At 38.8% G+C, this 72,089-nt stretch overlaps 1 protein-coding gene across 1 annotated transcript; it reads right to left on the bottom strand.

Moving 5' to 3' along the window:
- Positions 1 to 30,384: 30,384 nt before the first annotated feature.
- On the bottom strand, positions 30,385 to 59,154 carry muc15 (mucin 15, cell surface associated). Its single transcript, XM_055155048.1, has 4 exons — positions 59,076 to 59,154; positions 46,881 to 47,685; positions 34,826 to 34,996; positions 30,385 to 30,497 (listed from the first exon to the last, which is right to left on the bottom strand). Exons 2-4 carry the CDS (start codon positions 47,665 to 47,667, stop codon positions 30,385 to 30,387), a joined length of 1,071 nt encoding a protein of 356 aa, XP_055011023.1. The 5' UTR covers positions 47,668 to 47,685; positions 59,076 to 59,154.
- Between the last annotated feature and the right edge of the window lie 12,935 nt (positions 59,155 to 72,089).

Raw genomic sequence — 72,089 nt, 5'->3', positions numbered from 1 at the left:
ACCCTCCACCAGTAAAGTTACATAATGCACCTTTAAGTCATGTTATAATGTTATTACCTCATTGAAAACACACCCAGAGTTGTGTTTTTGTCATTCACACATTTGAGTAATCCTGCATTATTAGTCTGTCTACATCTCCAAAACTTAAACTGTAGTTTTCAAGTGAACTTTAACCTTTAGTTCAGTAGAGATCGGCAATTCCAGGACTGAAATTATCCAAATGATTCTAGTGAAGGTGTATGAAGTTTAAAAACACAGTGAACCAAATCATGTATTGAGTGTTTTCTGTTTGATAGAAGTACTACATATGCAGGATTTACGTGTTAAACATGTGCAAATGAAACAAAACACAATTCAAGGTCTGTTTGTGATGAGGAGATATAACATAGATGTAAAAAACGGCGTGTTATGGCCCCAGAGTAGGAGGAGAGCGGGCCTGAGGTGCAGATGAGGCTCTTTCCACCATCACCTCCGTTTTCTCTGCGCTCCCATTGAGACATTGAGACATTAACGCTCATTTACACATTAGCATTCATTTTGCCTGCCCCCATCTCCATTAACCATTACAGGCCTATAGAATGAATTGATCTGACACAGTAATCAAACACGTGTCCGAGGCTGAATCAGCAGAGATGGGGCCTGCCGTACAATCACTTATGTTGGAATTATTCAGAGCGCATCCTGGAGGAAGTAAAAGAGGATTCTGAAGGCACATGATCGGGGTGAATTTTTCATTAATGTCGGGTGTTTCCAGTGTCCTCTGCCGCTTTATTAAATCAGACCAGTTTGAGATAATGGAGCTTTTTAAAATTCTCCTCCAGGCTCCCACTCCTGGTATAATCTGTAGAGCTCTCCTGGACGCTCCCACTGGGCTCTGCCTGTACTTACTGCAGCATGATTCAACTTTTAAAAGGTCACGTACTTGTGTAAAATCGACATTGGTGAGCTTTAAAGTGCAGATGAATATGGTTTTGTTTTTTTTGGTCGGATAGTACCTGTGGTTATTATTTATCATAGTTTTACATCAGTGTGCTGCTTTTTGCTTTTTGCTTGGTTTACTTAGTCACAGAGAACATCAATCACCAAAATAAAACTTCCTGCAGCAAGTGCAAGATTTAAAATCATAAAAAATATACACAATAAGTGGATTTTATAAGCATACACACACTCTTATAGTGTTTCAGATGACAGTGAGTGAATTCTGGAGGTTTTGATGAGTTCTGTCCATATACTACAAATGATAAACTTGGATGTGTCTCTATCTGCAGGTTAAGGCTCTGGAGACACAGGTTCAGTTGTGATTGTAGTTTGCAGTCTGCACAATGTTTTAAAAAAGGCAGATAGTTTCTTTGCAGATTTTGACTATTATCAGTGCTGGCCCAAATTGAAAAAAAATAAAAACTGGAGCAATAACAGTTCTTAGCATTCACTTCCCTCTTGGGCTGTTCATGTTAATGCACAGAGAAATCCCAGTGTGTCCCAGTGGACAGAGCCATCAGCACGTACAGCTCCACACTCCTCCTCAGGTAACAAGCAGCTGTGTCGCTAAGTCAGCCATGAAATGTCAGCTCACACATGTGCTCCAAGGTCACCTCCCTGTGCTCTAGTGTGTGTGTGTGCGTGTATGTGGTGTGTGTGCGTACATGTGTGTGTGAGGTCCACACTGTAGCACTGATACAGATGCAGAGGCATGTATGTGGTGTGTGTGTACATGTGTGTGTGTGTGTATGTGTATGTGTATGTGCATGTATGTGTGTGTGAGGTCCACACTGATACAGATGCAGAGGCGTGTGTGTGGTGTGTGTGTACATGTGTGTGTGTACATGTATGTGTGTGTGTATGTGTATGTGCATGTATGTGTGTGTGAGGTCCACACTGATACAGATGCAGAGGCGTGTGTGTCCATAACCAATGTGTGAACATCAAAGTGTGTGACCAGTCAGAGCGGCTCTTATCTGCTCTGAGCCACAGGCCACGGCTCACAGACGTAAACGGCTCATGTTGGTGATGTTACCTTCAGGCCTGTGTGAGTGACATGAGATGCTGTGTCTGATTCCACTGCAAAACAAATGTCCCCAGCAGGGGTGGAACGTACACAAGAGTGTAGAGAATCCTTTAAGAGCAGCATGTTTGCTTCGGTCCACGTCACTGTTTCAATCCTGTTTCTCATTATCCAATCTGCTGGAGCAATCTTCAGTACAGCAGAACAAAAGTCCTCACGAGTCACATGTTTCCACAGGGACACTATTATCCAACGTACTATATTTTGGAGTTGTAGTGATAAAGCAACACATCAGTATTGGCCTATTCACCTGTGCCCTTTCAGAGCGTGGCACCAATCGTTCTGATCGATTTGCACGAGCCAGCATTCAACACTTCAAAACAGAAGTCATCCCTGCGGCCATGTAATCTTCTATTCCCTTATTCTATAGAAAGTCCAGTTCTGGGGTTACGTGATTTTCAACCCAGGAAAGGAGGACGGAGGTTTAATCATCAGTCTAATCCACTATTTCTCTTTAACTCAACTACAAACCTGAAAAATTCTGTTACAGGTTTGTAGTTGAGTTGCATCCAGTTGCATCCATCTACCAGTCTGAAGTACTATTTTAATCTTTTTGTAAACTACAAATGACTCATTTAATGGAAAAAAGTTCTGTACTAAGCTTTAATGATGCATTTTGTATGAACATACCTATTATTGTTTGAACAGACCTTAAAATGCATTTATGACTTTACTATTGAGTTCAGACTAGAAAAGAATAATGAAATGTGTTTTTATATTTGCAGTAATACAAAATGGATGATTCATATTTTGGTTTGACCTTTTGTACAGTTGAGATTTTCAATAGAAAGTCTCCAACATCTGCTGGTGCACCGAAGAGTGACTGTTTTAATGAGGCTAAAACAATAGCTGTAATTTCAACATACTTCAGTGTAGCACTACTCGAAGTTACACAACGCACTTTTAAATGAAAAATGTGTCATCACATCTAAACAGATGAGGTTAGTTGTTTGGGGACTCTCTCTCTTCTTCTGTTCTGTCATTGTCATTTATGGCTGAGGTCAGACTGGACATGTGACCGGTTTGATCTGTACTGACCCCAAAACACTGCAGCCCGACCCCAGCTCCTGCTCATATGAGGCTGCTGTTCTGACCGCTCCATCTTCACCAGAGAAGTTCTGTAATGCTTTGATTAGTAACACACCGATCAGGCTTTTCCAGTTCCGATACCAGTTCCTTAGCTTTATGTATCTGTTGTTACCCGATATTAACCGATACCAGTGTAAGGATGGAAAACAGCACTTATTTCCTTGTAACAAACAGGCTGGTTTGTTACCCCAAACCACACTTGGCACCTTCACCCTTCACTAGAACACTTTAAAACACTGCACTTTCATAGCACACAGCACTTTTAACATATTTGCACAGGACAAAATAAATTGCACACAATTGGTTTTAAAAAATATTTATTGTCTTTCCTTTTCCCATTTTTTATTCCTGAGGCACAGCACTTTAATTGGAAGTTGCTTGTCCCTGGAGGAAAAGGGAGACAATAACAAATTACATTTTAAATTGACTTAGTGCAATATCTGGTGCAATATCTGTTTTAGAATGTTTTAAGTGTTGATGTGTTTAGTGTATTTTATTGTGTTTTAATGAATGGTGGATCTGCTTTTACTTACCTCCCCTTTTTATCTTCTGTCCAGGTGTGAAAAGGGTCCTCTGGAAACGAGCTCCCTCTTTTATGGTTCCGGGCTGGACCACGTGTATCATTTTGTACAGGGGTTTTAGGTTAGGTGTTTTATTGGTTTATGGGTTTTAACATTTAATTGGTGTATGGTTTTAGGGTTTTTATGTATATAGTTGGTGGTTTTAATAGTTATCTGGGTTTTGGGTTGTTTTATGGAGGTTTAGGTTTTGATTTTAAGCTAATGATAAGTTTTACCATCCCTGTTTTAGCATAGTGGTTTTAGCCAATCAGTAGGACCAGCATAAAAGGCACCTTCAAAGATCAGTTTGTGTTCTGCTGTTGGAGAGGAAACTGCTGCCTGCCTCCATTTTGCACCCTGCACTGTTTTTGCACTTGCACTTTTGTAATGATTGAAAAACAAAAGTAAACCGTAGACCACAACTACCTGTCTGTGTCTGGATTTGTTTTAACCTTGCTCACTGAACCCCAAGCCGCTCACGGTCAACCTACGTCACATTCCTTAAAACACAGTTAACTCATTACACAAGAGATCTAGCTGTGTTATATAACTGTTATTTATCCTTCAAATCACTACTGAAGAACGTTTGTATGAATAAAGGTTGGTAAATGGTCACATTTTATACAACTTTTCCTCCTTCAAGGCTCAAAGCACTTTACATTGAGGACCCACTCACCCACTCACCCACTCACCCACTCATTCATACACCAGTGTACACAGACACTGAGAACCAGGTGGGTGTCTTGCCCAAAGTCAGAACAACAGCATTCTCTGGGAGCTGGAATCTCGCTGCCAACCTCAACCAATGATGTTTATGTCAAGAGTGGGATTCAAACCGCCAACTTTCGGATTAGTGGACAAATTAATTAATTAATTAATCATTGCATTTATATAGCACCCCAATACCACTCAGTGGTGGTAAACTGCTACTGTAGCCACAGCTGCCCTGGGGCAGACTGACGGAAGAGAGGCTGCCCATCTGTGCCATCGAGCCCTCTGACCACCACCATCACTCACACACACCACTTTCTCACTAGGCAATGTGGGTGAAGTGTCTTGCCAAAGGACACAATGACAGTGTTTTTGCCACTATCGCCCCACTGTGGCACCCAGTGTCTCCCATCCAAGTATTGACCAGGCCCGGCCCTGCTGAGCTTCTGAGATCTGATGGGATCAGGCTTTGACAAGCTGGTATGTCCACAAATACCTGCTCTAGCAACTGATCCCAAGTTCAAATCTTCTGAGACGCTCTGGGCCAGAATCAGCCTGTAAATAGTTTTATTACAGCCAATTAAAGCAAGAACCAATACTGTAGAACCAATACCCGATCCAGTATCAGATATTTGATTCCAGAATCAGTATCAGTCCATCCTTTGCTATGATAAGATGAAAATCACTTGTTACGGCAGCTCTTCTCATATGACCCATGCTCAAAGGCGCTTTACAATTCTGCATTATTCACTTATTCCAGGACACGTTATTGTAGCCACAGCTGCCCTACGTGTCTTGCCAAAGGGTCCAACAACAGTACACATTTGTCTATCAGCACTTGTACATCTTTCTAGTATGAGGTGGAGGACGGGTCAGAAAGAATTCTTACTAAAGATTTGATGACCTGGTGGAAGACATACTGATCTTGAGTCCTGCTAGTTTAAATTTGTGACACCCATAGATCATTATGTTACAATGGACATTTTAAATCACAATGCAGTGTTTCCCACACAAAACTGGTTAAAGAAGGTTGAGACGGGGGGGTGACCGACCTGGTGTGACGTGTGACACAATAACAAAGCTGTGCAGTTGGTGAAGTAGGCCGACTTCTTTGCACAAAATAGCCTGATATTTTCGATATGATCCAGCTGCCGACACAAACGGGCGCCTCGTGTTATGGGCGTTCGTGGGGCTGGGGGCTCCGTTCCTCGTCACTGTCAACATCTGGCTCTCTCGACATCAACATCCGGATTAGCAGCCTTCAATAGATAGTACTGTTTTCCCAAAGACAAGTTTCAAAATAACATCTACAATAGTCACAGAGTAAATATTAAGACAAATACATAACGTGTGTCCAGTTACATCTAAATCAACTTGATTTACGTTTAGGAGCTAACACAGACAGACTTCAACTAGCATCCAGCTGGCTTGGTAACGCAGTTGTCGCATAAACATCCTTACTGTCGAGCGGCTATAGAAGGTTTAGCCTAATACATTCGTATACAGTCTAGATCAGGGGTGTCAAACTCATTTTGGTCAGGGGGCTGTATCCAACCTACTTTGATCCCAAAGGGGGTGGGGAAAAAAAAAAAGGCATATATACCCAAAAAATAGCAATAAGTTCAAATATTTGTGCAGAGAAACACAAATCTATTACAGAATTTTTTATTTTATTTTATTTTTTTTGACTCTTTCATATACAAAATATAATATTATGAACAACCTGATACTTTAAGAAAAATGCAATTTCAACATTGTTTTAACATTAACTTGTATGCAAATTAACTCAATTTTTCTTGGAAAATCCTGCACTCGGCTCCACTTTTCTCATGTTGGACATTTTTCTGATGAGGGTGTCACGGTCAACAGTCAAAACGATCGTCCTTTAAGAGCGTTTGGAAAGAGACAAGTCTTCATTTGTGCTGCTCTGGTATATATTTTTTATAGAAAATATAATTTAAATATTTTAGTAGAAAATCAACCAAGGGTCAGATTAAAAGGTCTTGGAGGGCTGGATCCAGCCCCCGGGCCGTATGTTTGGCACCCCTGGTCTAGAGAGAGAAAAAGGAGGGGAAAGAGAGAGAGGAATAGTGAGTGCAGGGCGAGGGAGAGATATGACTACAACCAGAGACTGTTTGAAATAAACAGCCAACATCAATGTGTGTTGTTAATGTTAGTATCAGATCTGGATACAATTAAGAGGAAACAGCAGCTCTATCAGTGATACAGCCAACATAAGAAACACTTCTCAATTAATGCTGTCGAAATAAATAGCCAACTTTCTGACATCACGGTCTTTCATCAAAGACAAAGCTGCTCCACTGCCTTACGGAAAATTTCCAGGCAAATGACGTTATACCCAGTGTCCCTTTGAAACTCCACTACCAGGAACGCCTAATGGGTGTTCATGTATCATGATGGAAACGCCCAGGCTGCAGCTGGAGCCTTCGCGATATTTTTGCCTGCCTTTTCCCATTCATTACTGTACACTAGAGAAAACCAAACGCTGAATATGGAAACACATGAGTAGCCGTGATAAGAATCTAATAAGTATATCCTATCTTAATGAAACAGAATAAATGGGCAAGCTGCTGGTAGAACACTCTAAGTTTAGATGAATAATTATAATGAACTCTCTTTCCTTGACGTGTACTTTCCACAGCAACAACAGGTATGCCATCCAGCTCTCCACATAATTAGCTTCTTTCCCGATAAAAATAATGTTGTCCGCGTAGCACAGTAGATGATGGATGGCACAGTAACATATTTAACCAGCAGATGCCGCTATTCAGCCTCAAAAGCTGTAATTTCACTGTACCGTATTTTCCGCATCATAGGGCGCGCTCTTAAGCCTCCAACCCCATCAAAAAATGACTGCGCCCCGCAATCCAGAGCGCCCTATATACGAATCCACTCGGGTGTCCCAGCACGACTTCAGTAAACAACAAATCCACACCACCCGCAGCGCACGCAAACACACACGGAGCAGACAGCGACCGCACGGCGAAAAACACCCACAGACACACTCATCACTCCAAGAGGACGAGGAACAGAACGGAGGAACGAACCAAAAAAGTGAGTGCAATGTGCCACTTCTAGACACAACTGAACAACTGAGTCACTGCGAACACGCCGACAATCCAGCGATCCCAGACAGCACCCTCCCTACACGCCACAACTGAACAAAGCCCAGAGTCACCGTGAACGCGCCAAACAAAGTCCCACTGACCCATCCAACTGTTGTGTTTCGTTTAAAGTCCGGTGCGGTTTATTTGTGAAAAAAGTTCGGAAATAGACCATTCAGTGACAGTGTGTCTTATAGTGCGGAAAATACAGTATGTTTAATTTAAATACAAATTTGGGACAAATAGGGGGAAATTTGGGACTGCATAGCAAGATGGATTCTCACGATATTTGTGAGTCCAAAACGCACGCGAAGCCATCTTGAGATGCTCCGTCTGTAAGGTTCAAATTCACCAAACTTCCTCAAATCCAGTGCATCTAATAGTGCAGAAAATACGGTACTTCAATGTAGCACTTCCTCTATCAACGCTTGATGACATCACAAGGTAGAACAACGCGTTTTTAATTTGTGAAAAGAACACAGGATAAATATGTAGGGTGTGTTTGTGTGAATGAAACAAAACACAACTCCAGGTTTGTTTGTGATGAGGAAACAACATTAGAACATAGATGAGAAAATAGTGCCTTTCAACATCTGTACATCTGTGCAGGGCCAAAACAAATGGTACATAATGGTGCACTATGTAACTTTTCGATTGGGGGTCCATCACCTTCTTGTGTCTATGGAACTGTCATTGCTCTGCTAATGTAATGGTTGTAAGACAAGTCAATTTATAAATTATATACATTTGCAATACAACATTACTATGGTTAAAAATAGAGTTCTTAATCTGATTTATTTTTAAAAAGTAATTTCATTATATTGGCACATGATTATTATTTGTATTACATGATTATGTTATATTGTACTGGTTTCTGGTGTTGAGAAAGATTTTGTTTTTTATGAAACACATCCAGTCTGGTGAACAGCAGGGGGAGCTCTGGCTCGGTCTCGGGTCATTAAAACCCATTAAATATGTGCTTTTGGAGCACTATGTTTGCATAAAAGTTGTATTATGATTAATATTTGTCATTCAAAACACTGACTTGAGACCTGAATGACCACTTTTTTATTTACTTGTTTTATCCCCATTTTTCAGGGGCCATGGTTGTAAGAATGTTTCACAGTGTGACATTAAACAGCTCTACCTTACATTTATTCAATTACAGATGGTTTTACTGCTCAAAAATACCTTTAAAACTGTGAGTGGGGGGGTCGCCTCTCCACAGATCTGACCTGTAACTTGTCCTGGTTTGGTCTCCATGACGGTTGAAAGGTTTAATGCCATACTGTGAGACGTTCCGAACAAAGTAATAACATGTCCATGGACAAATTGCAAAGTGGCTTCACTGTCTATACCTGCGGGGATGCAGTGAGTTTTTTGTTGTTGTTTTTTCCAGAGGGACATACCTAAGGCGGGGGGCAATTATTGTCAAGGTGGCTGCTCGAACTATAAAGCGCTATAAACTAAAATACAATATTCATTTTAAACATCTTAAGAAAAGAGGCAAATGCGCTGACGTCCGCGTTAGAAAACTGCAAGAAAACGTCATCACAACAAAGTGCCGTGCAGCTGTCAGCACCTCTGATGGATAGCTGCAGATTTTTTTCATTAGTAAATGCTGAGGTTCAAATTTAACATGATTAAAAGCTCTGAAAAGTTGATTTTGTAGGATAGGTCTGCTTTAATATTAGTTACTGGGCCTATCTGCACGAAACAAACCAGACACAATGCTTCAAGTGATGTCATTATCAAACATTTTTCATTTACATTTAGGTCTTTGAGTGTGAAGTAATGGATTTTTTATTTTTTTATCTATAGCGAGGAGAAAATTCAGTTTGTCGACTGGACAAAAGTTTGTTTAGTTGACGACGTTTCGCAGCTCATTCAAGCTGCTTCTTTAGTTCTGGTGAGACGCTGGTGGACACTTCTTTATATCAGTAGGGAGGAGCTAACTACACTGAAACTACTCTGAAATTAACACACCTACTTGTTTACAGTTTCTGTTAGTTAGTTAGGCCTATTGACCTGTATTGGGTGTGGTGTACAGGCAGTGTTGGGAAGGTTACTTTTAAAATGTATTCCCCTACAGATTACAGATCCCAAAATGTAGTTTGGAACAAAATCCATTAAATTAATTAAGGTGACGTAATATGAATACTTTGCTATTCTACAGAAAACCAAGTAATCCAAAGACAAGGATCGTAACATAAGATATTTTGTCCGCTAAAAGAAAATAAAAAGCCCAGACTTTACTTAAACAAATAAAAAAATATTATTGATAGAAGACGAGGAGACACATCCACACAGCATGATTTAGTCCTGTTAAATCCTATTTGAGACATAGTTTAGACCTGGTTTTAGTTCTGGTTTTAGTTCTGGTTTAGACCTGGTTTAGACCTGGTTTAGACCAGATTTAGACCTGGTTTAGACCTGGTTTAGTTCTGGTTTAGACCTGGTTTTAGACCTGGTTTAGATCTGGTTTAGAGTCCGGCAATGAGTGGAATTACCGACAAAAGAAAAAAAATTAAATTAAATGTGAAAACAAGAAAATACCTCTGTGTAATCCATTTATTTCAACCAAGAAACTGTAATCCAATTACCACTGACTTAAACAGTAACTGTAACTGAATACAGTTACTCATAATTTGTACTCTGATTATGTAACTCCGGTACATGTAATCTGTTACTCCCCAACACTGTACAGGTCAATAGGCTCTTCTCTGCAGATAGATATAAGGAAGTGTCCACCAGCGTCTGACCAGAACTGAAGACGCAGCTTGGATGAGCTGCGAAACATCTTCAACCAAACTAACTTTTCTCCAGTCGACAAACTGAATTTTCTCCTCTCAGTGGATTCTACATGGACGTCTGAGGGATTCTTCACACTTTTTTTTTATCTATAGTTACCACTGCCATAGCTGCGTGGCCTCTGTGAGCTTAAATCTATAGATGTACAACTCCCTTCTCTTGTTGAGCTCCATATATTCTACTAATGAACAAAAACAGTCTGTCAGCAACCTTGGCCTGACTGTTTAAAGTGATTTTACATTAATCAAAATAAGTGAACCTGACTTCTGGCTTTTATCATTTGATTTTTTTATCCACAGTCTGACCTTTTTTATCTTTGAAATCTGCACTCACGCTTTTATCTCATCAGGTTTGGATGGCTGTAATTATCAGACACCATGCACTTTCAGGAAGATTTTATTGAGCATTCGTTTCTTTTCTGTTAGATTTTTATTGTTCTCTGTCTCTGTGCAGCTCTGGTTTATTAAAAACAAAACAAAAAAGTGCTGTTCAGATGAAGTTATTAACCGGGATATTATGCATAATCCACTTTTTGGAGTTTTCTACCAGGTTATAACATTGTTCCCTCTTCAAAAACACGCCTGAAGAGGTTTTAGATATCAGTGGTGGATGAAGTACTCGATTTTGTTACTGAAGTATAAATACAGATGCAGGGGCAAAAAGTTACTCAAGTAAAAGTAATAGTACAACATGAAAAAATCTGCTGAAGTTAAAGCATTAAAGTAACTCTTTAATGACTTAGAGTAAAAAGTAAAAGTATTTTGCAGATATTTTTAGAACAATTAAAGGATGAAGTGATATAGTAGTGATATTGATAAAGATTTTTTTCAATTAATTTCAACATTTTTCTAGTTGATTTTGTGTTTTTGTGTATTTGGTTTGCTCAAAATTGTTAGTTTAACTTAAATTAAATGTGCTAAAAAAGGTCTCACACCATAAAGAAAAGTACTTTTTACTTTTCAGTCCAGATCTAAAATGTTGTGGAGTAGAAAGTACAAATACTTGCTCTCAGATGAAGTGAAGTAAAAGTAAAAAGTATGTAAAACTTACTTAGGTAAAGCACAGATAACTAAAATGTGTACTTAAGCGTTGTACTTTTACTTTTGTACTTTGTTACCTTCCAGCACTCCTCATTTATGCACGTTTGAGTAATTTAGCGATCTCTTCCAGGCGTTATTTGCACTCTCATACGGTGAGCTGTAGGATTCTTTGCTTTGTCGAGGTGTGTGTTGTTTCGTACATGTGTGATGACCCGTGTGTGTGTGTCAGAGTGGACAGTGTGTATTGTTCTTAGTGTTGACTGAATGTGATTTCTCTGTGTAATTTATTCTTTAAACCAGGGACTGCAGATGGAAACCGACTGTTAAGCTTTAATCTGGTGCGGAACATCTCTGTTTGAGCTACTGTACATTGTCCCTTCAAATAAAGATTAAACTAAACATGCCTACATTACCCATGATCCCACGAGACAACATAAATACACTGCAAATTTCTCTGATCTGCCCAAGGTTATTCATCTTGTTTTCAGATTTATTATCTACTTCAGGGGTCTTCAACGTCTTTCAGCCCAGGGACCCCCAAACTGAATCAGAGCTGGAGCAGGGACCCCTACTGTATATATGACATACAATTGTGTTTTGTATTAAATTGGGTCTAGTGTCGTGTATAAACTGCTACTCTGTTATTGTACATTCAATACAAGGGGGTATTCCATCGAAGTGACTTAATAAGTCCAGGCTTATTCTGAAATCCTGAAACTAACCCCATCTCCAGTTTAAGCCTCAACTCGTTCCATGACAGAGTCTGACCAAAGTTAACTACCTGGTCCCCGAAGGGTTGACCAGGTTTTGTATTCACCCTGTGTGTCTGTGTCAATCCACCAGGGATAATTCCGCCATTTATGGACCGATTGTCACCAAATTTGGTACGTGGGTCAAGCCCCCGTGCCCGATGCCGCAGAAAAAAAGTTTAGTGAAGATCATAGGTTATTTGAGGTCACACGGGTCAATTGAAAGGTCACGGCATTATAAAAGGACAGGTAATTTTGCCAATTTCTGAACAAGGCCTGAAGTTTAAGCTGCTCTTTGTGCTCGCAGTGACTCTGAGAAGGCCAGAGCAATGGAGCAACGACATCACAGAAAATGGGCTCAAAGTGTGACTTTTTAAAAATGATTTGTCCGTTCACTGTGGCTCCTCTCTCGTTTAATCAAGAGTCTGATATGGGCCATGAAACTTTTTCCATCATTCTGATCTGAGGAGAGAGACGAAAGACATGACTCCCCTCCTTCTCCGGTTGCTCTGTGGACAGAGAGGAGGAGGCTGCGGAGTGTGGAGCCTGGTTAATGTGTAACAAACAATGAAAATCCACAAAAAGTTGTTTGCAGTTTGACCGAGAGATGAGGGAATGAAGAGAGACAGATGTGATGAAGGAGCGAAAAGACAGAACCCACTGAAAACCAGTTCATCCCAACCTTCAAAAATTTAAATAATAATAATAATAAATAATAAATACATTATTATTATTTATTTATTATAATAAATAATAATAATAATAATAATAATAATAATAATAATAATAACAATAACAATAATAAAAAATAAAATGTCTTCTAAATAAACCAAAGATTTTGCGAACCCCCTGCACTACATGAAGTTGAAGACTTTTGATCTACGTCTAGTTCTGAGATTGCCTAATTCTAGTCTAGAGGTAGTTTATTTTAAGATAATTTGTCAAGTAACATTATCTTGCTGCATGGACAAGTCATTCTGATAGATTTAAGTGTTTATATCTTCAATTTTGGCCAGACCTTTTTGCAGTGTGTACTGAAGTATATTTAAAAATTCAGAAGCATGATGCAAAACAACACACTACAACTTCCAAACCTGATACGATGTGCGGTGGTTTTGTTTGTGAAATTCATGCTGATTGTGTTGTGCTCTGAAGCGGGAGTGACTTAGCATGGAGAGCAAGGTCAGGGGGGACTCAGAGCATCAAAAACAAAACTGAAAATGATAAAACATGGTCATTGTTTTTCATTAAATATACCATTTTCAAAGGAATAAAAGGTAACATGTTGATCTAAACATGTGATGTGTTTGGAGTTAATACCTCATAGAATTGTAATCTGTCCTTTTTAAATACCTAATAGTGATGCTTTCAAACATTTAAACTCAAACCCACCATTGTGTTATGCGATGTTCAGGGACTGAAGGAAATGCTGCTTTTCTTTTTGTCTTTATCTGCAGTTAATTAAAAACCTGTTGTCATCTATAACCCAATCTGCTCAGGTTAAACTCATTTCCACACAACAGACTTGAAACAGAATGAAACATGGCTAATATCAATTCAGCCAGGGCCTCAGATGATTGGAATCTCCCCTTTCATTTTGTCCCCGCTTTAATTCTAATGAACCCGAGCGTCCGTCCCTCCCTCTGCTGTAATATACACTCTGTCACACTCTATGGCTAAATCTGCACATTGGTTCCAGCGCTGTGCCAAACGACATCCAAACCCCAGACTGTCGGAAAAGGAGCAGAGCTGGTAGGAGCCAACTATTATACTCGAGTAAGGGTGATGTTTCTTCAAAATAAATAGAAGCACAAAGTGGGCGACAGTGGCTCCGTTGGTCGATTGCTGTTGGTGGTTTGAATTCCACTCTCAACATAAACATCATTGTTCACTTTATTTGCCATTTGCAGTATAAAAAACATATCGGAAAAAGGGGTGCGAGGAGCAGGAGTGCACAGCATTCATACACACTGTTGTGGACCAAACAAAGTCAAAGGCAAGGATATGAAAATAAGTTAATTTACTGTATTTTTCGGACTATAAGTGGCCGCGGACTTTAAGTTGCAACAGCCAAAAAATGTGTAAAAGAAAAAAACATATGTAAGTCATACCAGACTTTTAATTCACACTTTTTGGGGGAAATTTATTTTATAAAATCAGAGACCAGGAACCAACATTTCATCTTGAAAGGCAAGTTATAGTAAAAACAATAGAATATATGAACTGTTCTTCAGATAACTATAGCATAGACAACAGAACCAAACTGTCCATCTCACTCCAAATCACTAAATCCAGTGAATTCTTCATCCTTGGTGTCACTTCTGAGCAACTCTGTGACCTCCAGAGGTAAAGAGAGCGCCGCTTCCTCTCAGCATCAGTTCGTTAGAATTATTTAAGCCTTTCTGAATCCCCACAGGATGGTTTCGGTGTCACTGAAATCCAGGCTTTGTTGATCCAATGACTTCCAGGAAAGTTGCATGGTGCACCCTCCCGGTGTCTCAAGTTGCTGCTTGATTACCGTTTTCGGCTGCGTATTTTGCTACTTGCAGCTTGTTAACTGCAAAATATGATTTTCTTTTTGAGGGCATTTGTGTTCAGTCTTCTCAGTGTCTTTATAAGTTTGTTTAAATGTTTTATTTTCAGTGTTACAGAAGTAATGGTGCAATCGACTGATGATACAGACAGGACAGAGGCTCTTTCTGCAGGAGACATGAGCAGTAGAGTGAAGTGACAGTGGTACAGGAGGAATAGAGTCAGGAGACACAGACACACAAGACTAGAGCCTCTCACGGCTGTCAGTGTGTGAACATTTTAATATATAAGTCGCACTGGAGTATTAGTTGCGGAAAACACCCAAACAGTGAAAAAAGTGTGACTTATAGTCCGAAAAGAAGAGGGGTGTTTAAATACAGGAGGACAAACTAAAACTGAACACAAGAGGGGGAATTACACTAAATAATGAACTAAAACTACTAACTTAATCAAAGTAACAAGAAGGCAAATCATTATAAGACAGAAAATAAACAAACTAACTTAGCAAAACTAACTACAGTGCTTCCTGCTTGGTTTTTGCGTAGATTGTTTCTGCCAAGCACCCAAATTAGAATATAAGTCTAAATGAAGGAATTCAATTAAACTATGTGCTGTAATTAACTGAATGAAAATGCAAATGAAATAATACTAACAGTGTGGAGTGTTGGAAGAGGAATCCAACACACACACATTCAAACACACAATTTAAAATATTAAAAACAAACCACAGAATATGAACACAAGTAAAAGACACCATTAAAACATTTAGTCAAAGATAAAATAAGTACATAAATATAAAGTGTCTACTGTAGTCTTAAAGTGCAGTGTTCAAAGTGATCACTATGTTGGTAGTGCAGGCAGATCCACTGAATTTGTGTCCTTGGGCAAGACACTTAACCCTCTCGCCCTCGTCTGCGTACACTGGTGTATGAGTAATTCCTTGATGTAAAGTGCTTTGAGTGGCTTCAAGGTGGAAAACCAAAATAGTGCCAAGAAATCACTTAAGTTGAGTAAAAAAAAAGTATGAGTAAGAGTAACCTAAAGAGTAACTTGAGATGTCATTTAATCTGAAGGACAAAACCATCAACAAAATCTGATATTTTAATGGAGAGACACAAAAATGAGGCAAACGAAATCATATGTGAAGAAGCGCTGCAAAAAACACAAATGTTCATTTCATATTGTCAACATAAACTTTTTGTCACTTACTTGTGACTGAGTAGTTCTGACAAAGAGTACTTATAAGACATGGTAGAATGCTCCTGAAACGGTCCTTCTCACTGCTCTGTCAGCACATCCAGCGTGTGTTACAACTGGGTTTTGTTTCCCTGTCAGACACTTTGGTTAGTGAGTTACCAGAGCAGATTAAAGTGGACCAGCCAGAACCACAGAGCTGAGTTCGAGTGGTGGTTTCCAGGGCTGTAACCAAGGGGGATACATACAAACACCACTACATGCACATAATGACATAATCATACTATTGCTTTGCCTGGAATGTTCCACAGTATGGAATTAAATGTGTCCATCTTTCATTTCTTCAATTATAACAGTTTTCATTACTACAAGGAAACTTGAAATGGACATCTGCTTGTCTAAACTTGTGTCTTGTGTCTCTCCACAGAGCAGTGCAATTGTGAGAGATAAAATGTGAGGTAAAATGTGGTCATTTTTAAGTGTCTTACAAATACAGCCTGAGCTTTCCCAGGAGTGTGATGTGACCACTGTACTTCAGCCTGCTGTGAAGAACACGGCATGCTGGGTAATAGAAATGACTAGAATCAAGCACATGTACCAAGCAAGAGTCAAAACCCAAGTCCTCAGAGCTCAAGTCCAGGGAGAACTAGCCTGAAATCAGCCGATTTCACTTTGTAGAAACCGTCTGACCTCGCAGCATTAGGATTCATTTGCTTTACGATAGGCAGGTACTTTTTATCATTTAACCACTCGCTGCTATTTGGTCATGACGTATGTAACATATGTAACGGGGTGTTACGGGCCTCGGGCCTTTGGAATTCCTTATTAGTGCTCCCGTTCTTCTTTATTTGCTTTTGTGTGTGTGTGATGCGATTAGTCCACGAGCTCTGGACCTGGATCGCGTTGGGGATTGGCCGGTCACCCTTCCTCCCCCCACCAAGTATAAAAGGACGGTCTTCCGCCTGCTCGGGGCTGGATTCCTGCGGCCAGCTTGCCCTTTTGGTTGATTGATTTTTGGTTGTCTCATTTTGTTTTTCGTTTTTATGCCGGCTGTTGCCTCTGTTGATTTCGTTGAGACACCTTGTTTTCGCAGTGCACCTTTAGATTTTGTTGCGTTGTACTTAGTTAGGGCTCCTTAGTTTAGTAGATTATTTTGTTTGAATCCTTTTTATTTTCTCCCCAAATTTCTGTGCTTTTGTTTTCCTTTTCCTACACTGTAAATAATAAATGCACAATTTTTAGTTAAACTTTAAACATCTTTTTTTTATTGTTACTTCCCTTTCTCCCCTAGCAAAGGGGACGTAACGCGGGGTTAACTGGTATATTAAGCTTCTCAAATTCTGTAGGAAGGACAATAATGCCTTTCCACTTGATGAAATTCACCAAACATTCTTTGTTCTGGCTTTAAATCCTCGATCTTGGGAATCGTTGACAACACTTAATGTATGGCTTTTCGCTGATTGGCTGGTGCCCGAACTTGCACTTCTGGGGTTTTTAAGAACCATCTAGTGTATTCTGATTCCTGACCTCGTCACTGGAGAAAAATGAAATTGAGTGGAGGCACTAGGTGGCACCAGCATGGCTAAAGGAGAACACCTTTGACATAGAAATAAAGCAGCAGATTATGTGCTGACATCTCCATAACTTCTAAAACTGAGTGATATGTGAAAACTGACGTCATCATGCAGTCACTCAGTCATTCAATTTAAGTACATTGCATTTAAAATACAAGAAGAAAAACTTAAAATGTCTCACTGCAGACAGGAGAACTGCTCTAGTCTGGAGATCCAGAGATCATGGTGAGGAGGAGAGCAATAGCCTTCAGGACAAAAGTGTCTCTCCTCTGTGTCCTGCAGCATCACAGTCAGCGTCTAGGGGGAGCCAGGTGAATATCCATTTTCCTTTTGTTGTTTTTGATTTGGTAATGAGGCAATTTGTTCAAAGTATTTCCACTGGAAGATCTTGCCAAGGTTCCAAAACAAAACCCACTCAGGAATAGAGAAGCTCGATTACTATGGGTTTTAAATAAAGATGTCAGAAATAAGATAATGAACGTCTTGGCTGCTGTTTTGTTCTGTAGCATCTCTGCATATTCGATCCTTCATAATAAACAGTTGTTAGAGTTTTAGTTGTAATCAGATAGAAAGTAAAAAGAGGTTATTGCACATCATTACAGAGAGTTAAAATCCACTATCTGCCGTTTCTCCCCTGTCCTCTCTGCTCCGGTGCAGAGTGAATCAGTCCTTGCTCTTCTTGTTTAATACATTGGGGGTATTCAAATCTGTTAATGGTTTCAGTGCCGTGCCAAACAATTACATCTGAAATCCCCGACTGCAGCGCTGATAAGAGACTGTGGAGTGATCCAAAAAACTGGCCCCACTCCTGCACAGTCAGCGCATCGGCTCCTTTCCCCTCAAGGAACAATTTGCAGATAACTTCCACTCCAAAACTGTACAGCAAAATAAGCCTGCTGCTCGCCCAGGCATTTACACAAGCACTGTTTAATGGCAGTCAGAAGAAGGACATTTACTTGTGTAACTTTTACTTTTATTCCTTGTTGAGTAATGTATTTTTCAGTGTAACAGTACTCTACTCTCTCCTGTGGGGAAAGGCACCCAGCCCAGGCCTGGCTCCAGCGTGTGGGTCTCAGTTTGGGGACCACAGGATCTTGTCTGTGCTGTTTACAGATGGTGTTGTCCTGATGGCTTCATTGAACCAGGACCTGCGGCACTGGGACGGTTTGCAGCCGAGTGTGAAGAGGTTAGGATAAAGATCTGCTCCTCTAAATCCAAGGCCATGGTTCTCAACTGGAAAAAGGTGACGCCATTTCCGGGTGGGTGAAGAGTCCCAGCCTCAAAAGTAGGCGTTCAAGTATCTCTGGGTCGAAAGGCAAACTTACAAGTCAGTCGAAGTTCCTCCCCTCACCTGGTCATGAACTTTGGGTTATGACCAGTGTTGGGAAGGTGACTTTTAAAATGTATTCCCCTACAGATTACAGATTACACACACCAAAATGTAGTTTGTAACATAATCCATTAATTTACTTTGAGTAATGTAATCTGAATACTTTGGATTACTTGATTTGCTGTAGAGAAGCAAAGACGAGGATATCGTAACATAAGATGTTTTGTCTGCTAAAAAAAAAAAAAAAAAAAAAAAAAAAAAAGTCCAGACTTTACTCAACCGTATTAAAAATATTATTGATAGAAGAGACACATCTGCACAGCATGGTTTAGTCCTATTTTAGTCCTATTTAGTCCTGTTTAATCCTAGTTTAGTCCTAGTTTAGTCCTGGTTTTAGTCCTGGTGGGGAATAGCCCAAAATGTGAAAACAGGGAAATACCTCTGTGTAATCCATTTCAACAAAGTAACTGTAATCCAATTACTACTCACTGAAACAGTAACTGAATACAGTTACTCATAATTTGTACTCTGATTACGTAACTCTGGTACATGTAATCTGTTACTCCAACACTGGTTATGACTAAAAGGACAAGATCACGGATACTAGCGACTGAAATGAGTTTCGTCCTCAAAGTGGCTGGGCGACTCCCTTAGAGACAGGGTGAGGAGCTCGGAGTAGAGCCGCTGAGGCTCAGGCATCTCTCTAGGACACTTCCCTTAGGAGGTGTTCATGTCCCACCTGGAGGAGGCCCTGGGGAAGACCTGGGACACTCCGGAGGGAAGTCGCTGCTCTGGTCTGGGGTGAGGGAAGTCTGGGAGTCCCTGGTTAGACTGCTGCCCCTACGACCTAGCCCCAGAGAAGTGGAAGAAAATGAATGGAGGAACTTTTACTGTTACAATTACTTTTACTTGAGTAATTTCCCAGATCCTTTTACTATTACTTAATTTCTTGGATCTCTGTTGCTGCTTTTTTGGAACTTTTTGGCTACTGCACCCAGGTTGGCAAGACATACTTCCATTTGGATCCACTCATGCATTAAGTGATTTGGTGCAAAATGAAAGCCAAAATAAACTGACAAATCAAATATTGATATAACTGACCAAAACTGATGATCATTCATTCATCAGTTACTATTATATTATGTATTATTTACACATGACAACATAGTAAAGGTGCACTGTGTAGCATTTCTAATGGAGGATCCACCACCTGCTTATCTACATAGAAATGATTTTGGTTTGTCTAGAATGTTCCACAGTCAGTGTTGGGAAGGTGACTTTTAAAATGTATTCCCCTACAGATTACATACCCCCAAAATGTAGTTTGTAACGTAATCCAGTAAATTACTTAGAGTAATGTAATCTGAATACTTTGGATTATTTGATTTGCTGTAGAGAAGCAAAGATGAGGAAATCTTCACATAAGATGTTTTGTCTGTTAAAAGACAATGAAAAGCCCAGACTTTACTCAACCGTATTAAAAATATTATGGTTTAGTTCTGTTAAATCCTGTTTTAGAACTAGTTTAGACCTGGTTTAGACCTGGTTTAGACCTGGTTTAGACCAAAATGTGAAAACAGGAAAATACCACCATGTAATCCATTTCTTTCAACAAAGTAACTGTAATCCAATTACTACTCACTGAAACAGTAACTGTAACTGAATACAGTTACTCACAATTTGTACTCTGATTACGTAACTCTGGTACATGTAATCTGTTACTCCTTAACACTGTCCACAGTATTACAGGTTACAGAACTACATTACAGTTCAGATCTGTGGAGAGGTGTCTCTATTCACAGAAGGAATTCATGTATTTTTGAGCAACAGAAACACCAGCAATGAATAAATGATAAATATACTTATGTCAAACCATGGAATATTTCAGGCAAAGCAATAACATCTCCTTGGAGACAAGTAGGGAGTGGACCCTCCTCCAGAAAGTTCCACAGTGAAGCTTTAACTTTAATTTGCATTAATGGTAAAGACTTGATCAAATGGAGCATTTAATACAGTTTGCCACTAGAGGGATCTGGTTTTCCACTCATGTCACTCCCAGTGTTTTCATTCATTTCACAAATTGCAGAGACCAGTGCGGAGTTTGTGCACCACTGCGAGCAACAACAAGCAAGAGTTTGGGACGTGCAAGTTGTGACTTGGACTCGAATCAGACTTGAGTCACTATTTTTAGAACTTGAGACTTGACTTGATAAAATAGACAAAGACTTGGGACATGACTGGGACTTGAGGCCTGTGACTTAAGACTTGATGCTTAGTTTGCAAAAACAGACAGAGAGCAGGACCCAACATACACCGCGAAGCGTAGAAGAGCGAACAACAGTGACAACAAGAAAAAGGCACAAGATATGGCTTTAGGTATAACGGAGGCGCTTAAGATGCGCCTACAGAAGGTACGAACAGTATCGACATAATCCCTCACGTTAATTTGAACGTGAGGAAACAGGGAACTGAAGCCTAAGGATTTCTGGGCTGTGTCATGATTGGAATCCACACATTTGGGGGACCATTTATGCTGTAACACGTCATCTGAAGGGTAGCCAGTTTTCATGCTGTCACGATGTTCACTACTCACCACATCTTGAAATAGATAGCGCGATGTAGAGTCCGCCGTCGGCTCTGTGCAAGGATTGTTATGCAAAGAAATCGGATGTTTAGCGTTGTTTGGGTTATGGTTCAATGGCAATTGGGGTCTGGAACTGGTGGTAGTCTTATGTTTTAGTTCAGAGAGTTCGGAAATCGCGGAATCAATGCAACTATCAGCCGAGTCTGGACCGGAGTCGTTGAGGGGCTGGGCGCATGGGACGGCGCAAAGTGGATACTGTTCTGGGGCACTGACAAGTGAGTTGCTGTGTAACGGGGAAGAACAGATTACTTCAGGGGAAGGAATTACTTTACCCCCTGCAATGTCATTACCCATCAACATTTCTATACCATTAATGGGCAACGCCGGACAGACAGCAACAGGGAAAATGCCGGTAGCAAGTTCGGACTGTAAATGGAGAAAATGAACAGCTCTACGTCTACGTCCCATGTCTATTCCCCGTAACACTGAGTCGTAGCCACAGGATGACTTTGAAGAAAACGGAAGAGCACTAGCTAAAATCACAGACTGTGAGCCACCAGTGTCTCTCAGGATGCGGACAGGGCGCTGATCAGGTGCTTCGCCAGGTAAAGAAACTAGTCCCTGAAAAATGAATGGCTCAAAAGAGGAATCGGAGTTTTGCCTGGCATTGGGAACTAAGCTACACAGTTCAGATTTAATTAACCCAACGCCTTTTGTTTGGGGTGCGGACGGGGCAGTCAGCGATGAGGTGTCCAGGCTCGTGGCAATAAAAACATTCTCGTTCATCTAGCTTAGTTTTAACAGAGCTTTTTTTTAAATATCGTCGCAAACAGTGTATGCAGAAAATGGTACCAGGCCATGTCACTCAAGATATCAGCAGGAATTTATTGAGCATGTTTTACAAGTAGAATTTTGCATCCCCATCCTGTAAACTCCCATTAAAACAATCCATTCAACTATCACACATTGAGTGAACAGATAACGAACAGGACGTCTTACACATTTTTCTACAAAGCGTTTTATTGTACAGTAACTATCATAGAAAGTACTTTGTTCTCTTGCATATATACTTAATCCTTCTGGCTATACAGTGTAACATGTATGTACAAAAATAATAAGTCCCTCTGTCTTAAATATCAGTCGACCTCCACATTTACAGTCCAAACGAGAAGCCCAAAAAGTCAACAAAATAACCAAATCAAATGATGAATCAGAAATATGTCAGGCGTAGAATGGCCAGGGGAAAATATAACACACATTTCAATGATACATTTTCAGAAATGATCTAGATGAAGCCATAATTTGTCTGGTCTTATAAAATAAACTTTGATAAGAATGTGAATGATATAAATGATCATGAGGTTTAGATGTTTCTCAAGATATTACAGCAACAGCAATAGAATAATATTTAGAATCAAGTCTGAGAGCTAGTTTTAAATCTACCATCTTAAAGAGTTTTTAATGGGTGTCAAATATGAAACCTGTTCCTCCGTTCCCTCACTTTTGTTTAGGTTCACCTGAGCTCTGAGTGGTCTTTTTCCGTCAAACTAAAGCTGCACAATATAAGACAAAAGTAAACAGCATCTAGTGGTGATATGTGAGAATCAGACTCTACATATAAATGGACAGAGCTGATGTACTCGCCGCCGTGTTCCAAATAAGAAGTTCGCACGTGGGCTCTTCCGGCGTTCTGTCGAAATGAGCTCCGAGTAGCCTAAATCGACCTATCGATTCACGTTCTCCCGTTCTCATGCCCCACTGGCAAACAGAGCACCTATCCATCACTTCCTGTTTCCGTTTTCGTGTGCGGGACATTGGCATCTGACGTCAATTGTGAAGTCATCACCCAAAACCACGGCTAATAATAAAATATTAATTTTACATTTTCTGGTTCTGCTACAGGCGCAGAGCTATGGCCATATTATTCAGAACATTTTTCTGTATTTTTCCTTTATTTCATTGTAATCATTAACTTGGGTTTTAAAGGTGAAAACCCATACTTTGGAGTTAATTGGCTTGGGGGAGGACTCTTGGGGTATAAAAGAGGGCCACTCTCCCTCCCTCAGTCAGTTTAGACCTGGACCTGCACATGGAAGGTAACATGCTACAGATTTAAGCATAGTTTTTGCTGGTGTATGTATATATTGTAAATACCTTTTCTTTGTTGTTTCACAATTTTTTTGTATATAGCACTCTTCAAACTTTATTATTTGGGAACATTGTCACTCATTAAACAATCAAAACATCCTTCTGACTACACCATCGTCATTACACTAAGATAGAACCCCGTCACACCCGCCAAAATAAGCGACCTTAAGTTTTTCGTTTACAGTTGTATAGATCCAATAAAGCCTAATCCTAAACCTCTCCAGTTTTACAACATGTTTCTTTGGATTTGACGCTGCTTGCACACGGTGATCACACTTTATACTTTAGTTATGTCCTGTGTTACGTACCGTAGCTATGTGAAGCACTTTGGAAAACGTCTTGTTTAGAAAATGTGCTATAAAAATAAAGTTGGATTGGATTATGTCAAATTTCAGCTCATTTATATGAATATGCGTAGGTAGTTCTTTTGGACGGTCGTGTTCTACTCAAATAAGACCTGACTAAAGGTCGCACATATTGACAGGCCAGTTTAACCATTATTCACTCATTTTTATGAATTTGGGTTGAGGAGCTCATTTCGACAGGCCTGTATCGTCTATCAAATAAGGCTCCCACTATAGAAGAGACAGACATTACTGGAAACACTGAACAAGTTAAATATATAATATTTAGGCTACAGTGTGAATTTCCTATTATAATATAGTGATATTTTATTTATACAGCGCCTTTCTAAACAAAGGTACAACGTTTTCCACAGATGGAAACAAAATAAAATCAAATATTGAATCCAAACTATTCAATTGTCTAAAATAGGTTCTGCCACAATTCTAACACGCACACATCGATGCTTAACTGGTCAAAACATACAATAAAAACAATATACTTTTAAAATGTTACTTGTTACTCCACTTCTGCCTCGGGAGCTCAAATCGACAGCATTTAAACTGTTATAGTGCTTCGGGGTCGTGCGGGTAACTCAAAACGATCGGACACTGGCTCCTGACTCTGGCTCCCATTGACTTGCATGGGAATATTGTCGCCCCTCTCTCTGTAACTGCTGCTGTGAGCCTCGTCATTTTGGTCTTAAAATGTTCATATTAACTTGATCTGGTGATTTTATTTCGCTATTTTGTCTGGTTCCAAATTCACCCCTGTAACCATTGGAGCAGAGGTTTCCCACCAACTCTCCACCTCGTTCAAAGTGGCTCGCCTCCTGAACTCTGTATATTGTGCTGAATAAGTCAAATTTAATTACAATTGTAAATGTATAATTTTGATGCCTAACTGTGCACTAAGAGATGGATAATGGTTTATGTTTCATAGACATGTAACCCCCAATTTACACCAAAGCGTAACAGTGCGTAAGTGCATGTTCTGGCTTTCCATTTTCACCAGTCGGACATTTTACACCAGCAGTGTCGTTCGCGTGTTGAGTGGCTGTTATTACGATACGCCCTGCTCAAATTGGGTTGGAGTTCTAATTTTGCAGCATCAACAGAGTGTCTCCAGGTTTTTAGCAGGGGAAAGACAGGAAATAACCACGTGGTGTTAAAATAAACTTCCAATGCCCTTTCAAAATGTGTTCTATAAAACCACTACAGTCGCGTAAACACGGTGCGTCGCATCAGGAGCTTGGGGCATGATTCATCATGACTATGGACAGTTTACAGTCGTGGAGGTAAAATTTAAACACTTTATGACATCAGACAGAAACTTTACAAGAACAACTTCTGAAGGAAAAGGCGCATGATGCAGACAACCAAAATGAAATGGTGAGCAGCTTCATTAATGCGAGCACTGTAGATACGGCTCGTTATCGCTGCAAAGCATCGTCTCTTTTGTTGTCAACCTTTGTAATGTGATTTAAAACATAATTCAACTAATCAACAATGAATACATAAACAATGTAAAAAGTTTAGTGTTTAAACATGATAATACACAGAGGCTGGCGTCACTGGAGCAGTTCTGTTGCCTCTGGTGTAAATTGAAAGTTTTAAAAGTACACACGTATGTACCTCTGCCTATGTTATGTGCTGCTCACGCTCATGGTCTAAATTCCGGGTAACTGTTCCCCATCTAAGACTTGCCGTGGCTCTTATATTTACTCAATTTCTTTGCGACTGCTTAAATTAGTAGCACTCTGGCATTTTCGATTTGTAAAGGAGCTCACCGAAGGAAAAAGGTTGTAGACCTCTGCGTTAGAATCATGAGCTTCATTTGAGTGAAGTCGAACACTATGGGAGACATCGCACTCTCTTAGTCCACGTCTTTATACAGTCAATGTTGAAAATACAACAGGAGCAGGTTCATTACAGATGGTAGATTTAAACCAAGACTATCCATGATTTCTCTCAAAGCATTTCCTAAAAATGTATTATTCTTTTGTTTTAATTCTCCTGCTAAAATAAAAAAAAAATAGAATATGATTTTCCCAAAAGTCTTTCAAATCTCACTAGTGGAGGGCATCACATCTGCTACATATTCACTTCCACCTCCTCCATTCTCAAACTCTTTTATCTAAAAATAACCAATGAAATTTTGCTTTTCTCAAAGTCAACCCCAACTTTCCAATCCAACTTTTTAAAAACAACCGACATTTTTGAAAAGCGTGTGGATCTGGGTCATTCACTTGTTTATGCTAGGACCCTGTACAAAACAATCTCGCTGAATACAAAATCCGCTTTCTATGAATAACAAAACAGCCGCGTCTCTCTCCGCCCTGTAAAAGATGAACTGCGTTGTGGGCTTCCATTCACCGGCCGCTCGTAGAATTTGACTTCATTCTCCTTCGCCTTGTGTTCGAGCCAATGTGGAATCAAATTGTTCAGCGTGGCTCGGGCTGCTCCGGCTCGTTCATTCCGATTGCTCTGTTCTGCTTCACCGAGGGGCATGATTATTCTCAATGAAAACTTGCATCCCAAACAGAAAAGCCAAAAAAGGACTGTGCAAAGATGTTCAATAAATAGGTTGTGTTCACTTCGTTTAAGGTGCACTATGTAACCTGCATGTGCCCATAGAGATGTCATTGTTTCCGTCTCCATGGAGATGCTGCTGCGTCTTTAAAGGTCCCATACTACACAAAATTGACTCTTGTGACTTTTAAGACATGTACTGTATTTTTCAGACTATAAGTCGCACTTTTTTTCATGGTTTGGGGATTCCTGTGACTTACTCCAGTGCAACTTATATATTAAAATTTTCACACTGAGAGCCGACAGAGGGCGCTATTACTCCTGTACCACTGAGAAGAGAGAACACAAATGAAAATCACATTTTGCAGATTACAAGATGTAAGTAGTGAAATATGCAGCCAAAAACAGTAATCTAGCAGTAGAAAGAAAGTTTGGAGTGAGCAAGAAACTTGTGACACTGGGAGGGTGCACCATGCAACTTTCCTAGAAGACACTGGACGGATGGACAAAGCCTGGACTTCAGTGACACCGAAACCATCCTGTCGGGATTCAGAAAGGCAGGAATTATTCTAACTGCAACTGATGCTGAGTCTGACGACAGCTACACAGAAGAGGAAGTGGCACTCTGTTTACCTCCAGAGGTCGCAGAATAGCTCAGAAGTGACACAGAGGATGAAGAATTCAATGGATTTAGTGATCTGGAGTGAGATGGAGAGTTTGGTAAACTTGTTCTGTTGTTTATGCTATAATTATCTGAAGAACTGTTCATATGTGACATTAAGAGCCTGTTGTTCTCTCTTCTATTATTAGAATTATTATTACTAGAACTTGCCTTTCAACATGAAATGTCGGTTCCTGGTCCCTGATTTTATAAAATAAATTTCCCCCAAAAAGTGCGACTTTATAGTCTTATAGTCTGAAAAATACGGTATGTTTGTGATGAGGAAAACATTATAACATAGCTCAAAAAATTATGTAATATGGGCCCTTTAAACATATCTCTCTTTTTTCACCTCTCCAGAGATCTGACCTCTAACTTCGCCTGCTCGTACCACTTGCTTGTCTCCATGGAGACAGACATGCTCGATGCAGTTCCAAGCAAAGCAATTAAGCACCAAAATCACAACAAATACAAGCAGGTGGTGAATGATTTGATATGGTTTATGGATAAAATCAATGTAATCAGAGCGCCTTTTCAAAATTTGAGAGCCAAGAATATTAAAATTCAATTAAAAAGTTCAAAATGAGTGTGTGTGTGTGTGTTTTTTTCCTCTTATCAACCCTTCCTTCAGTGTGAAATTTTAAGTATTGTAAGGTTCTCTAAGGTGGACGAAAAGGTAAATGAAACATTCCTCATATATTTCAAAGCTTCATTACAAAAGACCCTTTGGCAAGACACTCAAAATGGCTGACGGTTCATTTTGGCTGCTACGGATCAGATCCATTTCTCACACTGGAAGCAAAAGATGTCTCTACTTAGTTCAAAAGTCATGTGATGTAATGTATTTTGACAATAGTAATCTTGATTTGAGCTTTTATTAGTTTAGAATTATTTAAAAATTTAAGTTAAATTACTGAGTTTGAATTATTATAACAAAGCAGGTAGAATGTAGTTTGGAAAAGACTAAAAATCAAGCGATAATTTTGCTTGTGAACCAGAAAAAAGACCTTAAAGAGGGGACATTACACTTCTGTGGGGTATTCGTAGCTAAAACAAAACATATTTAGAGCGTCGTAGTGTTCTTATAGCACTCTGAGTCCCTCCTCCCCTTGCTCTCTGCTCCAAGTCACTCCCCCTTCAGAGCGCAAATGAAACTACTGCACATCGCATCAGGTTCGTGGAGCTGTAGCGTGATGTTTTGTACCTTGCTTTTGTATATTTACAGAAAACTGGATGACGACTTGTGGGTTGAACACTGGACAAGATTTTACTGCACTGCAAATTTCTCTGATGTGGCCAAGATTTTAAAACTTATCTTGCTTTCTGATTTATTATCTACGTACTAGTTCAGGGATTGCTTAATTCTAGTCTAGAGGTAGTTTATTTTAAGATAACTTGTCAAGAAAATGATCTTGCTGCATAGACAGATCATTTCACTACTTTTAAGTCATTTTCTGATTTAAGTGTTTAGATCTTAAAGGGACAGTCCAGAATTTTGGACACAGGACCTCATTTTCTAGTGAGCCAGAGTATTGGAGATGTGTGGAGGCACTTTTTTAAATATTCCATCCAGTTCTTGTACTTGCAGAGGTCACTGGTGCTAGGCTAGTGCATGTCAATGGCCACAGTTAGCCTGCCATTAAAAACAGTCTTACCCACTCCACAAAACACCTGAAGCAAATATATTATACACCAACCCATCGATGTAAATGTCTTTGTCAATAGAATAATTTTAGAAGTAAAACCAACCTTGCATTTGTTGTTCAGCAAGTTGGTCTTCCTGATAGAAACCTTGGCAGTGGCGGACTGATATATGAGAAAATAGTCCCTCAACATTCAACAATTCATGTGATGCAAGGTTAGTTTTATATCAAACATTATTCTATCAACACAGACATTTACACTGACAGTCTGCCGTAATAATAGATTTGCTTCAGGTGTTTTGTGGAGTGGGTAAGATTGTTTTTAGTGGCAGGCGACGGAACAATGTTATAACATGGGAGAAAGCTTAAAAAACACGCATAATATCCCCTCTTTAAAACATTTCAAGTTATCAGACCTACTGAGATGGTGTGACTTTAATCTCTGTCGTTTTATATTTACATCATATATTTTGTTTTCGCAGAGTCTGTTTTTATATCGATCTATCTTCTAGTCTTCTTTGTGGTTTTCCATTCGTAACATTCAACAGTTTATGTCCGCACCTCCAGAAGATGGGAAGCACAAGCGGGGTTTGTCCATAGGGTGCAGGGGGCTGGGTGAAGGGCGACGGGATTCAGTTCTTGGGTGCTGGGGTGTAGGGTTGCTAGGCGAGAAGCTTCAGTTCTTGGGTGTTGAGTAAAATTCTTGGGTGCTAGAGTGTAAGGTGCAGTTCTTGGGACTGAGGGTGCAGGGTGTTTGGCTGAGAGGAGTTTGTTTTTGGGTGCTGTGGTTTGGGGTGGCTGGGCGAGGGGGTCCTGGGTGCTAGGGTGTAGGGAGGCTGGGTGTAATGGTTCAGTTCTTGGGTGAGAGGGTGGAGTTTGCCAGGCTGAAGGGTGCAGGTCTAAGGTGCTAGGGTGTAGGATACCACGGTTAAAGAAGTGCAGGTCTTGGGTGCTAGGGTGTAGGATGCCGCGGTCAAAGGGTGCAGATCTTGAGTACTAGGGTGTAGGATGCCGCAGTCAAAGGGTGCAGGTCTTTGGTACTAGGGTGTAGGATGCCACGGTCAAAGGGTGCAGGTCTTTGGTACTAGGGTGTAGGATGCCACGGTCAAAGGGTGCAGGTCTTGGGTACTAGGGTGTAGGATGCCGCAGTCAAAGGGTGCAGGTCATGGGTGCTATGGTGTAGTATGCCATGGTTAAAGGGGTGCAGATCTTGGGTGCTAGGGTGTAGGATGCCGCAGTCAAAGGGTGCAGGTCTTGGGTACTAGGGTGTAGGATGCCGCGGTCAAAGGGTGCAGATCTTGGGTACTAGGGTGTAGGATGCCGCAGTCAAAGGGTGCAGGTCATGGGTGCTATGGTGTAGTATGCCATGGTTAAAGGGGTGCAGATCTTGGGTGCTGAGTGTAGGATTCCACGGTTAAATGGGTGCAGGTCTTGGGTGCTAGGGTGTAGGATGCCGCAGTCAAAGGGTGCAGGTCTTGGGTGCTAGGGTGTAGAGTCTCTGGGTGAGAGGGTGCAGTTCCTGGGTGCTCGAGTGTAGTTTGCCGAGATGAGATGGTTTAGGTCTTGGGTGCTAGGGTACAGAGTGTATGGGTGAAAGGGTTCAGTTCTTGGGTGCTGAGGTAATGGGTGCTAGGTAAGATGGTCTAGGGTGTGAGTGCGCAGTTCGTGGGTGGTCAGGTGCAGGGTTTCTGAGAGAGTTTAGTGTCTGGGGAAGGGGCTCATCTGGATGTTGTCCACCTGCAGGGTTGGGTTGTAGTAGGCCGCTTTGCCGAAGTTTAGGTCCAGAGGCTCATTGTTGTCCAGACGCAGAACTAAAGGCAAAAAAGTAACACATATTTAGATTGTGTATAGTACAAAAACACTGCAACATGACTTAATAGCTGAGTTTGATTTACTATAATTTTTGTGTAATTGATCTTAAAATGTAAAATTCAATCATAAAAAAGTTGTTAATAATAAAAAGACAGAGCATAGTTAATAATTTTGACCTATTAGACCTAGATATGTTTTTGTGGCTGGGTTCACTTTTTTTCTGATCTCAAATACAATTATTAACCCCTTTTTTGTTATTTGAATAGTACAGTTGTGTTTGTTTTATGGTCATATTTTGTTAGAAGAAATGTGGCCTTTTATGTGACAAAAATCATTATGGCACCAAGGCAATAAATTAGCCCTTCGCCCTCACAGCATAACTGTCTGAGTCTTTTTTTTTTTTTTAAATCACATGGGCTCTATTCACATCACAAATCCCGAAGACTTTTGGAAATTTTTGGAAATGTTTGGATGGTGACTTCCGGCAGGTTCTGTAGGCGATAGTAATAATCTGAGAAAACTGAGAAAATGGCCCAGTTTTCCTCATTTAGATGTCATTGTATTCTTTTTTTCCCCCTTTTATAAATTGCCGATTAACTTGTTAATTGATTCATTTCCAAATGTCTTCAGGTAAGCGTGATTAGAGCCTACTGAGTTTTCTGTTCTGTTCTACTTTCCAGACCCTGCTGCGTCGTTAAGGTCCAATCCCATTTCTAATTCCGACCCCTACCCCTTCCCCTTTGAAACTGAGCATCAAGGGGTAGGGGCTGAAAGTAAACCCCTATGAATTGCGACAGCCCTTCAGCAATCACATACGTCATCAGTAGTCTTCACCAGCTTTTACATAAGCAGATGTGACAAGCTTTTGCCATTCCGCCAGTGATTCGCAAGGCCTCCTGGGAAATCGCTCATACCCCTCCATTTGGAGTGTGCCTCTGAAAAATCTTCGTTTGGAGCGGTATATAGCCCTACCACTTTCCCCTGCCCCTCTGCCATAACGGTAACTGGGACACCCGTACCCCTACAGTGTCTTTGGCTCCATCCTTGGCCAATCACAACCATTTTTACACCCCAGAAGACACAAACCACCCTAGTTTGAACTCATCTAATTGACATAAGCAGTTTATGTTTGTATTTTCCTGAAAACTTTGTAAACGTGACTTATGGCGAATGCTAGAAGGCTTACAGCATTAGGCAAATTTTAGTCTGGAGAATTATAATACCAGAGCATGTTTTTCTTTTCACATTCATGTTTTTTTGTGTGTGTGTGTGTGTGTGTGTATGTGGGGGGGATTAATAATTTATTGTTCTTTTCTTCAAGTGTTTAAAATGTCAGGATGATAATTTTCTTTAACATAACACAAACACACACAGAAAAGACAAGATGGGCGAACTAAAAAATCATATGAAAAATAAAAAAATAATAAAAAAATAACACATTCACATTCAGAATTACCCAGGTCAGGAGTACCTAGCTGGAGGACAAGGCTATCTGTCCATATTAGAGACTGATGGGGGAAAACTGGGGCATTTGGGTAAACTTAACCAAAAGCGTCACTCCTCGTGTTTGTGGCAGGTCTTATTTCCCGAGACTTGTGGCTAAAAATGAATGACATTCTGTAAATGACAATTGATTTGTGTAATATTCATAGCTGCAGCAAACGCAAATGCCAGGTAGAAGCATTAGCATTTTCCAAATACCATCTTAAATCGGCATCTGACATTTTCCAACACAACCTGGTTTTTCTCTGTTTCAAAATTCTATCTAACACTGTGTAACTTCAGACACTTCCCAAGATTAAAGAGCTGACGTGATCTCGCTGTGTCCTCTGACATTTCACTTCATTTCACACTTGAATTTACTCCCACTGAGGATTCATTCAATTAAAGTGGAACTAAACACTAAATCCACTTTGTATATGGTGTTTTAATAGCATTATCTACTGCTCCTAGTCATTTTATGGAAACTTTACTGTAAACTAGGTCAATTTTCTGTTCATAAATGCCTATATATGTATTCGTAAATGTGTTCTCTCTACAGTGGCCTCTGAAATCTCCAGTAGTAGGTGACATCACAAAAGACTGAACTGATTATAGCCGAGTGTTTCTGATTACAAACAACTGGCTGTGGGGGCGGAGTTTGGTGTGTGTTAGACAAATCCGCCCTCTTCACTCTTTTTTTCTTTACTCATTACACAGCAAAAACTGGAGGGTTAAAATATCAAGGTGGTGGCAGCTCAGTTGGTAGAGCATTCGCCCACTGATCTGAAGGTTGGCGGTTCGAATCTGGCTCTCAACATAAACATCACAGGTTGAGTGGTCAGATCCACTGACAGGTTGGCTAGTGTGATTCTAGCTCCCACAGATGAATGCTGCTGTTGTGTCCTGGGGCAAGACACTTAACCCACCTTGCCCACAGTGTCTGTACACTGGTGTGTGAATGGGTGAGTGGTTCCTTGTTGTAAAGTGCTTTGAGTGCCTTGAAGGTGGAAAAGCACTATAGAAAAATGTGACCATTTACTATTTCAGAGTTGTTTTTAACACAAAAAGTATTATTTTAATTATTTGAAAGTTAAATGGAGGTTCGAGTTGGGGACAGTGTCCATTCAACTTCCCTTAGTGTTAATTCAACTTCCTCTAGTGTTAATTCAACTTTCCCCAGTTTTAATTCAACTTCCCCTAGTGCTCATTCAACTTCCCTTAGTGTTAATTTGGCTCCTCCCACCCACCACTTCAAACTCCTGTGAGAGGAAGACCAGTCTGAACCAGTTTTGTACATAATTTCATTTAAATTAACTAAAATAAAGAGTAAAAATAAAACACCTCTGTGTGTTGTTTGGCTAAATAATAATAAAAGAATAACTCTACAAAGTGTTATCCGTGTACTCTCAAAACATTAATATAACTCTTGATTTTGAGGTTAAATTGTGGTCCAGTGTTACTTATTTCATTTTATTCAACATTTCCAAAAGTGTTAAATCAACTCTAGAAGAGTCTGGACTTGTACAAACCCTGAGAAAATGTTAAAATTGATTCTGTGTGAGTCAACTTTAACACTTTTATCAACTTTTTGCTGTGTAGGGTACAGTGTTTATGTGTTTAGTCCTGTTAAGAATCATTTTCTTGGCATTCAGTTGTGCTTATTATCTGTGGTCTGAGACGAGTACAAAGCAACTGAGAAGAGGTTACTTACAACAACACTGCTACTGTATTTATTTTTATTTTTTTTATTCTCGGATTCACTATCATTAAAGTTGGGGAGAAAGGACCTGCTGAAATGGCGTTTTAGTAGAATGGCTGATTTCCACAATAACTGAAACTGATAAGAAGGCAAATTGTTTCTTTGGCCAAAAGTTTCTTTGCCGTAATTAGTTTTTATTTTGTGACCTCAGCTCTTGTTAACACTGTATATTTGTAATTATAGACTTAACTGTCTCCATCTGACCTTTGTTTCAACGAGTGGTTGTGTAACCTGCAAATATCTGTTGAGCAGGAGGAGAGAGCTGTGGAATTGTATATTGTAACATAATGGCAAAGTTTCATTACATTTTCCACATTCCAAACAAGGAATGTCTAGAGCAGGGGCATCCAAACTTTTTTCATCAAGTTCATTCATGTTCATTATTGTGAATAATTGAAATATGTGCATGTTTAACACGTTTAGCATGAATAAATACTGATGGCTCATGCTAAGATCCTTAAAACCACACACTAAATATTAAATATTCACTATATCAAGGTAGATTTTCCAGAAGCTTGCAGTAAGAGGTTAATTTTTAAATGATATAAGTTAATTAGGCCAATTCACCTGGAAGCCTGAGGGCCAAGAAAAATTTGTCTGAGGGCCGCATTTGGCCCACGGGTTTGCAGTTTGGACATGCCTGGTTTAGAGTAAGTTAAAATCTCATATATTTTGACAAAAGTATTCTTGATTTGAGTTTCGAACTGCACATATACATTTTTTAAACCTAATTATTGAGTTTGAAATATAAGAATCCCAGTAGAATGTGGCTTATAATGGAGGAAAAACAGAGGTTGTGATTATATCAGGACTTTTAAATCAAAGTCAGAGTTACTTTAAGATGAATGTGTTTTAAATGAGAGATGAAAGACGGAGGATCGAGGAGAAGGAAGCGAGGAAAGAGAAATGAGATGGATAGAGAGAACCCACAGGACCACACACAGGACAGGAACTCAGAACCTTTTTACAGTTGTAGATAAAGTAGAATTGATCAGGTAGGGTCATCAGATTTGTGTCAGGGCAGTTTGAAGATAGTAACATCCCTCTGGACAAAAGCCTCCTCTGTGTTCTGGTGATGAGAGTTACCTGGATCGGAAGGGAACTCCTCCTGCAGTTTGCGGTGTGAGAAGGCCTTGTGGTGCTTCTTCTTCAGGATGACGTAGGCCACCAGACCCACAACGGCTATGGCCACGAAGGTCCCCAACACGGCCCCCCAGGCGCTCTTCCTCCTCCGCTTCTCCGAGTCGGACGCAAAACCTGCACAAAAGACAAAGTTGAGGTGATTAGAACCTTTTTGACAAGTTTAGATCTACTTACTTTGTTGATAAGCCTAATGTTTATCTTGATGCAATGCTAACTGAAGCCACTGCACTGTCTGATGCTCTTTTACTTAAGTTTTAAGTCACATATTAGCTGTTTTTGTTTGTTTTTTTTTTGCTCCTGAAAATTGTTCTGATTAAATAAATCTTATATTTGAGTATTCAGATCATAACCATTTTTTACAATCTTTGCTATTGTGTGCATTGTGTCTCCATGGTAACCACTGAACATTCAGCCATAGACATACATTCAGTAGCCCCTAAGCATGATGTCACTGCAAAGTATCAATTGTGTTTGAATTAAAATGTCTGGCAGTAGAAGGAATGTGTAATATGTTTGTTATTATTAGTGTGCAAAAATATTGAAATATCGATATATATAGTATTGTTTAATGCGATGATACAGTATCGAAATTGTGGGCTGCTGTATCGATATAGAGTATTATTTGGTAGATTTTACTAAATTATTTTGTTACAGTGCTACAGTTTTGTTGCTTGTTTAGTGAAAGGAAACTCTTTTATGCAACACATTTGACATTTTCACTGTTTTGAGAATTTAAAATTTTTGTGTTTCATATGGACTTTGCACAAGAAGACTTTAAGTATAGCAGCCATGATTTAGCCTTTATTTTTTATTGAACTGTATTGAATCAATTTGAAATATATCGTATCGAATCGAAACCTCACTGTGTTGAGATATGTATCGTCTCATGGACTATGTATCGTAACGGCAACTTCTTAATGATACCAAGCCCTAGTTATTATATCTTATACAGTATATTTGGTTTTATTGATACATTTCAGTGACATCTTTCTGGGGGTGTTCTACATGTATCTCTAATGGTGGAATATTAAGTCAGCTCTTTCTGAACAAATTGCATTAAAATAAAGCACAGGTTTCAGCCTAATGGAGCCTCAAATATATCAGAAGGAGTTTATTATTGCGTACATATGTGTTGTCTAAAGTTAGCAGACTGAACTTAAATCCCTGACCATAGTGACAAAGCTCCTCTGCATAATGAACCGAGCCGAACGTTCCCTTCATCTGCTTGATTTGGGGCTAATTGTAGAATAATGATGGCAGAAATGTGAGGTGTTTTGAACAGGCTTCAGGGGTAAGGCTCAGATAAACAGGCTCATTCAGACGTGGGCTTTACTCAGATAATGAATGCTATTACGGCGATGTCTGTGGAATAGGTCCAAATGTTCAGCAGACACAGATGTGTTTATCCCTGTTTAACCTCGTCACATCGCGCTAATTGGAACTTTAACCATGCAGCATCTCATTATACACATCCATAAACAAACATGTACAAAATGCTAATGTCTGCTCATTTATTCAACGCTAATGGTACGCTTATTAAATTAAATGTAATGGACTTGTTAATTTTTTAATAAAAAACCTGGATAACACATTAACTAAATGTTTGTCCTCAATATTAAAATGCTCAGTTGATTTACCACGACTTATTTTATCATAAAAGATGCACTGTGTCAAATCCACTTGGTTGTCTTGAACTGATTGCTTTGCTTAAAATTAGTGTCATTCCGATACCTTTTTTTTTTTTTTTTAGATCCAATCCGATCCAATGCCTTGGTGTACTTGGCAATACCGATACCTCTCTAATACTGCATAGTGGGAGGTATAGTTACAGTACAAGAGCAAAAACTAAATCTTTTAAAAGGTTATTTTTAAAGAAAAGTTGCAAGAACTCAATTATTAGTTACTGTAAATGTATAATGGTCTTGACTAGGGCTGGGTATCATTAAGAGGTTGCACACCCCTCTTCTTGACCATAAGTAGTGCTGACTTAAATACTTTTACTTTTCTAATTTGTTACTTTCTACCAGAGTGCACATGGCTAACTATGCAGAGTAAACAAAGTCCGGGTTAGTGCTGTTTTCAGTCCTAGTTAGTGCACTCTCTGTAGCTTTAGTTATTTTTTTAAATTCGATGTCCACACCAAAGACTTAATGAAGGTATCAAAGAGTTAACTCAAATATCTTTTCTGTTATTAGTGTGTTTTAGACTTAGACTTAGACAAACTTTGATCCACAAGGGAAATTATTTGGACACAGTTGCTCACACATCACAATATGATATAATAACAAAGAGGAAAAAATATAAATGGTAATAATAAAATCTAAATAGGTAGCAAAAAAGATAGCAAGAGAATGGTGTCAAAAAAGGCATAATTATATAAATGTATATAAACAAGTCAAAATAAAATAGAAAAATAAGTAATAAAATATCAAATTTAACCGCAGACGTCAACAGCGGCTGCTCGCATCTACAGATTCTCATTCAGGAAAATACACATTGGTATCGGATCGATGGTTTGGTCTGAGTACTTGCCGATACCAATTCTTGAAAAATGTGCAGTATCGGAGCTTTTGCCAATACCAGTATCGGTATCGGAACAACCCTACTTGAAATATTCTACTTGCTCAGAATGTTCCACAGTATGGCATTAAATATATCACCATGGATACAAGCGTGATATGTTTTTGAAAGTATGATAAAGACGTTTTGCCTGAGATCCAGAATACACTTTTCCAAAACTTTACTTTTAAGATGTGAGTCTGGTCACCTGTGAATCTCCCAAAGTTCAGATGGGCGTGATTGACAGCTGATTTAGCCAATCAGGGACACACATGATCAATTTGGATCAAAACAAACATGAGGAATATGCTTACGAGGAAAATAGAAAGGAGAAAATATCGCATGAAACTGGAAAAACATGGGCTGCGTCTCTTTTCTCTTTCCTTGCTTCCTTCTCCTTTATTCCTCACCTCGGATTTTGTAAGAAAAGGGTGAAGAAATCCCACCCACAGAGGAAACACAGCGAAAGAGGATATAAACTCAATAAATAAAGTTTTCTTCTTTTATGTGACGTCTGCCTCCTGAAGCTTCCCTCGTGTTTACTCCTTCCTTCCGTGGTTTCCTTCGAGACAGCGCTTAATATGACACATTTGATTGACAGTTGAAAAATGGAGGATCAAGGAGAGGAAGCGAGGAGAAGGAAGCGAGGAAAGAGAAATGAGACGTGGCCATGGCGGGTTGAGCGAAGCACTAAACCCTCATATGATTTTGCTCTAAATGGGACGTGACCAATGACCTCCTTTGTTTCACATGCGTCACTGAAAAAAAAACGATTGCACCGATCTGTCTGAATCTGTCTCAGGGCGCTACAGAAAAAGTGGTGACCAGACTGATATAAATCTGTAAAAAAAAAATACACAGATAGCATTCTGGCCTGACAAAAAGAAGACAGAAAATGGCACACACACTACAAAAACTGAGATACAAAAAAGTGCTCACACCAATTATCTTGTCAAACAGTGAGTTGGAGTGCAGAGACTTGTTATTGAAAGTACCATTGTAAGATATATCAGCAGGTGGTGGCAAACACAGCTGTGAATAGACAGAGAGCACGGAGCCTTTGAACGCTCCGTCTTCTTCAGCATATCACATAAACAGTAGAATTTTTGCTGCTGTGGTTGGAACAGGTCGACTCATTTCACTAAAACACAGTTAACTTGATTATACTTAAGTTTTAGCGAAAAAACTGCCCAGTTTTTCCTAGATTGACAAATTTACTGAAGTCTACACAGTCGTCCCTCACTATAACGCGGTTCACCTTTTGCGGCCTCGCTGTTTCGCAAATTTTTTAGTGCAGTTTTTCATGTTTTTTTTTCACATTGTATGAACGTGCATTGTGCTCCTCCCCCCGTGTCCTGATTGGCTAAGGGACTGTAGACCATTGTCAATCAATCTCCTCTGTGCTGTGTCTAAGAATGCGCTTGACAAATTTACATAAATGCTGGATCTCTAGCAGTGTGATTCTGAAGTGCTGTATGTTTGCAAGTTTCCTCCCCGACAAAACCCACAATATCGACGAAACTTTCTGCACCGACAAAGGTATGGAGTAAGAAAACTTACTTATTTGTGTGCACAGAATAGAAATCTGTGCGTATTTGGGAAATCCGTGCATATTTGTCTGTAGTTGCGCATAAAATAAATATTCGTAAACTCTCGAATGAGTCCAGTCGTACATAAAATATACTGCGTGTATTTTATCCATCAGAATACGAATTGAAAAGTTACGACGCTAAGAATTACAATCATGAAATGAAAAATTACGCTTTCATCAGTATGAATACGAATTCACAGACGGGACTTTACTGTCAAAAATACACCATCACTTCACAGACATTATTTATCAAGCAGTAGAAACATCGATCAAGATCAAGACTGCGCATGCTTAAGTTTGTAGCAGAGGGTAAAAACGGAGTAATGGTACAACAAGGAGCTACAACAGCGACCAACAGGTGGGTTCATTCAAATTTATTGTAAAAATGTTCCGTTGCACAAATGAAATGAACCATCACACAAAAAGTTGGACTTCTGGACACGCTGAAGGAAGTTAGGCAGCTGTAGAGTGCCATTATGTAATAAATTAATCTTCGGTTCGTTACATAAAGAAGGAGGAAAATAACATAAGCAGTGATAAGTTTTAAGATGGATGCAAAAAGGGTTTTAACTGTCCTGTCTGAGAAAAGTGTATAAAGTGTGTTCTGAGGGGTTTTACAGCCTTAAAACAGAAATAATAATAAAGCTGACTACTTCATGGATTTCGCCTATTGCGGGTTATTTTTAGAACTGTAATTATACTTCCCGGTTGGACACTTTCAGCGGAAGTGACGTATGTAGAGGATAATTCCAAAAGTGTTACCTAACAACCATACAAGGGCCAAGGTTCAGCTCATCTAAGTTTCTATCTGACATTATCTGGCTTGCATTTGCACAAACTGAACTCTTATTTGGCCTGAATGAATCCACACCTTCTACTTATTTCCATGGAAATGTATTTTTACTTTCTATTTCTGTGGAATCTTGCCACCTCCGGAAAGTGACACACCTTTAACTGGGATGTGAAGACTTGGCAGAAATCACACTTGTCTTTGTAAGGGCAGTACTCATTTACATGTATTTGAGTAACTTTTTAAAGAACTTATACTCTTGAAAGTACTTTTCTAGTGTCAAACTTTTACTCTTACTTGAGTAATATTTTTAATTGAAGAAACAGTACTCTTACTTCAGTAAAAGTTGTGGTTACTTCAAGTCTACAATAGCTTTATGTAGACGATATCAAATGATTAGAACATCTGTGTTTCTTGCAGCGCTCCTTCAAGTATCATTCTGTTTTTCCCTTTTTGTATCTATCTTTTGAAAATCCCAGACTTTGTGCATTATTTAATGTTTTGTCCTTCCAAGTACATTAACTTTAACTTTAAATTATAAATCAGATGTTGCACATAGTTACTCTTTAAATTATTCTTGCTTGTGCATTAGTGTTCTTAAATACTTTTTCTTGAGTAATTTCTTGGACCACTACTTTGTACTTCCACTGGAGTACCGTAAATTCTGGACTATAAGCTGCTACTTTTTTCTCACACTTTGAACCCTGCAGCTAAAATGACGTGGCGAATATATAGACGGATTCTTTGTTTGGCAACACAGCGAATATGCGCAGCTTAAGTGCAGAAAACACCGCTGTCTGTGCAGTTACACCTGGATCTAGGGTTCAAATGAAGTTGCTACACTAGCTTGCGATATTGTCAGTGCACTCAAATAGTTTATTGCCATGTGAGAAAATAAGTTATGATGCTAAATGAACATTAGTGAGGGGGATACGTCTTACCCATATGCGTAAATGACGAGAAGAAATGTCTCAAACTTCAGTAGCCGGACATCCACTCATACCTGATCGACAGAACTAGCCCCGCCCCTGAGAGAGTCTGAAATAGACACTGACATGATACAGACAGGAACGCGACTCTTTCTGCAGGAGTGACGCGCCGAGGAAGATGCTCCTTTGATTGTGTTTTGAACAGTTATTTTGCGCTTCATACACACACCCTCCTCATGGAAAACACATGAAGAAATGCAGATGATGCAGCTTTTAAGTTAAAGGTGAATGATGTGACTGTCGAAGATGGAAACAGAGCTGCTGCACGTGAGCTCAGCATCAATGAGTCGATGGTGAAATTTGGCGACGGCAGCGTGACGATCTGACTCAATGCAAAAAGACGACAAAAGTTTTCAGAGGCGATAAAAGCAGACGGCCCGAACTTGAAAACGTTCTTGAAGACGTGGACACCTGCGGCTTATAGTCAGGTGCGGCCTATATATGTACAGTTTTAAGATTTAGTAAAAATTTTGTTGATGCAGCGTATATTCAGGTGCGCTCAATAGTCCGGAATTTACAGTTAGATAATGTTGAAGTGACATTACTCTAACTTGAGTAAACGTTTTGCCTGCTCTACCCACCTCTGTGTCTTTGTGTAATTGTAACATTACAGTTTCATAATTTTTAACCGTAAACAGATTTTTGCAGTCAGATGGTGCATGGTACATAGCGTTTATACGGCAGCTTAAGTTGAAAGCCTTTCTAAACATGGTTAACCAGTACAAAAGCTCCCTGCAGGTCTCCCACATGAATGATTCAGCAGCTTGTGTTTGTGTAAATGTGTCAGGATCTTTTTACTGGTGACCCCGGTGCCCGCAGCATCTGTGTGAACGCCTACATTCTATTACATTTTCATCTTTTACACAAACACACACTTGGGATTTTGGACCCCAGGATATTCACTTTTTACATTTCAAAACCACAACCACTTTTGGCACAATATTTATTTTTGATTTTTGTGTGTAAGAGCCAGGGCAAGAATGGAACCAATCATTGACCTGTTTCTGTGCTCTGGGTAATGCTAAACCAACGTATCTGTCATGGCCAAACACAGATAACTATGTTGTACTGTTTTATTCATCAAAACATGTCTGGAAGTTATTTTTCTTTGTTTCTAGAAATCCACAAACATCCACCACTGGTCATATCTGCATGCAATTTACCTTCTCTTGACACTCATCAATCTGTCATGAGGTTATAAATTCATAACTTTACTTATTTTCAAAGCTATGAAACAAAATTCTCAGACAAAAGATGTTTGTGTAATCCCTCAGTCACTCAGATGGGATCCATAGCAAATGAGAAATTCAATTCTGTCAACTGGACAAAAGTTTTTTGATCAAAAACGTTTCACAGCTCATCCAAGCTGCTTCTTCTTCTGCTTCTTCTCTTCTGACCAGAACTGAAGAAGCAGCTTGGATGAGCTGCAAAACGTTTTCAATCAAAAAACTTTTGCCCAGTTGACAGATTGAATTTCTCCTTTGCTTTTGTCACAAAAAAGAGCACAATACTGCAAAAAAGGAGGTCTTTAAGAAACCTTAAAAACGAGGTACCAGATTTTTCCCCTTGTATTGGAGCAAAATGTGTCAGATGTATTGTATGAGCAGCTCTTGAGGTCAAAATAAGTCTGCTGTGAACTGTCTGCATAAGTGTTTTATTGCCATCTTATCAAAAAGTGAGTGTTAGCATGCTAGTTGCTTTAGTGGGACTACAAAACTGATTCATCAGCCGGTTTCACTTCATAGAAACCATCGCCTCGCAGTGTTGGAATTCGTTTGCTCGACGGTAGGCGGGTACTTTTTTTATTTAACCAATCGCTGCTATTTGGTCGTGACATATGTAAAGCTCCGCTAACGGGGCTAACTGGTATATCAAGCTTTTCCCAAATCCCATTGGAAGAAGAGCAATAACGTCTTTCCCCTTGATAAAAATTCACCAAACATTCTCTTTATTCCAGCTTTAAATCCTCGATCTCCCAACACAGAATACATGGCTCTTCGCTGATTGGCTGGTGCCTGAACTTGCATTTCTGGGGTTTTTGTGACCCATCTAGTGTATTCCGATTCCTGACCTAGTCGCTGGAAAGAAATTAAATTAGGTGGAGACACTAGGTGGCACCAGCCTGGCTAACAAAACTCCACTCTGATCTTTAAGAGCTGTGAATAGTGCTCATAAACCCATCACGGTTAATAATTAGGGTGTTTCCCAATGTGTAAGGTAAGTGAGGAATAACTGCAAATATAACTTTCAAAACTTATAATTAGACTGTACACGTGCATGAACAGAGACGGAAGTAAAAAGTAATTCTAAGAAAAACAAACTCTACAATATTCGGCGCTCCTGTCTGACTCACACTCTCACAGTGAGCTTGAGCACAATCACATCCAACTTGAAGGGGATTTCCACTCAGCAGGTGTGTGAAAGGGCCCTTAGCGGTGCTGCCAAATCCATACTATAGAGGACAGCACTGTAAATCAAGGCCTGAGAATCAAAAGTGAATAAGGAAGACTGAAGGAACTTTACAGGAGAGGCAAACTATGATACGTTTGTCCTGGAAGATCAATTTCCACAGCAAATGTCATTGTTAAGGGTCCTGTATAGAGCTTTTTCTGGGCAGCGTTGGTTGTATTTCCTTGTTATATAACTAGAAATAATATCAGACCTTGTTGTCATGAAAGTTAATAGAAAATACCAGCAGAAAGCGCTAGGATTGTATCTGCTTAACTGAACAGAGAACGCAAATCAGAACTGGTGGACTGTTCTTGTCTTGTTTAAAACATATTTTTAATTGTTTTTATCAGAGGAGTTACTAAAATAAAACATTTTCTTATGATTGACAGCCCTTCATATTGCTTATTATAACGTGCCTGTATATGGTGCAAGTATGCGGGGTTTTTTTTTTACTGAGACACACAGGATACATAGAGAAGGAACAAATATTCTGTCTACATAAACCTATGGCACACGCAAAATGGAAATGTAATGTCAACCAGTCTCCCTGAAACTAAAGACAACGCAATTTGAATGATTTTGTGTATGAATTGTGCTTTTCAACTAAACGTGCCTGGTCACTTTATAATTAGTTTTATAAATTACGTGTAGTATAAGATCAGATGTCACTATTTACCTGGGACAGTCCCAGTTTTTAGCCTTGTGTCCCCTCCTAGCAGATTTATTCAAAATCAGTGATTTGTCCCAGTTTTATACAAGAAATATCGATGGTGTTGCTATTTTTGACCAATTTGATCCCTGCCAACAGTAAAGAGAGGCATGCATTGTCATTTGATTTGGTAAAATACAGAAACGCTGCTTTAAAATGATCAAAACATAAAGAAAATGTGACTATACTGATTCACGTTAGTGCCGAGTGCAGAACAATTTACCTTAACTACAAATTACAAATCTGGTCACCCATTATGTATAGTATTTATTTATTATCAACTATTACTAAAGCTCCTATATTACGCAAAATTGATTCCTGTGAACTTTTAGCCATGTTAGAATGTTGTCTCCTCAAAAACATACCCAGAGTTGTGTTTTGTTTGAGTACCGTATTTTTCAAACTATATGTATATAACTATACTTTTTCTCATGGTTTGGTTGGTCCTGTGATTTATACTGTACTATACTTACCACAAAAAATTTAACATTTAAACAAACTTATAAAGACACTGAGAAGACTGAAACACAAATGCCCCCAAAAAGAAAGTCATATTTTGCAGATTACATGCGGCAAGTAGCAAAATATGCAGCCGAAAACGGTAATCGAGCAGCAGCAAGATAGTTTGGACTGAGCAAAAAACCAGGAGGGTGCACCATGCAACTTTCATCATTGGATGGATCCACAAAGCCTGAACAGAGCATGATTATTACTATAACTTGCCTTTCAAGATGAAATGTCGGTCCTGGTCTCGGATTTTGTAAAATAAATTTCTCTCAAAAAGTGCAACTTATAGTCCAGTGTGACATATATATGTTTTTTCTTCTTTCTATTCATTTTTTGACTGGTGCAACTTATACTCTGGAGCAACTTATAGTCAGAAAAATACAGTAATCCTTTATTATTAGTCTATCTACAGCTCCAACTACTACTTTTTACCTTTTATTCAGACAGTGTTTTCAGTCTGAAAGAAGAACTCAGCGTAAATATCTAGGGTTTATGTGTGAAACAAAACACAACTCCAGGTCTGTTTGTGATGAAGAAACAGACTCTTGCTCTTCATATAAATCTTTGCGATCATGTCAATAACCTGACAGAAGCTCTGTTGTCACGCAGGGCACAGAATCAGCAGCAGTTGACCTAATCAAATTACACCAAATGATCCGCAGCCCAGCCCTGAATCTCTTTGAACAGCTGCTAAATAGGGCTGCCTCATTCTCAGCACGCATTTGAGACGACCGGCCTTTTGTGCATTTGCTAAGCTGAATTTGTACCATTTTAACAGCTAGCCGCCTATCTGGCCTTTCCGTCGCATGTCCCCGAGATCTGCACGTGGATTGTACAGAAGTGCTCTCACGCCCTGCTCTCTGAAAGCCCCCGTATCGTTGACCCGTCCTGGGACACCTCTTTTCAGCGGCCCCCTCGACTGAAAAAGGCTCCCATTGTCCCGCGGAGAAGGTGGTGGTGAGGCGGCCCTTCGCTCACAGCTGACACGTTGATAGCGGCCGAAACCAAAGACAACCTTTGCATTGACAGAAGGGCTGTTTGTGCAGAGCCAGTGGGAACCGACGGGGGGAATGTGGGTCAGGGAAAGGGTGTATGAGAGACACAACAATATAAGAGTGTGTGTGTGTGTGTGTGTGTGTGTGTGCTTGGGGCGCTGGTGTGAGGTTACTGGGGGAGATAGATTTTCAGCCTGCAATGACTCTGCTGTTTCACAAAGTTCAGGCTTTTAGAGGGAAGAAATACTGTTATTCTTGTTGTGTTTTAGCTTCATGTACTAAAATTAGAAAAATGTCTGCGCTGGGATGCAAATCAGTACTGTATCCATAGCTATTAAAGGTGCTACACCTGATATTTACCGTGTTAGAACATGAAAAACAGAACTAGTTCATCGTAAACAGTTTGCAGTGGTTATAAAGTTATTCCTCACTTACCTTAAGTATTCTGAACAAGTGTGATGAGTTCATGAGCACTTTTTACACCTCTCAGAGACCAGAGTGGAGTTTTAAAAAGACTGTAAAACTAACAACAACTAGCATGCTAATACGCACTTCCTGATCACCAGACAATAAGATGCTTTGTACTTAGATACAAGCAGCACGTGCCAGACTTATTTTGACCTTAAGAGGTGGTGGGGTTCAAATGGAGGATTTGTCTGTCTACATGAGATGTTATTGCTTTGTCTTCAATGTTCCACAGTATGGAATTACACTGTCCTACATGTATTCAATTAACTCAGATCTCGGATATGACATCACATCGGCACTTCAACTCAGAGAAAAAAATGGACGCTAACTATAAAGCTGTTGTTGCTTTAGCATTGGCTGAGTACCAAGCACTCCAAAATAAGTCTGTGCTTCAACTACACAACCTCAAAGAAGAATTCAGTATAAATTATAATTTAGTATATTAGTGAAGTGAAAGTGTTGATGACAGTAGATCCTTTTGGCATTAGCTAAAAACATGGGCAACATCGACTACCAAACCCATAGGCAGTGATACAGATGCAGTAAGGTACTGCAGCAATACGGACGCAGTAAGGTACTGCAGCAATACAGACGCAGTAAGATAATGCAGCAATACGACTGACTGAAATTGTCATTTAAACCACCAAACACAATGAAAACAGCCTCCGAGTCAGATGGATAAATGAACGCAGTATTATTTATAGCCTTTATCAACCTCAATTGGGCACACAATGGAAATAAAAATTTAAAACTTTAGAAGTTTCTTCGAGTTCTAGCGTTCTTAACTTTTTAAATTCCCATTACAATACTAAGTTCCTTTAGTTTCTACAGAACTCCGAAGTAGAAGTGACTCTCTAATTTCATAAACAGTGATTTTCCTCTATATTTGACCAATTAAACGAATTGAATTGAGGCACAAGCCCTTTCCTTTGCCCTCACCTCTCTCTGCAGTCTCACCGGACCCTGCAGCCCCCTTGTCTGAGAGGTTGGCCTCATCTGGAGTGACGGGAGCAGCTGTGGTGCTCTCCAAAATGGGTGTGGTGGTTTCCTCAGGTGGTGGAGTCACAGATGTGGTAGACTCCTGCCAGATGGTCTCCTGCGTGGTGGTCTCTGGTTTGACCACTCCTGTAGTTGTTGTCTCTTTATATTCCGTGCTGCTGCTTAAGATCACGCCTGATGTCGTCGTTTCCCTCTCTGGAACTGCAGTGGTGGTTTGTACAGTTGTGCTGTTTGAACCATTTGTTGAATTTTGAGCAACTTTGTCAGTATTTTCTGATATAGTTGTGGAGTTGTCTGTATTGACACTGGTGATGTTCTTGTCACTGGTCTCCAATTCTGCTGATGCTGAAGAATTAGTGCCCTGATTTTCCGATGCCAAGGTAGTCTCATTTAAAACCGTTGGAGGTTGGGTTGTGTATTCCATAGTATCGTTCACATTTTCTGAGTCTGAATAGTACATAGATCCAGAAGCGGTCCCACTCAAGTCATTGCCTGATTCCGCACCACTTTGTTCTACCTGGTCACCGCTTCCAGGCGATTCGTTTGCTTCAGGGTCAGAGGGCTTTGGGAGAAGCTTATCTCTGAGCCATTCCTTTGCAATGGTCCGCCGCGGAGTGTCAGTGGTCTCTGGGACTGCAGGAGTGACGGTGGTCTCCTGGACAAGCACCGGGTGGAAGGTGAAGACCAGGAGAAGAAGGGTGGCGGTGATTTTCAAAAACAGCTCCATTTGCGGTGAGGACAAAATCTGAAAGACATAGGACAAAGACGTGTAAGACTTGTATTCTTAATTGTAACAAAGCTGAAACTGAGGGTTATTTCAATACTATTTTTAACGTGAATACCTTCAGTGACCTGTCACCTTTTCACAGCCTGTCAGCCAATCACTTATTTAATAGCACTCTCGCTAACCTCTTTTCTGACATTCCTTCCTCAACTCCAGAAAATATATTACAGTATAGAAACTTTGCAGCTGATGTCATGAACTGTAGACACTGTTCTGTCTGAAGCTCTGTTATTCAAGTTACTCAACTACAACATTCAATAAACTTAGGGCAGGTCAGAAGTCTGTGGTGAAATTTGCTGTTTACCTATCAGATTGCAAATGTATTGACATGATTTGCTGGTTAATAATATTAATATTTCTGTAATTGCTGTAATTATCTACATGAAACAAAACCAGCACAAAGGGTAACATCTTCTCTGTCAGCACACAGGACAAAAGGTGGTGCCATTATTCTACACAATAGGCTGTGATTTCTGTCACAAAAGGACTTAAGACATGAGATTACTGTGGCAATTTTGTGGGGCCAATCCCTAACAAGTAATGTTAACGTTTAACATTAGTCAAGTTTGGATATTTCTTTCAACAGTGAATCTCCCATAGTTATATAGGTCCCTGCATGCTGGGGCTTTTCTGCATGTATGTGTATTGAGGAATGTTACCATGGTGACACAAAGCATACATTAGCACTGACAAAAAGTTTTAAGTTTGTCTGAAAACTCAAAATACACAAAGGATTTATGACTGTAATATTATGTGAAAAGTTATTAAACAGCACAAGATCTGCTCACTAGCTGTAGTTCCAACTAAATCAGTTCAGGTCAAATTGTGTTCAAACAAAGCTCAGATTGTAGTCTAATTTGAGTAACAGAGCTTCAGACAGAGCAGTACCTTCAGTTACTGAGTTAAAGAACTATTATGCTATTTCCTGATCTATGTTATAATGTTGATTCGTCATTAAAAACGTAGAGAGATAGATAAACGTACATAGAGTTGTTTTTTTGGTTTTTTTTCCACACATGATTAAGAAACAAACCCTGCATTTAGGCTGCGCTCTTCTCTCAAACAGAAAACACCCTGTTCCACTTTATGATGTCATGGAGTAATACAGGAAGTGCTCCACTGTGTTTTTAAACTACACACATTTTCCCTAGAACCATTTGGATGATTTCAGCCCTGGAATAGCCAATCTCAACTGAGCTAAAGGTAAAAGGGAGTTGTTAACTTGAAAACTACCACCATTACTTCATGACATCACAAGGTGGAACAGAGCATTTAGAGCTTTGGAGATGTAGACAAACTAATAACAAAAGGTTACTCAAATATGTGTGAATGAAACAAAACACAATTCCAGGTCTGTTTTTGATGAGGTAACAGCATTCTTACATTACTTAAACCTCACAAGAGTTCATTTTGTGTAATATAGGAGCTTTAAATATGATTCACCTTATGCAGATTCCATATCAAGCTCATAAAACCATGAGGGATGTAAAGGCACGTGTGGTGTAAATGTTGAAAATGCAGATAAGAGAGGCGTCTGTACCATGGGCGTTCTGGGTCACCATGGGCATCTTTCAGAAAGCCTTATGTATATGCATGTCATAAAGCATTACGTATTGATTTCACCCATATGTGTGTCCGCGGGGAATGAATGCGCTTTTCATTTCAAAGAAGCTGCACTTTTGAGGAGGTTCGCTTCAATGGTCAGATCAAGCCTTTCTGCCCTCCCTGCGGTTTAGAATATGAATGCAGAATAGAGACGGGCTGTTCTTAAAAAGTAAACCATTAAGAAAAATTAAATATAATGGGATCCAGATTAAAAGGTTGCTGTTCTATTTCTGATTTCTAGTTGTTCAATAAGTTTGGATAACTAATGGAAGTACCTAGCCAGGCTGATGCTCAATTTCATTTCTCTCCAACGACTATGTCAGGAATTGGAATAAAATAGACGGTTTGCAAGAACCTCGGAAGTGCGAGTCCGGGCACCAGCCAATCAGCGAAGACCCATATATTCTGTGTTGGCAACGATTCCTGAGATTGAGGATTTAAAGCCAGAACAATGAGAATGTTTGGTGAATTTTATCAAGGGGAAAGATGTTATTGCCCTTCTTCCTACGTGATTTGGGAAAAGTTTAATTTACCAGTTAGTCCCATTAGCAGCACATTACATACGTCACGACCAAATAGCAGCGATTGGTTAAATAAAAAAAGTACCTGTCGTCCATCGAGCAAGCAAATTCTAATGCTGTGAGGTCAGACAGTTACCACGAAGTGAAACCGGATGACGAATCAGGCTAGGAAGTACCAGCCAAGACATATGAAAGGTCAGTGGTACATACTGTGCAATTTCAGTTACTCGTACAATTTTGTAATGTAATATTTTTTATAAAATGGTAATTCTCTGAGTTATTTATTTATTTATTTAGTTTTAAGAGTATTTGAGTCATATATTGCAAAATACTCTTACTTGAGTAAAAGTTGTGGTTACTTTTCCCTTAGTGACCAAGTCAACAACCCAAAACATGCACCATAGGTGAAATCCTCAAGTTCAGATATGGATCATGGAGATGGTTCCCCATACACATGACTACGCGCCCACTGCTTCTGAGGAGATGCCCCAGCAGCTCTGAAGGATGGGTCAAATGCAGAGGACAAATTTTCCCATGGGGACAACAAAGTGTACCTTAACCTTATGTGAAAATCTTTACGTTGACAATATCAAGTATAGTTGTTTTGTGCTAATTTGTACTTATTCAGATATACTTTTTTGATATACTTTTTTCTTCTTTTTTTGCAGTTTTGTGCATTATTTAGTGTTTTGTCTTTCTAATTACATAAAATTTACATTATACATTAGATTTTACCTCCCAAATGTAAGTCCTACCTTTTGTCTATTGGTGTATTTTGTAACAGTTTCCCCAAATACTTCTTTCATTTCTTGGACTACCTTTGTACGACTACACTATCACTTGACTATACTCCTTTATATAATAGTATAATATTATTTTGAAGTAACTGTATTTGAAGTAACTGTAACAAGCAACAAAGCAATCAGAGACTAAACCAGCACCACCCACAAATCCAACACGGCCTGAATGTGGCACTGGCCTTATTACGATAACCAGAGCAGGCAGCTGTTTCATTCGACGTACACTAGCACCAGTGCCACTCGTTTCATACTCTCTAAGCTGCCTTTTAAAGCTATTCATTCACACATTTTTAACCATTAACTTGTCAGTGTGCAGTTGTCACTTTTCAGCTGGCTGATTTTGTGACAGTGTAAATGTCCCAGGCCCTGTCAGCCTCTCGGTCTCTCTGCACAGCTCCTGCAGGCTTGTGCTGAGGGCCCGTGGGGGACGTAATGAGCACATTCTTGTTCAGATCACAGTAAAATGCGTTGTGTGCTGGGTTAATGCCGTGCCCTGCAGTGCTCCCAGTGTGTATTCAAATCTCTGGTTTCCCGGCCCCTGGTTTTACTGGTCATGCCTGTTCTAATAAGTCACGCAGGTATGTCGCGTGAGATGTTTTGACTTGAAACAAAAGCAGATATTTTAGAAACATGTTGAATATATTAAATGTAGCTTTTTTGAAGGATCCACTTGTCCTTGCTGGTCTCCATAAAGAACTGTTATGCCTAGTATGATATTAAACTTATATGTAAATGTATGTCATACAAGTGGCACACCCTCCGTGAGAAAAGTTACATATTGCGTCTTTAAATATCAGACATGCATTATTCACTCCCACATTAATTCCTTTGGACAGATTTAGATCAGCACATTGTTCTTAACTGGTGGCTTTGACCTTTTTCAGTGGGTCAAGGGCCTTTGCCAGTAATGATGTTGTCAATCATGTCAGTTTTTAAATAGTGAGCCTTAGATAAATAGGCTCTATTCACGCTTAAGTCACAAAACAGGAAAACATTTGGAAACATGCGATGACAACTTCCAGTGTAGTTCCCGACACTGGACTCGCCGACCGACTGTGATCAAACCCACTGAAGTAAATGTGATCAGCGGTAAAATGAAGACTGCATACATATGTGCTGTTTAGAATGAGCTTGAATTTGGCGCCTTGTCTCTTCTAATCGCATGTACACAGTGCACTCGGAGTTGTATGTCAGTCGGGAAATGATGAAAACTGAGGTATGGCTGGAAATGCTGATTAGCGTTACAATGACATGTAGATGAAGAAAATTGGGACATTTTCTAATTTTTCCCAGATTTGGTCAGACTTATTACTGCAAACAGAGCCCTCCGGAAGTTGTCATCGCATCTTTCCAAACGTCTTCCGGGTTTGTGACGTAAGCGTGAATAGAGCCTTTACTGGAATCATAATTAGACTTAGACAACTGATCCACAAGGGAAATTATTTGGACACAGTAGCTCACAACAAATAAGACATATATATATATATAGGTAGAATTAAATAAATAAGTAGCAGAAATAGCAAGAGAGTGATGTCTAATCAGGCATCATTATATAAATGTATATGTACAAGTAAAAAACAACATAGAAATATAGCAATAAAAATAAAAATGGTAAAATAATTGTATTGTTTATGTATTATTTTGAAATTATAATTTGTATATGGATTGTTCGATGATGAAATATTAGCACACATCTCCTCTAGCCACACTAATATTACAAATTAAAGATAAAAAATTAAGTAACTCACTTGACAACTTCTGCAATTAAAGATTTTTACGGGGTTTTTTGCATGTGTTGTCTTATCTCAGTCTAAATTTACTGTATAAGCAGCTCTTGAGGTCAAAATAAGTCCGCTGTGTGTTGTATGTATCTAATTATAAAGCATTTTAATGTCCAATAAGCAGGAAGTGCATGTTAGCATTCTGGTTGTTATTAGTTCTGTCATAATTAGGATGATCAGGATGCGTTAGGTCAGCAAGGAATAACTCTGAACCACCGCAAACTGTTTAAAATGAACTGCCTCTGTTTTTCCACATTTTTAAGACAGTAAAAGTCGGGTACAGCACTTTTAATTCTAATCCCTCCGAAACAATATCTCGTCTAGACCCATTTGACTTCATGAATGTGTTTATAATAATGAACAAGATGGGCAGCAGCGACTGAGGTGTGTAGCTGTATAAATTCATATGGCATGATTAGTTTGTTTACAGTGACATTTGCCAGCATGGTCGGTCGGCTAACTGGAGCAAAATTAGCACCCTCCGCTTCTCATAATCAAAACAAAAGCAGATGATTGGCCTGTTCTTGCCAAGAGCTGTTTGTTTACAACCAACACTATGGAGATGCTGAGAAAATGAGATGGCAGCTTCAGGGAATGCTCAGCCGCTACCAAACACAAATTTACTTCAGATGGACAAGTATTACCCAAACTATTTTAGCGTCATATGGGATGGTATTTGATATTAAAACTCCCACATGATGCATTTCCATCATCAAAGTTTATGTTTTATAATGTAAAATATTTAGGGATGAACCAAGCCTTTTCAGTTCCAAGACCAATTTTGATACTGTAGCTTTAAGTTATGCATGTGCCAATACCTGATATAAACTAATACCAGTGCAGAAACTGGAAACAGCATTTATTTCCATAAAATAAAATAAGACAAAAATGTTCCAAATGTAGCTGTTATTCATCTCAAATAACAGATAAACAAAAGTTCAAAGATGAGAATTTATGGGACAACTACAACCAGTAAATAAATAGTCTTATTACATCACATTATATGGCCAGCTAGGATATCGGCTTAACCGATATTTGGAATCCAATAGCCGATCCATCTAACATTTCAGTGCCAAAATTCATTAGCTAGGCTGGCGCCACTTAGTGCCTTCCCTCAATTTCTTTTCTCTCCAGCAGCTAGGTCAGGAATCCGAATACACTAGACGGTTTGCAAGAACCCCGGAAGTTGTAGACTGTGCACCGGCCAATCAGTGAAGAGCTGTGTGGTACAGAACAACAGTAAACAAAACCGTTGAGATGGATGTAGATGAAACCATACATTCTGTGTTGGCAACAATTCCCGAGATCAAGGATTTAATGCCCAAACAAAGAGGATGTTTGGTGAATTTTATCATGGGGAAAGACGTTATTGTCCTTCTTCCTATGGGATTTGGGAAAAGCTTAATATACCAGTTTGTCCCATTAGTCACGATCAAATAGCAGTGATTGGTTAAATAAAAATGTACCTGCCTACCGTCGAGGGAATGAATTCTAATGCTGCAAGATAAGATGGTTTGAATCAGGCTAGAAAATTCATGTCTCACTATTTATAATATGTATCTGTAACGAAATAGAGCGTCAATTTCTTAGCAGACATCAGTGATGCCAGTAAGCAGTGCAGCAGTTTGAATAAGGCAGAAAACAGTAGCTGCTACCTATTGCCAAGGTGTACTTTGTAAGACAGCAACAGGCAAAAGCTAAGCTAAAGCTTTGAAGATGGACTTAATATGCATAAATACTCTAATATGTGAAGACAAAAAGATGTAAACAACAAAGAGATGTTTTTTGTAAAAGCCTTTTGCCTTGAATAGTTGATCATGATTCTGGCATGTCAAACAAAGGAGCACATTGGTCATTTTGGATAAAATGACATTTCTCTCACTTCAGCTTTAGGCTTTGTCTAATTGATTCTGCAGAAATCCATCATGTTTTTCAGTTCCCTATGGTGTGTTTTTTTTTTCCCCTTTCTTTTTTCTTTGTAAGCAGCCATATTTATTTTGACACAGCCGGGTCATATGTGTGATTGGCTAATCCACCTGTCAACCTCTCATCTGAACTCTGGGAGATTTATCTGTGACCAGAATGACATACTGAAGAACTGTGTATTCTGAATGAGTAGTTTGAACAAATTAGGTTTTAATGTCTTTATAACATACAATATTTAACTATTCTCTAGACATTTTTCACTAATTACACGATAAATTAAGTAAATAAATAAATATAAACTCATCAAAACTACTGGAATTAAGTTATCTATTCAGAATTATTCATATTTGTACAGTCCTCAATTTCACAACTTCACTAAAATGCTTGACTCTACGAATTGTTGATTCTACTGAGTTTAACCAGGAGTTCAAAGTGTTGCTGAACAGACCCTGTTTTTGTGTCTAGAAAAACATTTCCTATGAACTGCGCATCCAGGGATTTACATAAAAGTTGCACAGCTGAATATGTTCCTTGGCAACCACATTGCACCAGTAAACATTGCATTTATTATTTATACGCTAAGCCAATAAGGTCAGACATTTTTTCCCTCAAATGTTTGCCTTGTAAATAGACTCATTCACATTGTAGAATACGGCAGCTCAAATGGAGTACAAGGGATAATATTTCTTTATTGGTGGTTTTCAGATTGTAGAATGGGATGACGTCATACTCCCATGGGGGGCAACAGTCTGTTTTTCTTATAACACTATACTAAGTTAAGTTAAATTCACAAATGTTAAACCTGATACATTCTTTTAGTGCTTAAGCCATAACCTGGTATATAACAACAATTAAAATCTGGTTTTCATAACATTAAATTTTGTTTCTGGCCATCTGTATTAATGAAAATTGTCTATATAGCAATAGAAAGTTGTGAATTTTAGAAAGAAATAGTTGAACTGTGTGGCTTAATCCTCCCTCTATTGACAAGTATAGAGTATAGTATAAATGATCACTTCTGAATGCTGTGAAAAATGTGGAAAAAAAGGTCTGTGAGCTTTAAGCCATGTTAGAATGTTGTTGCCTCCTCAAAAACATACCCACATTTGCATTTTGTTTCATTCACACATGTTTGAGTAATCCTTTATTATTAGTCTGTCTACAACTCCAAAGCTCAAAATGTTTTGTTCCACCTTGTGATGTCATGAAGCAGTAATTTTCAAGTTACTACCTACCAAGTACCATGTCAATGCCTTTTACTATGTGTTCAGAAGAGATCAGCAGTTCCAGCTCTGAAATTATCCAAAATATTCAAGTGAAAATGTATGGATTAAGGGCCTGTTTACATGTAAACGCTTGCGGGTAAAAATGACAAAATATTTTATCGGAAGTGCCTTTTGATTAGATGGTGAATCTGAAACCACCCTCCAGCATTTCCATCTACACTGCCCAAGATGCAAAACGCTGGTCAGATCTGCTCACGTTTACGTCACATACATCACCACCTAGCCGCCTGGCACGCATACCCAATGGAATTCCACACACTTTTGCATCACCGTATGCACACAGATTTCCTCCCGAAAACACTCGTCTAAACGCAGAATAAAAAGTGAAGACGTGATGCCACTCCTATGTCTTCTGTATTTCCACATGACATCATGAGGTGAAACAGAGTGTTTTCAGTTTGAGAGAAGAAATCATCCTAAATATGCAGGGATAGTTGTTTGTGTGAATGCAATCAAACACAACTCCAGGTCTGTTTGTGATGAGGTAACAACATTATAACACAAATCAGATCAGAAAATAGCGTAATATGGGACCTTTAGATTTTGGTTTTATGATTAAGGACCAGTGATTAGAGATACAGTGTTAGTATTCACTGTAGAGCAGGTTTAAGATAAGTTCATTCTAATTTTGACCTGACCTAAATCTTGAGTAACATTTTAGTTGAGATTAGGGTGACATTTTCTAAATCAAAAACTAGGACAGTCCCGCTTTGAAGTGGTTGGTAATAATAAAATTGTGAAAGGAGTGTGTAATTAAGGAAAATTGTTTTGCACTCGGCCCATGTGACTCAGCATAGTCACGTTTTTCTTTGTGTTTTGGTCATTTGTAAGCTGCTTTTCTGTATTTTACCCAAACAAATGACAACGTATGCCTCTGTTTACTGTTGGTGGGGATCACATTGGTCAAAAATAGGGGCACCTGGGACATTTTTTGTATAGAACTGGGACAAATCAGTGGTTTTGTATAAATCTGCTGGGATAGGGGACACAGGGCGCAAAACTGAGACTGTCCTGGGTGAATAGGGGCGTCTGGTCACTAGGGGTGTAACGATACCCAAGTCTCACGATACAATATCATCACGGTACCAACCTCACTGCACGATATTTATTGCGATATCATGGGAAAGCTCACAATATGGTGGGGAGGCTCACGATTAGGGATGTAACAATATCCAAATCTCTCAGCATGATATTTTCACGATACACTTCTCACGGTAAGATATTTATTGTGATATTTTGTGGAGGCTAACAAAACTGTTAATATGCTACTTTTTCCTCTTAAAATGACTTGACAAGACTTAATCCAAAGAACTAAGACTTAAAAGTGCTTAGGACTGTTATTTCTACTGAGTCTACTGAAATAGAGCAAAGGATCATGGTCTATGTAGTTCCCTCTGTCTTTTTTAACTATTTGCTTTTTATTTATTTATTTTTATTTGTTTTATTTTATTTATTTATTTTACTTATTTTATTTATTATTATTAATTTAATTAATTATTTATTTTATTTTATTTATTTATTTATTTTTTATTTTTTATTTTTTTTTTTTTTGCTTTTGCTGCACCATAACTCTTAATTTAAGCAAAGAGACTTATAATTTGATATATTGTGATGGTCCACGATATTACTGTGAGAACTTTGACGGTACGATATCATGATATTTCTGTTATTGTTACATCCCTACTGGTCACCCTAGTTATGATGCATTATTTTTCTTAATAGCTTTGGCCTTAATAAAAAGGAATGCGGCGGCGTAGCATTTTTGACGGTGAGAAAGCTAGACTCTGCTGTGCAATCACCGTAAAAGTCGAAATTGAAAACAGCACGGGCGAACACTAACACTAATAATCTGTAAAGAGCGTTCACACATACGGGCGTTAAGAGAGTTAGCGCTGGTGATTTCTCCACGGGCCGGTGACCACGTGAGGGGAGTTTGTTTTCGACGTAACGTGCTGCTGACTGGTTGTGTAGAGAATCATCAAAATGAAATCAGTTTCGCTTCCCTCTGTGTCGCTAAATCAGCCGTACACTGTTATTAGGAAAAACATCAAAATAGTATTTACTGTGGGACCTGAGCTGACCGGTGAATTATGAACTGATAAAAAAATAAAGGAAAGCATTTTGGACCCTTTAGATTGTATTAGGCCTGTCATTCACACACACAACGCATTCATACTAGGCAATGTAGGCCGAAGGATACAACAGTACACACTAAAACCACAGCCACCCCATTTGGACATTCCGTAACTGTTACCTAGCAACCATTACATTAACAATTGCCAAAACTTGTCTAAATTACACCACAGTAAAGATTAGACTGATGAAAATGAATGACAACACCTTTATTTTGTTAAATGAAGGTTTAAACTGTGAGAAAAATACCTTCCTTGGGTGCAAATCATCCTTGTGTTTCCGTGTTGATGACAGAGGCAGAGGTATTCCACTTTAGCACTCACCACTACTTATTTCTGTACGTGTCTTCACAACTTTTTCTCACAAACTGCCACTTAACTGATGTAAAACTATGATTCAGAAAGTAAATGTAACATGTCTTTAATGTTAATTGCTTAATAAATCCACTGACTATATCCTCAGAAAACGGGCCAGTGACAGGAAAAGTAAAGCAAAGTAAAAGAGAAAGCGCTTGAATGACGCCGGTCCATCAGTCCACTCTGCATTTGATGTAATACTTAAACTTAAAAATGCATCTATAATTCAATGTATTAAATATGATTGTATTTACTGATGTTTTTATAGGTAAAAATGACAGAGAGACGTGAAAAGCAACACTGGGAAACATTCTTTGAACTGCACTGCAATACTGTTTAACTGTATTATGACTACATGACTGTGACACACTTCTCTCACAATAAAATGACTGCAAACAGAACTTCCTTTTTTGATTGTGATAAGCTATACAGGTCTAAATACTAAAAAGTAATTCTATATTCAGCCTAAAACTTGAATTGTGAATGTGATGTGGCAGGTTTCACGCCAGATGCCCTTCCTGAGGCATCGTGCACACTGGTGTATCAATGTGTGTGTGTACGAGTGAATGATTTCTTAATTTAAAATGCTCTGAGTTCCTAATTTAAATTAAAGAAAGTGCTAGATGTGTCCAGATTATGACCTCACCTTGTGCTGACTATAACACTGTCAGTAACATTTAAAGGTCACACCTAAAATAAGACATTTAAAACACATTTTATGTTTTGTTTTAGTTCCATTAGAGTCTGTGGCATTGGCTAAACACAACTCTACTGTTCAGGGCAGTGTGGCCAGAGTATTGGGTTACCTCTTTACAATGATGCAAATGTGATTATGTAAGAGACGATTTGAGGAACGAATGAGATCGCTTCTTATGATGAACAGAAATAAAGAATTCTAACGATATGAATCTTTAATATATGAAAATGGAAAGTGTCACCTTACCTTCGACTTGAACAGGTGTAAGTGGAGCGTTTGGGATGTAAGCTGCTACCTGTGAGACAGAATGAGCTTTGAGGCCAGCGTATCCTAGCACACTGCAGGGGGGAGGGGAGTGGACAGGTGAGGGAGGAGCATGAGAGCCAGCAGGTGAAGGGGGCGGAGCCAGGCGTGATGCATTCAAGGACCAAACCTGCCTAACCTGCTCCTGCACCTGTTGAATGGACACACACCTTCCCTAGGAATATGAAGTGGCTATTTTAATCTTTTGCCATAAGCACACAGATATGGAAGGATAATGAACAATGAAATATGAATTATGTCTTGTAAATATTGACGTACAAGACTATTAATACTATATCACTTCAATTTCTTTGTATTCACTTGAATGTACATTGTGTAATTTTTCTGCTAGGGATTTAAGGAAACAATTGGATGAATTATGTCATAATACAGTCTGTACAGTACAGTACAATCTGTATCTTCAGGTATTAAATATGTGCATATAAAATCAAGATTTTTCATTTTTAATATTGATATTGTATATATTGATATATTTTAAAGTTGATGTAATCACAGTGACATAAACTTTTATGAGTCAGCAGCCTCTTTCCAGCATCTCGAGCAGTCATGAAATAGAGCTAGAGCAGTTTGTACTTGCTAGTTGTTAGAGCTCAAACATAAACTATACTAACTTGGTAGTTGTAGTAATAGTAGTACTAGGGCTGGGTATCATTCAGAAGTTGCCGATACGATACATACCTGGATACATAGGCCACAATACGATACATATCTTGATACAGTGAGCTTACGATTCGATAAGATTCAATACGGTATATTTCAAATGGATTCAATTCAAAATAAAGGCTAAATCATGGCTGTGATCCTAAAGGTCTTCGTTAAACCACTTCTTCTACAAAGTTAATATGAAATATGGCCATTTTAATCATCAAAACTGTGAAAATGTCAAATATGTTGCATAAATGAGTTTCCTTCCTCTAAAGTAACAAAACTGTAGCACTATAACAAAATAATTTGACATGATTCAATACGATATATTTCAAATGGATTTGATACGGTTCAATTAAAAATAAAGGCTAAATAATGGCTTTGACACTAAAAACTTAAACCACTTCTTGTGCAAAGTTAATATGAAACATGCCCATTTTAATCATCAGAACAATGAAAATGTCAAATATGTTGCATAAATGAGTTTCCTTCCTCTAAACAAGCAACAAAACTGTAGCTGTAACAAAATAATTTAGTAAAATACACCAGAAAATACTCTTGGTGATATATCGATACAACAGTCCACGATATCGATACTGTATCATCACATTAAACGATACGATATATCGATATTTCCATATTTTTGCACCCCCCCAAGTAGTACTAGTAGAAGAAGTAGTAGTAGTGATGTAGTAGTAGTATGGCAATGGCAATATAAAAATAATCAATATAGATAAATCACATTCAGTTTTATATAAAACTGTTAGAACTAAGTAAGTATTTTCTGAACCTTTTCTAACATAAACAATACAAATGTTTAATTTTTACTGGCATTTTAAATAAAAATTGTCATCCTCCAAAGTCTGAACTATGCACCATACAAAAATCTTTAACTGTCCGAGGATTAAAAAGGGCCAATTAATGATGATTTTAAAAAAACTACTGACTTACTGAATATTGGTGTTGATTAAAATTCTATTAATTGTAAAGCCATAAAAAGTTACAATTTCTAATGGCGAAGATGCAATTTGTATATTATAATAATGTTTTTGTGAAAAGTAGCTCATGGATTCACTTATCCTCCTATATTACACAAAATTGACTCTTGTAAGCTTCAAAATCATACTATTTTGTTTTGTTTCATTCACATATTTTTGAGTAACCCTTTATTATTAGTCTGTCTACATCTGCAAAAGCTCAAAATGCTCTAATCCACTTCCTGTATTACCACAGGACATAACAAGGTTCAACAGGGTGTTTTGTGTTTGAGAATGAAACTAAACAACAGCGGGTATGTTTCCGATGAGGAAATGACATTATAACATAGATCAGAAAACAGCGTAATATGGGCCCTTTAATAGCGCTTTAAGCGGTTTCCTGTGTTATCATATAATGCTCATATCACATGGACTCAGCCGGTTGTTTCTATTGGAAGGCGTCATTACCAGCAGACCATCACAAACTCATAAACAACTTGCATCACCAACATTTCTTATTCCGTCCCTGTGGTCTCCATCTGTAGATCTAGGGTTGCCAGGTTGGTGCCGTAAATTCCCTGAAGTGGGCGGAGTCTAACTCTTCTACTCGCTCTTTAGCCGCTTCTCTTTTGCCCTGGTTAATTGTCGCCATGGTTACTGGGAGGTTGGAGCTTGGGTTACGTCCACGCCTCTGTGCCTTTGAGCTGCGCACTGACGTGGACTTTTGTTTTCTCTGTGAGGAGTGACTCATTGTGACGCACAGGTCTCCTGGAGATGAGATTGCTGGCTTTTATGTGGATCTGGTCAGGATGTTATGTACTAAACTTTGTAAATGTAGGGATTAAATATTGTTGCAGCTAAAGTTATATGACGCTTCATGTGGCTTAAAACAGTCCAGGGATTTTAAATGTGAGTATTTGGAATAGCTAACCCAGTTAACCAAATTATTATTAAATTACTCCCCACACTGGTTGTAAACTGTAGCCACAACTGACCTGGGGCAGAGACATGGCTGCCAATCAACACCTATGGTCACATGGTCAAAGGTCACATTTTAATATACAGCACTTTTCCACCTTCAAGTCACTCAAAGCGCTTTACATCAAGGAACCAATCACCCATTCACACACACTCATATACCAGTGTACGCAAACACTGGGGTGAGGTGGGTTAAGTGTCTTGCCCAAGGACACAACAACAGCATTCACCTATGGGAGCTTGAATTGTAACATCAAACTGTGCACCAGTGGATCTGACCAATGCTCAGCCAATGGTGTTTATGTCAAGAGCAGTATTTGAACCGTCAACCTACACTCTCAATGAATCTGACCACTATCAATAACTCACTCCACATCATTGCCCATGGACACAATGGAAATAAGAACTTGCTGGCATAGATAGAACGGCTAACATTACAACGAGACAAAAACTCCTGAGCCATTGTTGTTCAAAGCTACATCCTGCTCCAGGAAATGTTTATCTTACAAAAATGAAGATAGTAAAAGATAAGAGAACCTTTATTTGTCCCATAATGGGGAAATTCCAGTGTTGCAAAGCACAGTTCAAAAACAACAGAATAGAAAAACGCCATCAAAAATCAAGACAAATAACTGTGGCCCATATTTTGCAGTATTCTGATCTATTTTATGATGTTGTTTCCTCACCAAAAATACACCTGGAGTTTTGTTTCATTCACACGTTTGACACAAATGCTGCATATTTAGACTGATTTCTTCTCTCAAACAGAAAGCGAGATACAAATTCACTAGAGTCATTAGGATTTCAGCCCTGAAATTTCCAGTCTTTTCTGAACTAAAGGTAAAAGGTAGCTGTTAACTTGAAAACTATAGTTTCATGACATCACAAGGTTAAACAGAGCATTTAGAGCTTTGGAAATGCAGACAGACTAATAATAAAGAATTACTCAAACGTGTGAATGAAAAAAGACACAACTCCAGGTACGTTTTTGAGGAGGTAACAGCATTATAACATGGCTTAAAGCTCGCTAGACTCAATTTTATGTAATATAGGACCTTTATATCTAACACAATACTGTGCAAGTAGAGCAACAGCACAATGGCTGTGTTTATGTAAAGTAAAGCATATGTGGTTGCAGGCCATGTAAGATGAGAATTCAGGTATTTGCAGGTCACTACTTTTTAATTCTGTCCAACAATGCTGAGGTTGGCTGTACAGTTCATCTGATCTTCCACCTCCTGTCTGTACACATTATTGGTCTGGCATGTCTATTATTAAGCCTGGATATCATTAAGAAGTTGCTGATACGGAACATGCCTCGATACATAGGACATGATAAAGTTTGTTTTTCGATATGGTGCATGTTCAATTCAATACAATACATTTCAAATCGATTCTGTACGGTTCAGTAAAAAACAGTAAATCATGGCTGTGACACTAAAAGTCTTAATTAAGCCACTAATTTTGTGCAAACTCATCAAAACAGTGAATATGTACAGTATAGCGTAAACAAATTTTCCTTTTGTAGCTCTTTCACAAAATAATCAAGTCAAATATACCAAAAAAATACTCTTGGCAATATATTGATGCAACAGCCCACGATATCGGTACAGTATCATCAAATTAAGTGAAACAATATATCAATACATCAGTATTTTTGCACATCCCTAGTTATTAAAATGTAAGGTTTGATTTCAGAGGGTCTTCTTCTTGGTCTTCTCAATAAGAAAACTACATCACTTCCATCATAGATAAGACAAGATTATGCAACAATCTGTTCACGCCAATCATAAGACCAAACTGCGCATTGGTGCCATATTGAATCTAGCTGCCAATTTACACAAATGTAAACTCCAAAGAAAATATGCATTCGCTGCTCGGATATCAGAAGAGCCCCAATCTTTACAGTCAGATGGTGCTGGAATGTCTTCAACAAATGACATCGTCCAAAAGAGCAGCGTGAATTTGACTTTGTTATGAATAAAATGCTAATTTGTGATTTGTGATTAGCATACAAGTAAAATATAATGGATTCCAAGAAATCTTCAAGCAGCTGAAACTTGAAAATTGCTTTTAACTGTCTGAAATGTTTGATGTGTATGGTAATATTACTGAACAAAATATTTTGAGCTATCAGTGTTTATATTAATAACTATCTCTGACTGTTATAAGCAGACATGAACCTTTTAACATTCAAGGCTTATGTTGCAACACTAGCCATCATTAGCAGCATAGATTGTATATATAAATGGACATAGCTAACACTGTAAGCCGCCGTGTTCCAAGTAAGAAGTGACATGCCTCCGGCTCCACCGACTCCAATTCACCCCTCTCTCTGTGTTCGTATTCACACGCTCTACATGATCCTGGTGTTTTTATTTTGCTATATTATCCATAAATCAATTCCCATTCCTAATAGGTGAGTTTCACCTGACGTCATTATTATTAAAAGCCCGCGTTGCATGCTGGGAAATATTTTGGTCGGAGGCAAGAAACACGATAGCGGTCAAACACAGTGCGTAAACTCGCGTATTTATCCCCAATAATGGTAAATTCCTGCTGCATTATCGGATGCACAAATAGAAGCACGGAAGAAGGAAAATGTCTTTTTTGTATTCTGAGTGAAAAGAACCACTAACGGCGAATTAAACGCCTTTCAAACATCCACAGAGCAAACGTAGAAGATCCTAGCAAACCGTGGACTCCAACAAGTTCAACAACACATCGAGACTCTTGTAGGCTTTCATCTTTTCTGCTGTGAATGGCCCAGGAGTTTCCACCAAGTCATTGTTGATATCGCCAAAGTGAATATTTGGCCAGGTAGTTGGCGATTGCGACCAGAAATATGGTTTGGTCCAGGCCTTGTAGGGGTTGAAAAGGGTGATTTGTCGTCCATCGATGCTTATGACCAATTTCTGGTCAAATGGTCTTGGGTCCTCTGCCGTTAGAGTGGATAAATAACCGGGATCAATATCCTTTACGTGCTTTCTCGCTCCGTCCGTCATGTTGAATTAGTGTTTATTGCCGCCGCCCTAAAATAATTCCCAGCATGCAACGCTCGCTTTTGTCAACAATGAAACTCGCCTATATGGAACTCGGCTCCAAATTTGCTCCTTTAACCGCCAGCCTTGTGCGCTTCATTTGACTGTAGCCGAGCACTATGGGTGACATCACGTTTACTTAGTCCACTTCTTTATACAGTCTATAATTAGCATAGATATCTCCCAAAAGAAAAATCATTCATTGAGTCATTGAGACAAGTCTGTATATGTAGAAAGTTCTAATAACTTGTCAGGCTGCTCAGTTGAGCCATAAGTAGGACTGTAGACTTTAAGCCGTTAAGTCATTTAATTGATCAATAATGTCTTAGTCAACTAATCATTTTATTGAGATTATAATGATTCTGAATTGACAACAACCAAAGTTAGTGAGTGATTTATACTGTATGTAAAAAGGCAGATTAAATTTGTGATTCTCAAGTCTTTATATAAATACACTGTTGAGTACTTGGACTCCTGTGCAGGGGTAGTCTTGTGAGTGCAGTTTGGGTCAGATACACAGAAGCCATTTTCGCATACCACTACCAGACAAGGGGCAGAGAATGCTGGCATGGCCATGTCCTGACAATTTCATTCACATATGCTGCCAAAAGTGAAAAATAAAATAGAGCATATGTCACAACTTTCAATAGCCTATTATTTATTATTTAATAATAAATAAATAATGTGACTCACGCATCACGTTCTCAGATGCCTGGTGATTGTTCTCAGCATTACGCACTGTTCAATAGATTTCAGCACCATTGTTGTAATCTGTAACTTCTCGTCATCTTGATTGCCTCTTTGTACATGCATCTTGCACTGACACGCCCATTGAGATTAGCAAACCTGGTGCACACCGGAGTTAAACCTCTGTTTAATGTCCGAAGAGGACACAGTGGGTGCACGCATTCATGCAGATGAGCTACCACGATAATACCAGAGAAGAGCTGTGTGATATTGAGTGTATAAAAATAGAGATATGTAATAGTTTTAAGAGCTTTTGCCATGCCCCCTTTTTAGTTGACTTGTCAATTGACAGGACATGTATTTAGTCTACCAAAAATGTCTTCGGTCAACTACAGACCTAAACATGACTGATCTTGCCTTAGTTTTTGAACTGTAGTGCCTGTTTCATCCACCTATCCATCTTTTATGTTGTACCCACAAGAAAGACATTTTCCAGTCTGCGCTGAAGCACACTTTGAGCCTTCAGCCCTGTAGTCCTGTAGTCCTGTGTGCTTAGTCAGTGTTATATCACAAAGACTGAACCACTTCACACACTGGCTGCACTTTTAAGGAGCACACAGAAATATCCCGTCACACAGACAGAGCAGAGGAGCGCTCTTATCCGACCTTCCAACCCTCAGCTGACCACCGGACTGTCCTCTCCAGAAATGTAGCTAATACTCTGGTTATACACGGTTCCTGAGGTGGGCAGAGTAGAAAAAAAAACACTTCAAAATAATATTATTCAAGTAGAAATAGAAAGTATTGGTCCAAGAAATTACTCAAGTAAGGGTAAAAATATATTTGAGAAAACAAGTAACTTAAATAAGTTGAAGTTTATGTATTGACAGACAAAACATTAAATAATGCACAAAATATCTGGTATTTGAAATGATAGGGGCAAAAATGGGAAAAAAACACATTATATAATCTCAGAGTGTCAACATGAAGCTTTTGTCACTCACTATTTACTAAAGCAGCTCTGCTTGTGTACAAGTCTCTCCATGGCCGAGCACCAAAGTACATCTGTGACATGTTAGTGTCATATGAACCATCTCGCACTCTGAGGAGCTCAGGGACCGGCCTCCTGCTGGTGCCCAGAGTCACAACTAAACAAGGGGAGTCAGAGTTTCAGGTTCATGCAGCTAAAACCTGGAACAGTCTTACTGAACATGTGAGACAGTCTCTTCTGTGACGCTGTTTAAATCCAGGCTCAAAACATTTCTGTTTGACTGTGCATATAACTGAAAGGTTTTCATTCCGCACTCTTCTCTCCAATTTATGTCTCTCTTTTTTAATTTTAATCTTTATGATTATTTATGTTTTGATTTGTTTTTATTATGATTTTAATGTATTTCTTATTCTGTAAAGTACTTTGAATTACGTTGTGTACGAATTTTGCTATACAAATAAACTTGCCTTGCCTTACTAGTCTTAGCTGGTCCAGAAAAACTCAGTGTTTCAATCTCTACTTATACAAAGTTTTTCTGTAGTTACTTGAAGATCCATAACAGCTACATAACACATTTGGATCAGTTTTGTCTTATTTTATTGTTCGCTGCAGTGGTATCGGTTGATATTGGGTATCAGCAGATATTCAATTCCACAGCATTGGAATAGTATCATAGCTGAAAAAGATGGATCAGTGCATCACTACGTAACTGTAAATACTGTTATTTCAATAAAAATACTGCTCAAGTAGGAGTAAATGTATGCTGCTCGGGAAGTACAAGTTACTCATGTAAATGTAACTGAGTCACTGTAACTTGACTACTACCCACCTCTGCACAGTACAAGTACAGTTCTTTCCCCTAATGTTGGCCCCAGTATACTATTTATTAAACTGAAAGAAAATGACTGAAAGGATCCAACCTTTGAAAGATGACGTTGGCTTTTATTAGATCAAACTTTATGGTGACCTTACAGTATCATAAATCTGCAGCTTAGTCTTTCTAGGTCTTCATTTTGAATACAATACAGTAATTACACATAAGCTATAAACTGTAAACAGGGACAATTTCTCTTCTGATAAATGACTTCATTAACACTAAATGACTTGCTTTTTTATTCCAGCTAATGGCTATGTGTGGTTCATTATGAGAGCTTGACTAGACTTTTAATCAAAAGTTTGTGGCAATTGTACAAACACTTTATCCATTTGTCTGGCATTATTTCAACTGTGAGTGATAAAAAACAGTGCTTCATCCACAACGGTGATTTAAAGTTTCAAAGGTCCTAGATTATGCAAAGTCGACTCTTTAAGATATAATGTTGTTACACCTTAAGAGCACAATTGTTTTGTTTCCTGAAAATTGAAGTAAGCTGTTCCACTGTACATTGTTATTAGGTGCCAATAAGAGTCTAATAATCAAGTATGCCCTCCTCCATTTTTCTTGAGGTCTCTTAAACTTCAACAGATTCAAGCTCTCAAAAAGCTCTCAATAGGCATTTCAACAAGGGACTTAACCTGACAGAATATTGACTGAAGAGAAACACTTCTAGAAATTATAATTATTCTAAAAAAGACTGATATAAGATAAATAACTTCAGGTTCATCTCTCAAACAGAAAACACTCTTTTCTACCCAGGAATTTCCAATCTCTACTAAACAAAAGTTAAAAGGAAGCTGTTAACTTAAAAACAACCACTTCATGACAGCGCAAGGTAGAAGGGTTACTCAAACAGGTGTGAATGAAACAAAACACAACTCCCAGTTTGTTTTTGATTACAACATTCTAACATTGCTAAAAGCTCCCAATAGGACCTTGAAAAATGAAGTTCATGATATGCCTTTTCTAAAGTTTCAAATTTTGCCAAACACTGAACAGCCCCACAAACAGAAACCAGTCTTCAGCATACTTTTCTTGTTTTTCCATGTTTCTAAAGAAGACATTATTTCAGCCATTTGCAGCTATTTTCCGAATATTATGACATTTCTCCATTCTCTGCCGGAGTCGATTTGAGAAAATGGTGATAGTTGGTGTGAGCCGTAATAGCTTCCGCACTATAATGGACGCTCTCTTCCCTGGATTCACCCAAACAGCAGTGTGCCATCTCGGCTTTCAGCACAGCACAATGAAACGTGGCGCAGTAAGTACATTTGGGGGAAGAAAGATATGCAGCTTCTTCACATTCCCTTGATCGATTCATTAGGAAATGTATTTGAATGCCTTAAAAAGCTATCAGGGCCAATTGAATCGCAGTTTTATCCAACATTATCCGTAATTAAAGTTCCATGTGTAGAGGTAAAAATGCTTATTAGGCAGTAAGTTTTCCAAATGAGACTCTTGGAAAAACATCAGATTTGATTGGTCGTTCCCCAAGTGCTGACGGTTCTGCGGAGTACAAAGAATAAGGCTTTATGCAAATCTTTAGAGAGGCATTTGGAAAAAGCCAAACTGTGCATGCTTGGGCTTATTTCCTCCGATGATCATAAAAGTGGTTAATTTCTAGCGAGTTGCATCCTCCCAGATTGTCCCAGGAGGTACAAATGGGTTCTGATTTGGAGTTTGGAAATTAAATTTGGAAGGAAATTGCCTCTACGTGAAGCGCTCGTCTGAGGTAACAGTCGGTAATCACAGCCAAGTGCCTTCTGTGGGGAACATGTGCTTGGTGATTCACTGCACACTGCTGTTGAAATAATCAAGGTTTTCATTTGACTTTGATTTTAATACACCTGGTGAGTTATGGAGTTTGAAAGGAGCAAGTGTATTTCATCCAGCATTTTTAGTTCATGACTCTTATAGTAGTGCATTTGTCCCCATATGTTATGGTTCAAATTTTGGCCTGTGGTTGAAGAGTTAGGTTTGTTTCCTTGGATGCCTAAAAGCCATTGCTGTGACAATGGTAGTTCCTCCTGGGGTCCACAGCTTAAAAACAAATGTATTACATAGACAAATTCACTATTTATGCATAAAAACTTAAACAGATCATCATACACATCATACACATTCATAGCACTACAGATACCACCATTGTCACATTTTGCAGAAATACAAATTAATGACCTGGGACAATCTTATTAAATTTAAAAATATCTGTCTAATGTACAAGATTAAGCATGGCTCGGCTCCCCCTTCGCTGAATGACTTTGTTAATTTCAGATCTAGTGAGGGCAGAGTGACCAGAGGAGCAGTGAGGGAAGACTGCATTATTCCTCATAGAAAAACTGTTTTTGGTCAGTCTGTTTTCTCCGTCAGAGCGTCCCATCAGTGGAACTCTGTGCATGAAGCCATCAGAACATCTTCTTCATTTTCTGCTTTTAAAAAGAATGCTAAAAAGTGGCTTTTAGAAATGCAAATGTGTGAACACTAAAACTTTTATTGTATTTTTGCAATCTTGATGTACATTTGTGTAATTTTTGATGTGAAACTTTTAAGTGTATTTTCTCTTAGGATGCCTTTATGACATCTGGCAAAGGGACTACTGATGCAAATTAGCTCTTATCAGCTAACTCAGGCACATTTACATTGTTTTGATGTTGATTAATGTGCAATGTCCTTTTTCAAATAAATAAATAAATAAAATAGCAGCATTCCAATAAAGTTTTTAATACATTGATAACTACAGTTTTATATAATAGTTTTTGTCCAGTTGTTGTGTTACAGGCTGTAAGAGTAAAATGACCATAAACCCCGTGCGTATTAATGTGTATTAAAGTTATGCAAGGTACAACTGAAAACAAGCTTTTCATACAAAACAGTATGAGGCAATAATGTTTCTGAAAAAGCAAAAAGGCAAAACTGACTTTGACTTTTCCAACAATGGTCAGCCTAATGCTCTGTACATGCTTTGAATGCTTGTACATTGAGAAGCAGTTTAAAGTAAGGCACACTGCCTTGCAGTTTTTCAATGTCCTTTTCAGAGGCACTGGACCACACCATGGGACAGAAGTGCACAACAGTTTCAATACTAAGGCAAGAAAGTTTTGGGGGAGGGGGACTATTACTGTTAATTCTCTTTCCATTAAGTGCAGCAGTGTGTTCGATATGCTTAGACCACTTGATTCCACAATCTATCATGACACCAGGAAGTTTTGTTTCCTCTATTGACTGACCGACAGACTGACTTTGTGTTTAATTTCATACTGGGTCCAAATAAAATACTTGTTTTGGATATATTTAAAACACCTTATTTGCATGTGCCCTCAAAACAACAGACTTCGATCCACATTCAAGGTGCTGGACAGTACATCAGGTGATGAAGACGGAAAATACTGTATAAGGTGATGTCGTCTGAAAGGTACAGTGCACAATACATTCACCTGAGCAAAGCTACACAACATGCTGAAAAATCCATCATGCATATTCATAGGCACACTTCTCACAAACTATTACACACTCCCCTTCATGGCCTTAAGATACAGTTTGTATCGTACTATCCCAAACGGCCTAAAAGTTGAGTTAATATCTCATTCCTCCCTTTTGGGCCTTAGTAGTAGTAGTAGTAGCACATCATGGCTTTATCACAATCAAAACAAGAGGCAGGTCATTGGTGAATATTGAAAACAGTAATGGCCCTAAACAGCCACCCTGAGGTTCCCCACATTTAAATTCATTTAAGAGTGGGAAGCTACCAGAATACAGATTGTAGAATACAGATTGTTTTCTATGTGACAGATAATTAACAAACCCCCAATAGTGTGCAATGAAAAAGCCTTAGTGCTTCAGTTTACAATAACTCATGATCTAATAAATCAAAAGAACTGAAATCTAATAAAACAGCTCCAACTAAATTATTCTTGTCAATGAAATTATAACAGTCATCCATTATTTGTATCAGTGCGGTGGCAGTTAGCTGGCCCCCACAGTATGCATGCCGACATTGTATGAATCATTTATTATCTCTAAGAATACATTTACTTGTTCAGTAATGTATTTGACTGAGCACTGATAGGAAGCTAATGGGTCTACAGTTCAACCCATTTTTCTTGATTGGAATTACTTTTGCAGTTTTTCATGAAGTTGAAAAAAGTGCCTTTTTCTATAAAAGGCACTATACCTCCAAGTTTATTTATGTTTAAGGAATTTAGATGCATTTCCACTTTGTATTATTTCTTTTGAATTCTAACTTGACAGTAGTTTCATTCTTTAGAAAATATTTGATATGATCTCTACTATTTGCACTGTATGTCAACATATCATATCTTAATGTATCTACTTTATCAGCAAATACATGATTACATTAATTTGCTATCAGTTTCAAAAATAGGCAGGTGTTTGAGTAGACTGTTCATCTAATATATTTTTTATGATAGTTCACAATTTCCTTCCATCATTTTGGTTTTCATGTATTCTGTGTTGAAAGTGTATCTTCCTCTTTTTTTCCACTTAATGTGAAACTCACCCAATAGGTAGATTTCATTTTGTGAATCTCAGATATGGTCAATCATATGACAGTTCATGCTTTATGTCAAGAGTTAGGGTCATACTTTATATCAAGAACTATATTATATTTAATTGCTTTGCTTTTATTGCATTACTGCACAGAACAGTATATAAATAACAGTGTAATATGTGTTATATGAGATGGTAAAATAATATACACAGTCATTTTTAAGGAGAAATGGT

Source organism: Boleophthalmus pectinirostris, unplaced genomic scaffold (assembly GCF_026225935.1).
Source record: "Boleophthalmus pectinirostris isolate CB_2022bp ecotype Guang Dong unplaced genomic scaffold, ASM2622593v1 HiC_scaffold_19, whole genome shotgun sequence".
Lineage (NCBI taxonomy): Eukaryota > Metazoa > Chordata > Actinopteri > Gobiiformes > Gobiidae > Boleophthalmus > Boleophthalmus pectinirostris.
This window is presented reverse-complemented; position numbering and strand designations above follow the sequence as displayed.

Coding starts and splice junctions, on each gene's coding strand:
- muc15 (XM_055155048.1), bottom strand. CDS start 47,667: ATGGAGCTGTTTTTGAAAATCACCGCCACCCTTCTTCTCCTGGTCTTC. Junction 34,997..46,880: donor CGGTGAGACTGCAGAGAGAG/GTGAGGGCAAAG, acceptor TCTTTTGTGCAG/GTTTTGCGTCCGACTCGGAG. Junction 30,498..34,825: donor GGAGTTCCCTTCCGATCCAG/GTAACTCTCATC, acceptor TTTTGCCTTTAG/TTCTGCGTCTGGACAACAAT.